General features: G+C 45.1%; 2 protein-coding genes, 1 long non-coding RNA gene and 2 pseudogenes across 4 annotated transcripts in view; all 5 read left to right on the top strand.

Annotated features, from left to right (window-relative positions):
* Nucleotides 1–1,054, top strand: part of LOC124703530 (lipase-like PAD4) — a 4,274-nt gene extending 3,220 nt beyond the window's left edge. Inside the window, exons 3-4 of the mRNA XM_047235742.1 lie at nucleotides 1–279; nucleotides 349–1,054. The exon at nucleotides 1–279 is cut by the window's left edge and continues 914 nt beyond it. Coding sequence (XP_047091698.1) covers nucleotides 1–279; nucleotides 349–715 — 646 coding nt within the window. The 3' untranslated portion in view covers nucleotides 716–1,054. The remainder of the gene's footprint in view (nucleotides 280–348) is intronic.
* Nucleotides 1,055–39,902: 38,848 nt separating this feature from the next.
* LOC124696646 lies at nucleotides 39,903–40,941 on the top strand (annotated as a pseudogene).
* Nucleotides 40,942–44,029: 3,088 nt separating this feature from the next.
* Nucleotides 44,030–48,364, top strand: LOC124696644 (annotated as a pseudogene).
* Nucleotides 48,365–63,263: 14,899 nt separating this feature from the next.
* On the top strand, nucleotides 63,264–65,942 carry LOC124699640. Of its 2 annotated transcripts, XR_007001466.1 has the most exons (6): nucleotides 63,264–63,334; nucleotides 64,109–64,272; nucleotides 64,492–64,542; nucleotides 64,677–64,769; nucleotides 65,160–65,186; nucleotides 65,294–65,942. It is a non-coding gene; the product is annotated as an uncharacterized LOC124699640 (long non-coding RNA). The 2 variants fall into 2 exon arrangements; XR_007001465.1 differs by lacking the exon at nucleotides 63,264–63,334 and having other exon boundaries at nucleotides 63,636–64,272.
* Nucleotides 65,943–71,357: 5,415 nt separating this feature from the next.
* LOC124696643 (putative cysteine-rich receptor-like protein kinase 31) overlaps nucleotides 71,358–72,089 on the top strand; it is a 5,031-nt gene continuing 4,299 nt past the window's right edge. The window contains exon 1 of the mRNA XM_047229347.1: nucleotides 71,358–71,790. Within this exon, the coding sequence (XP_047085303.1) occupies nucleotides 71,358–71,790 (433 nt within the window). The remainder of the gene's footprint in view (nucleotides 71,791–72,089) is intronic.

Raw genomic sequence — 72,089 nt, 5'->3', positions numbered from 1 at the left:
TGCCGACATGGGGTACTATGACGCATTCAAGCTGCAGAGGTCAACCAAGAAGTTCCACCATGCCAACATGTGCCGCCACAAGCTGGCTCAGTTCTGGGATGGCGTGCTGTCCATGCTCGACAACAGCCAGCTCCCCCATGACTTCCACCGTCGTGCCAAGTGGGTTAACGCTGCCCGCTTCTACCAGCTGCTTGTCGAGCCCCTTGACATCGCCGACTACCACCGCAACAACCTCCACAAGACAAGAGGTAGCTACATCAGTCATGGCCGCGAGAGAAGGTAAGAGTAGCATCACCATCATTGTTGATACTTGATCTGTGAGCTCACGTGTTCATGTAAACTCCGCAGATATGAACTGTTTGACAAGTGGTGGAAGGAGAGGGACGCCTTGGCTGGAATGGGTGACGCCTCAACCACAGCAAACAGGTTGAGGAGCAAGTACGCGGGTCTGACGCAGGACCCATGCTTCTGGGCGAGAGTGGAGGAGGCACGTGAGTTGACGGAGAGGGCCAAGGTCGAGCACGACGTGGCGTCACTGGCGATGAAGCTAGGGAGCTTAAGAGAGTTCGAGCGCTACTCTGGTGAGCTGGTGGAGAGCAAGGAGGTGTCTATCGATGTCCTCGCACCACAGTCGAGCTACACCTTATGGGTGGTGGAGTGGAAGGAGCTCAAGCTTAAAGATGAAATAAGGACAGCATTATTGTTCCAGATCTGAACTTACTGGAACAGCTCAAGAATTTTAATTTTTGCCGCTAGTTTTAGGTAAGGTAGTATAGGGTACAGGTGATTGCAAATATGCATAGGCTTGCAGACTGCAGAGGCACTGCACTATGATGTTATATCTGTTCTTTATCTTGCATCTTGATGCTGACTGGTTTAGTTACTTCTTAGTCAAGCCATGTTGTGATCTCCATGATTTAGCATCAAGGTGGTTGCAATTGTATATAGATTCCATGTATGATCAGTGTCTTGTTGCAAGTATCTTTGTATGTTCCCAAGCAAACTGTGAGATGAGTCCTTGCAACAATAATACAGTAGCTACATTCTCTGTTCACTATTTGCCACTACATTCTAATAATCTAATCTGATCTGCATATGACAGGAACCGATTCATATCAGCCCCCAGGGAAATGCCATGTCGCTGGCGCTTCCTTGCCCTTGCACGATCCTATGGCAATTCCCCTTTAGATTGTATTGAGACGCACATACGGACTTGGAGCATCTTGGCCCAAGAAACAACACCTAGTCACCGCCCCCCCCCCCCTACTCTGGTTAGCTGGTGGCGAGCAAGGAGGTGTCCATCGACGTCCTTGCGCCGCAGTCGAGCTACACCTTATGGGTGAAGGAGTGGGAGGAGTTTAAGCTTAGAGACGAAGTCAGGACAGCATCATTGTTTCAGTTATAAACTTACTGGAACAGTTTTTTTTTTTTAAAGTTTTGCCATTAGTTGTAGGTAATTTAGTATAGAACCTTCATGTGATTGTAAATATGCATAGGTTTGCAGAGGCACTGCATTATAATGTAGTATCTGTTCTTTATCTTGCATCCTCATGCTGATTGATTTAGTTGTTTCTTCTTGGCCAAGAGCTTTCTTTAATCTGTATGATTTAGCATCAGCTGGTTGCAATTGTGTTACCTTCCCTGTATGATCAGTGTTTTATTGCAAGCACCTTGTATGTTTTGTGACCAAACAAATTGTGTGAGATGGTTCCTCTGAACAAAAAAGTAACGTTTGTGATGATCCATGATGCTCCCAAGATCTTAGATCACCAAAATCATCAATGCTACCTAGTCCACTGATGAAGTCAAGACACAATTGTGTAGTTCAAAGCAGTTACAGTTGGTTTATTCAACAAGAACAAAGAATTTCTAGTGAATGTTGTCACGAACTTATAGAAGACAACATTCTGAATCAAAATGACATATTGTTACACAGCATGGAGATTGGGGAACATAGGTGTCTGACAGTGAATGGTCCAGCGGCCCAGCGCTAACCAGCCACTGCGTTGCCTGTAACTTACATTCTGGTCTGAGCTGCATGTAATGTGATTATAGGAACAGATTCATATCAGCCCAGAGGGAAATGCCATGTCGCTGGAGCTTCTTCGCCCTTGCATGATCCTCTGGGAAGAGGTGAGCGGACCAACCCATCATTCATGTCGTATATCGCGTAGGAGCTCGGCGCGCTCGGCGCATGCTTCCAGTACCATCCACAATTATCATTATCCAGGAAGAAGATGCAATTCCCCTTTAGATTGTACTGAGACGCACATATGGACTTGGAGCATCTTGGCCCAAGAAACAACACCTGGTCATCGCCCACGCTCGTCTTCTCTACCCACTGTAATGACTGAAAATCTGCTTCGCACACCTCGAATTCGAACCGTGCTGCCCTGATCTCAAACCCTGAGTGGTTGTCAACAGGTGGCCAACCATAGATTGTTCCACGGATCAGCAGCAGGGCGCCACGATCCTCAACCAGGTACGTGTCGAATATGACGAGGCCACCCGGGTACTCTCTGAAGGACCAGGGAGGACCCTTGATGATGCGCTCGATCCGAGAAATGAATAAGCTGCCGCTATCGCTCTCCTCTTCGACGTCGAGAATGTAAAGGTTCCTCCATCCATCAACCACGTATAACTTGCCTTCGTGGAAAATTATGTCGATGGACCGGTCATAGCCAAGCGCACTTACAAACCATTCATTACCCCCTGGCCGGCACAATGCTAGAGTGCGGAGATCCCCTATATCAACGATGGCAGCAACAAGGAGCACCGAGCACAAGATTACCTTGTGTATGGACATGATTACATGGTCCAACAATGTGTAGCATATGTTTTGACCGTTGATAACTTCATGAGGCTCGTCGATGAGGTCGAAGATGTTTAGGTCAGGGAGCTCCAAGGTGACCTTAGTGAAGTTGTTTACAAGGGAGCATGCCTCTTCATGTGAGAAGACAAACCACTCGCCACAGGAACTGTGGAATTCTGCACCGTTGGGGATTTGGAAGGATTCACTGTGGGGCAAGCAGAAGAAGGTTCCACCAGGGAGTATGAGCCACGGCAAAGGCGGGGGCAGGCTATGCTGCTTTGCAGAGGCGCACCAATGGCGGCATACAGCTGTGAAACGAATGCGGTCAGAGTGGGCAGGCAGGCGGAGGAGGACCAGGCCAGCAAGCTCAGATGGTATGTCCGACCATGATCGCCGGTACATTGCCATCTTTGACAGGAACCTGCTACAAAAATAAAAAATGGACAACTCTTAACAAGCAGACATCATGTTGCAAACTGAATCACAGTAACTGGATTGTTGCTGCTCTTTGGGGAATAGAACATCCAGTGCTATGCGGGTGAAATCACTAATTTAGTACTCCGTGAAGGGTGGTTCACATTTTCACTGTCCAAGTTTGAACTTTGACCGCAAATTTGTCATGTAATATTTCATGATGGATGCAAAAGCACAATCATAAGAAAATGTTTAATGCAATGGTGTCAATTGTGTGTAAAGTAACTCGAAACTATTGGACTACTATATTAGTTATTGGTCAAACTTGAATTGGTAATTTTAGGAGGTTATTATGTCCATGTTGGGCACTTCTTGTAATCCTTCTTCTCTGCTCATAACTTATTGAGATTGAATTGATTTTTCTCCTTCATCCTTTGATCTTCTGTTCACCACAAAAAAAAAGGTGCACACATACAAACACGGTTGCCTGTCTAAGAGATAATGGTTCAATAGGATTCTCCCTTTGCCACTGAGTACCTCAAAGAACAGTAACAATCCATCTATCCCACCCATTAATCTGGAACCAAATCAAACCCTAGATAGCAAAACAAGTTGCAACATTTACCTAGGAAGACGACTTAGATCGACCTGTCGGAGAAAACCATCTTGAATCTTCCGGAGAGGGATATGTTGGTTTAGGGTTACCTCAAGGTCCCTCAACGGCGATGTGCCTTGGCCACCGCCCACCGCTGATCTAGGCACCGCTGACGTGAGCGTGCCGAAGCGGAATTAGGCTGCGTACTGTGCGGTTTGTGCGCTCGGCTTGAGTTATCTTTGGGCCTCCCATGTTGTCAGTTAGTCCGAGTAGAAGCCCAGCATAATAAGTTCGATCCGGACTTCCCGTACGTCCGTGCGGCCTGCCACGCTCACCACGTACTCGGCGTACAATGGCATCGCAAGAGTCATTCTCGGCGGACCCTATTTTTTAAACTTGAACATTTTTTGATTTTGAACATATTTTAATAAATATTTTTTCATATTTGAACATTTTAAATCTGAATAATTTTTAGTCCGAACATTTTTTAAGATTTGAACTTCTTTAAAATTTTGAAACATAGAATTAAATTTATTCTATAATTAAACATTTTAAAATCTAAACTGAAAGAAAAATTAGAAAAAAGTGAGAAGCGGTACCTTTTATTGGCACGTATTTGAAGTGGCCCAAGACGAAGAACTTCAAGCTTTACATTCTACTAGGACAATGCCCGCGCGTTGCTGCGGAAGCGCAAAAGATGTTAATTTTAAATAGATAACAAAAATATTGCTCTAGCAAACTAAACTTTATAGTTATAAATAAATAAGAAACTTTTTAAGATGAAAAAATATATATAGACACACGTGAAGATATAAGGCAGATCAGTGGTAGCAATTGGCCCAGGACTTCACATTCATCTTGCAGAATACGATGTAATAAATGCAATACTCCCTTTTAATTTGATTTGAAATAAAAAAAATTGAAAAAAATAATTACCTCATCAATTCAAAAATTAAATTTTGAATAAAATGATGACCTAAGTTTTTTCCAAAAGTGGACCAAGCCATGTTTTATTTTTTAGTAGAAAATATGTCGATGAATTGATAAGGGTTGGGAATATATTTCGACCTTGAAGAATTTACTACTGGAAATATATTTCTAGCATGCTATTGGTAAACTCTCAAAAAGTATTTGCAGACCTTATTTTTGGTTTGTATTTTGTAAATCCATCTTCATTGACACCACTCTTAATGTGGATATGATATTCGTTTGGATATGTTGTATTGCTGTAAAAAGAAGCAATGAAGCATATCACAATTTTTTCCAAATTATTTGAAAATGGTTGGCATTTCTTTTCCAAGAACATCCCACAGGTCAAGTGCTCACGGGCTGATCATGCAATATATGGGTCCTAGCGCCCCTCCCCCCGTCTCTGTCTCGAGCTCCTCTCTCGGATCTCTATTCCATTGGAATCCATCTTGAGCTCCTTTCCTCGCTGGCACACACCGAGCCTCTCCGTGCTCCTCATATCTCAATTCCCAGATAATTCCTTCCTTTTATTCTTGGAGGCGGCTTGCTGATTCTACAAATCTGATGTATATAAACCGGTGGAGGATGGTATGATGTAGCGATGTGGGACTATCTAACACGGAAAAATCCAAGGTATTATTTGGACGGGACGGATTTCGTGAGAACGAATTTGCACGGCCCATTAAATTAATGTGAACCAGGCCACGAACGCAGCCACATCTGATTCGGCTCGGGTAGGCTCATCGAGCCGAGCGACGCTGCTGCGTCGGGATTTGGCCGACGCTGTTGCGCCTGCGCCGGGATGTGGCCGCGGCGAGTGCCATGCTCCCTGCAGACGCTCGACGACATGGCCGCGGCGAGTTCCGTGCTCCCGCGCCCCTGCAGACACTCGACCCGCAGCGAGTTCCGTGCGCGTGGTCCTGTGGAAAGGGACGCGGTGGAGGAAAAATTAAACCAAACGAACCGGTACCACGGTGGCAATTTGCTGTATTATGGGATTTGGTGGGAGGGCAAAATCGTCCTAAAAAAGTTGGACGAAAATTTCGGTAGAAACCTTAGCTCCTTTATTATTAGGTATAGATTGGTCATTCTCTTTTCTCTTTCTCGTCTAGCTTCTATTTTTTGTTGGTTTCTTCACCTAATTCTTCGCTTTCGACGGCGGGCCAAAGGGTCCCAAGCTTGGTTTTCCATGTGTATATGTCCTAAACAAACCTAAAACAATGAAAAAATACATTGGTGGACCCTCTCCCGTAGAAATCTCGGGGGTAGACCCGCCGGGGCACCCATACCGCTATTTTTGGTGGGAGGAGGGGGAGAACGACCGCAGGAGCACCAGAATCGCACCAAATCTTGCATGTGAACCTATGATATGTGTGAAAGTGTGGTGGAAGGTATAATGGTGTGAAAATAGCTCCCCTAAACCCTAAACCCTAAACTGGGGAGGCTTCGAGTAACGCACCTGCAGCTACTGACACAGGAGCTCCAAAACCCTAAATCCTAAACCCTAACCCTAACCCTAAACATAACCCTAAGCCTAAATCATAACCCTAACCCTAAACCCTAACCGTACTCCTAAATCCTAACTCTAACCCTAACCCTAAACCCTAAACCTGACCCTAACAAGTAGATCAAGGCAACTCATGTGATAATGGCTCTAGCTGCGGGTATGCCGGAGGCTACCATGTGCCAAATGGTCCCAAGCTTAGTTTTCCATGTGTATATGACCTAAACAAACCTAAAACAATGAAAATGTACATTGGTGGAACCTCACGCGGAGAAATCTAGGGGGTTGTACCCGCCGGGGCACACATACCACTGTTTTGGGGGGGGGGAGGAGGGAGAATGACCGCCGGACCACCGTAACCCCACCAAATCTTGCGTGTGGACCTATGCTATGTGTGAAAGTGTGATGGAAGGTGTAATGGTGCAAAAATAGCTCCCCTAAACCTTAAATCCTAAACCCTAAACTGGGAGGCTTCGAGTAATGCAACTACAGCCGCTGACACGGGAACTGCAAAACCCTAAGTCCTTAACCCTAACCCTAAATCATAACCCTAACCCTAAACCTAAATCCTAACTCTAACACTAACCCTAAACCCTAAATCTAACCCTAACCAGCAGATCAAGGCAGCTCATGTGATAATGCCTAACTGCGGGTATGCCGGAGGCTACCATGTGCCAAAGGGTACCAAGTGAAAGAACATTTCCCGCCCTTTTGGGTTTTGTGTGTTTGATGTCAACACTAGTCATATTTTTATGTGTGTTGATGTAGACAGGTACAAGTTTTCGAGAAATATACTTGATCGGTGAAATGGTATGGCTGTTATGAAGTTCGAAGGTCTTTTTATTTCTGGCGGAAGTTCCGGCCCGACAGGCGGAAGTTCCGCCCAGATGCTTCCGGCAGAGGCCAGTCAGCGCAGTTCTGTTCACAGGTTTTATTCTCTGGCTGGAAGTTCCGGCGATGCTGGCCGGAAGTTCCGGTCAAGCGGAACTTCCGCCCAACTTCTAGACAAGTTCCGAAAGTCAGCGATTTGTGGCTCAGTATGTCCAGTATGCTTTTTCTGGATTTTCGGAACTTAGCCGGAACTTGGCCGGAACTTCCGGTCACCGGAAGTTCCGCCCTAGTTCTGCCCCTATCTTTTCTGACAGGTTGCCTGACGAAGAATCTTCCTGGCGGAAGTTCCGGCCCTCCTGGCCGGTACTTCCGGTGCCAGCCGGAACTTCCGGCCCTCCTGGCCGGAACTTCCGGTGTTACGAGAAATGGTCCAAACGGTCAGATCTGAGAGCTCCAATCATATAAATAGCTCTCTTCTCCAAAGGGACAAGTTGCTCAATCATTGCAAGAAAAATCTGCCAAGCTTCACCACCATTGGAGCCACCTCAAGAAACACAAGATTTGCAAGATCTCCTTCCTCCCCCAACCAAAGCTCTTGATCTTTGGAGATTCGAAGGAGAAGCCACCGATCTACATCCTCACCGAAGCGATTTTCATTTCCCCCTCATTTGTTTGAGGGATCTCATGCTAGTGTTCCTATTTGGTTCCCTAGTTGATTTGTGTTGACGTGTTGTTGTTGATTGTTGTGTTGTTACAGATTTGGGAGCCTCCAATTTGGTTGTGTATGTGTGCCCCAAGAACCTTATAAAGGCCCGGTTTCCGCCTCGATGAAATCCCTTAGTGGAAGTGGGCTAGGCCTTCATGGCGTTGCTCACAGGAGATCTGAGTGAAGCCTTCGTGGCTGTTGATTTGGCTTGCGTAGCAACCACACTCCTCCAAACGTAGACGTACCTTCTTGCAAAGGAAGGGAACTACGGGAATCATCTCCGTGTCATCGCGTGCTCCACTCTCGGTTACCTCTATCCCATTCTATCTCCTATATATTGCATAGCTATATCTTGCTTAGTTGATAACCTTGTCATATAGGTAAATTCACTTAGTTGCATATCTAGAGAATTTACCTTTGTGTCAAGCCTAAATTGAAAAAGAACTAAAAATTGGTTAGCACCTATTCACCCCCCCTCTAGGTGCGGCATACGATCCTTTCAATTGGTATCAGAGCCTCGGCTCTTATTTCGGGCTTAACCGCCTAAGAGTAGCCGGATGATGGGCCTACGGAAGAGGCCTCTAAGATGGTCACCATGGAGGACATCAATTCGTTGAGATCCTCCATGGATGCTCAAATGGAAAGCATGAGAAAAATGATTTCCGAGCTTTTGACTCCGGTCCTTCCTAGGGCTTCCACCGTAGAGGTAAAGGACACGGGTGTGTTAGAAGAGGGAGGTGCTTCGGCATTACCCTCCTCTACCAAACCCGTGGAAGGTGATAACTTAAACACTATCAAATCTCCCATTGCATCTCCTACGGGAACTAGTGGAGGTGAGAGCTACAATCGAGTAGCTCCACCTTTTCTATCTCCCGATATACCGGTTCCCCATCCTCATTTGAACATTCGAGGCGACCCACCTAAGTTTTCCGTTGATAATTTCGATACTTGGCAATTTGAGTTTCGGTCTCATGTTTGCAGTGCCTCCAATGAACTTTGGAGAATCATCTTGGAAGGCTTCAAGCCCTACAACCCCGACAAGTTGACTAGAAGAGAAGCGGTTGATAGTCAACTCAACAACACCGCCTTGCACATGATTCAAACTAGTGTGGGGACCAAGGATTTGCCTCGTGTTCGGAACTACACCACCGCCAAGGAAGCTTGGGAAGGTTTGGCCGCTAGTTGCATTGGAAGTGAGAGCACGAGAAGGAACAAGTATAATGCTCTTCGGAATCAAGCCGAAGGATTCATGAGGCTACCGGATGAAGATCATCAAGTCATGTATGGAAGACTTCTCATCGTTGCCGATTCCTTCCGGCTTATTGGTGCCACCCACATCAATGACTCTTGGATCAAGGAGAAGTACATTGAATGCATGATGCCGTTTGTACCCATTGATGTCAAGACCCTTGTTGGGAGAGAATGCTATTCCTCTCTCACATCTCAAGATGCCGTGCACGAGATGCAAGCCCTCAAGGTGCTCGAGCAAAACTCTCATGATTCTCGCAATCGTGCCATTGGTATGTCAAAAGGGAACAATCTTGCCTTGATGGTCAACCCCGTAGAAGAAGTGTACCCTCAAGAACAATATAGGGCATCTTGGAGTATGTCCTATCCGGAAGATTTGGAATGCCACTACCATGATCACATGGCCTTCCATGCAAAGTCCTTTTGGGTTGATCCCTCCAAGGCCAAGGAAGACAACATCAAGAGAAACCACAAAAGTGGGTTCACTAACTTTGGTCCTAAGACAAGATCATGCTACAATTGTGATGACAAGCGCCACTTCATTGCCGAATGCCCCTATGAGAATAGAGAGCTTCATAATGGAAGGCTCATTCCCAAGGACAAGAGCAAGGACACAAAGGGCAAATATTCAAAAGCCCCCAACAAGAAATTCTACAACAACAAGACCAAGAAGGGCAAGAGGCCCTCAAGAGTTGTGCTAGTGACAAGGGAAGAATATTCTTCCGATGAAGTTGAAAGTTCTAGTGGTGATGAAGGTGAAGAAAGCTCAAAGGAAGTGGCCGCCATTGCCACTACCAACATTCCCTCTTCATCTCTCTTTGACTCCCCCAATGAGAATCCTCATATCAAGAATGCACATTTCTTCATGGCAAGGTCCTTCTTGGACACATCTATTGTGCTATCAACTCAAGAAGAATATGCCTCCGGAGATGATGATGTTGATGATGAAGAAGATGCAACCTCTAATGGATTGGTCGCTCTTGCCTCTTTCTCCACTAACTCTTCATCACCAAGTGAATCCCCCAATTATGCCATTCATGTGGAGGAAGAAAGTTGTCTCATGGCTAAATCCTCCGAGGTATTATCTCCTAGCCCCTCTATGCCTAACATATCAAGTGATCTAGGGGTTGATCATGCTAGTCTAAAAGTGAAACAAGAAATGCTAGAGTTTGATGATTTCATTCTTAACTTACAAGGTAACACTAAAAAGCATGTTTCAAATCTCATGGTTCGTATAGCACAACTAAGTGATACTCTTGAGAAAAAATGTCAAATAGAGAGAGAAGACTCTCTTGAAATTCATGCTCTTAAAAATGCTCTTGAGGAAAGTCAAGAAACCATAGCTTCTCTTGAAGAGAGGCTAGAAAATATTGAAGAGCCTCAAGATAAAATTAACAAGCTCACCAAATCTAGAGATCTTGCTAGGCTAAGAATAAAGTGCTTAAAAAAGAAAAGGCCCAATTTGGTGTTGATCATGAGAAACTTGTGAAGGATCTAGATGAACTAGACAAAGCTCACAAAGCTTTGAAGAGTGAATACACTCTCCTATCCAAGTCAAATGAGCAACTTCAAATTAGGCTTGCTTCATATGATGTGCCTAGTTCCTCTACCCCTTCATGTGATCATGCAAATGTTATTGAGGAAAATGCTAGGTTGACGGATGAACTTGCTAAGGCCGCCTCTCCCCAAAGTAAACTTTCTTTGGATGATCTCTTGAGTAAGCAAAGATCAAACAATGGGAAGGAGGGCCTTGGTTATGGGGCCAAGGCAAAGAAGGCAAACAAGCAAAAGGCCAAGCCCGCACAAGAGAAGAAGAAAGATATCACTAATGGTGAAGCCCCTAAGGGCAAAACCATTAATGATGATGATGCGGGAAATGCTAACCCTCACTATGTTTTATTTAAAGATTATTATGGTGATGTTTATGCTAAATATGTTGGCCCATATGATGGTTATGTTGCTTGGTCTATTTGGGTCCCAAAGACCCTTGTTGATAACAAAAGAGGACCCATTGAGAAATGGGTACCTAAATCCAAAAATTGATCTCATGTAGGACTATGCCGCCGGAGGTTCAAAATGGGTACTTGATAGTGGATGTACAAGTCATATGACCGGCGGCAAGAACCTCGTCAAGGAGTTAAGGCCCAATATAAATGATATCACCGTCTCCTTTGGCGATAATTCTACATCCGAGGTATTGGGTTTTGGCAAGGTTGTGGTTGCACACAACATTACTCTTGTGGATGTCATGCTTGTCAAAACCCTTGGTTACAATTTGCTTTCCGTTTCCGCCCTTGGCAAGATGGGTTTCGCCGTATTTATTGATAATTATATTGTGGTCCTCTTGTGGAGCAAGACTCTAAAAGTCGCTTTCGTTGGGTATCGCGAACATAACTTGTATGTGGTGGACCTTTCGGGGACCACCACTTCAAGTGCGATGTGCCTATTCGGAAAGGCGGATGTGGGTTGGTTGTGGCATCGCCGCCTAGCCCATGTCAACATGAGAACTTTGCAAAGTCTTCACAAGGGGAACCATATTGTGGGACTAATGGAAAATGTTTCTTTTGCCAAAGATCGTGTTTGTAGGGCTTGTGTTGAAGGCAAAATGCATGACTCTCCGCATCCAAGCAAGACTATCATCTCTTCCAAGAGGATCTTGGAGCTCCTTCATGTGGATCTCTTTGGTCTCGTTACTCATGCAAGTCTTGGTGCGAAGAAACATTGCTTGGTGATTGTTGATGATTACTCAAGATACACTTGGGTCTACTTTCTCAAGACGAAAGACGAGACTCAACAAATATTCATTGACTTTGCTACCGAGGTGCAACGCCAACACAACCTCCTCATTATGGCAATAAGAAGTGACAACGGCTCCGAGTTCAAGAACTATACACTCAATGATTTTCTTAGTGATGAGGGGATACGTCATCAATATTCCGCTGCTTACACCCCTCAACAAAATGGTGTTGCGGAGAGGAAGAACCGGACTCTTATGGATATGGCAAGATCTATGATGGCGGAGTATAAATCCCGCTATAATTTTTGGGCCGAAGCCATCTCCACCGCTTGCCACTCTTCCAACCGGCTCTATCTCCGCAAGGGATTGAACAAGACTCCATATGAAATACTCACCGGCAACAAGCCCAATATCTCATACTTCAAGGTGTTCGGTTGTAAGTGTTTCTACAAAATCAAAGGAGTTCGTTTGTCTAAATTCGCTCCTAAAGCTTTGGAGGGTATATTTGTTGGTTACGGTGCCGAATCTCACACTTATAGAGTCTTTGATGTATCCTCCGGGATTATCATTGAATCTTTGATACGTCTCTGACGTATCGATAATTTCTTATGTTCCATGCTTGTTTTATGACAATACCTACATGTTTTGTTCACACTTTATGATGATTTTATGCATTTTCTGGAACTAACCTATAGACGAGATGCCGAAGTGCCGGTTCTCGTTTTCTCGCTGTTTTTGGTTTCGGAAATCCTAGTAAGGAAATATTCTCGGAATCGGACGAAATCAATGCCCGGGGTCCTATTTTTCCACGAAGCTTCCGGAAGTCCGAAGGGGAAACGAAGTGGGGCCACGAGGTGGGGACACGGTAGGGCGGCGCGGCCCAAGCCCCGGCCGCGCCGGCCTAGTGTGTGGCCCCACCGGGACTCCACCGACCTTGCCCTTCCGCCTACTTAAAGTCTTCGTTGCGAAAACCCTACCACGTTCGACGAAACCGAGAAAAACCTTCCGAGCCGCCGCCATCGCGAAGCCAAGATCCGGGGGACAGGAGTCTCTATTCCGGCACGCCGCCGGGACGGGGAAGTGCCCCGGAAGGCTCCTCCATCGACACCACCGCCATCTTCATCAACGCTGCTTGTCTCCCATGAGGAGGGAGTAGTTCTCCATCGAGGCTCGGGGCTGTACCGGTAGCTATGTGGTTCATCTCTCTCCTATGTACTTCAATACAATAATCTCATGAGCTGCCTTACATGATTGAGATTCATATGATGATGCTTGTAATCTAGATGTCATTATGCTAGTCAAGTGGATTTTACTTATGTGATCTCCGGAGACTCCTTGTCCCACGTGTGTAAAGGTGACGAGTGTGTGCACCGTGTGGGTCTCTTAGGCTATATTTCACGTAATACTTATTCACCGTTATGAATGGCATAGTGAAGTGCTTATTTATATCCCTTTATGATTGCAATGTGTTTTGTATCACAATATATCTGCGTGCTACTCTAGTGATGTTATTGAAGTAGTTTATTCCTCCTGCACGGTGTAATGGTGACAGTGTGTGCATTGTGTAGTACTTGGCGTAGGCTATGATTGTGATCTCCTGTAGATTATGAAGTTAACTATTGCTATGATAGTATTGATGTGATCTATTCATCCTTTCGTAGTGTAAAGGTGACAGTGTGCATGCTATGTTAGTACTTGGTTTGGTTATGTTGATCTGTCATGCACTCTAAGGTTATTTAAACATGAACATCGAATATTGTGGAGCTTGTTAACTCCGGCATTGAGGGTTCGTGTAATCCTACACGCTTAGTGGTGTTCATCATCCAACAAGAGGGTGTAGAGTCTAGCATCTATCTATTTATTCTGTTATGTGATCAATGTTGAGAGTGTCCACTAGTAAAAGTATGATCCCTAGGCCTTGTTCCTAAATATCGCTATCGCTGCTTGTTTACTCGTTTTTATCGCATTTATACCGCCTGCAATATTACTACCATCAATCGCACGCCGACAAGCACTTTTCTGGTGCCGTACTACTGCTCATATTCATTCATACCACTTGTAGTTCACTATCTCTTCGCCGAACTAGTGCACCTATTAGGTGTGTTGGGGACACAAGAGACTTCTTGCTTTGTGGTTGCAGGGTTGCTTGAGAGGGATATCTTTGACCTCTTCCTCCCTGAGTTCGATAAACCTTGGGTGATCCACTTAAGGGAAACTTGTCGCTGTTCTACAAACCTCTCGCTCTTGGAGGCCCAACACTCGTCTACAAGAATAGAAGCACCCGTAGACATCAAGCTATTTTCCGGCGCTCGTTGCCGGGGAGGAAAGGTAAAAGGCTCTCATACTCCGGTCCCAGGTAAAGTACTTTTCTGTTGCCGTTTTGTGTGTGCTCGAAGCTATTTCCTTTAGATCCTGCAATTGCATCTTTTTGTTTCTTGTTTACACTAGTTTGGCATAATGGACAATAGTGAGCTTCTTATTCTATTTCCTGATTTAAGACATGGATGGTTTGATGCGAAAATTAAAAAACCTATGGAACATATTAGTATGAACGCTTTGAACACCATTGTTGCTAATGATATGGAAAATTCTAAGCTTGGGGAAGCTGGCTTTGATGAGCATGATATTTTTAGTCCCCCAAGCATTGAGGAGAAAATTTACTTTGACGATACTTTGCCTCCTGTTTATGATGATTATAATGATATTGGTCTTTTAGTGCCGCCTACTATGGAGAGTAATTTTTATGATGATAATACTATGCCTCCTACACTTGATGAGAATAATAATGATAGCTACTTTGTTGAATTTGCTCCCACTACAACTAATAAAATTGATTATGCCTATGTGGAGAGTAATAATTTTATGCATGAGACTCATGATAAGAATGCTTTATGTGATACTTATATTGTTGAATTTGTTCATGACACTACTGAAAGTTATTATGAGAGAGGAAAATATGGTTGTAGAAATTTTCATGTTACTAAAACACCTCTCTATATGCTGAAATTTTTGAAGTTACATTGGTTTTATCTTTCTATGCTTGTTACTTTGCTCTTCATGAACTTGTTTATTTACAAGATTCCTATGCATAGGAAGCATGTTAGACTTAAATGTGTTTTGAATTTGCTTTTTGATGCTCTCTTTTGCTTCAACTCTTACTTCTTGCGAGTGCATCATTAAAACTGCTGAGCCCATCTTAATGGCTATAAAGAAAGCACTTCTTGGGAGATAACCCATGTGTTTATTTTGCTACAGCAATTTTTTGTTTTGTTGAGTCTTGGAAGTTGTTTACTACTGTAGCAACCTCTCCTTATCATGTTTTTGTGCCAAGTAAAGTCTCTATGGTAAAGTTGATGCTAGATTTGGATTGCTGCGCAGAAACAGCATTGCTGTCTGTCACGAATTCGCGCAGAAGTCTCTGTAAAAAATCAAAAAAATCTGCAAATTTACGTGTGTGATCCTCAGATATGTACGCAACTTTCATTAGTTTTGAGTTTTTCCGTTTGAGCAAGTTAAGTGCCCCTTCCAGGTTCGTCTTTACGGACTGTTCTGTTTTTGACAGATTCTGCCTTTTATTTCGCATTGCCGCTTTTGTTAAGTTGAATGAGTTTCTTTGTTCCATTAACTTTTCAGAAGTTTTGTGCAATGTCCAGAAGTGTTAAGAATGATTGTGTTACCTCTGAACATGTGAATTTTTGATTGTGCACTAACCCTCTAATGAGTTTGCTTAAAGTTTGGTGTGGAGGAAGTTTTCAAGGGTCAAGAGAGGAGGATGATATAAGATCAAGAAAAGTGAAAAGCCTAAGCTTGGGGATGCCCCCGTGGTTCATCCCTGCATATTTCAAGAAGACTCAAGCATCTAAGCTTGGGGATGCCCAAGGCATCCCCTTCTTCATCGACAAATTTATCAGGTTCCTCACTTGAAACTATATTTTTATTCGGTCACATCTTATGTACTTTACTTGGAGCGTCTATTTGTTTTTGTTTTTGTTTTTGTTTGAATAAATGCTTGTGTGGGAGAGAGACACGCTCCGCTGGTTCATATGAACACATGTGTTCTTAGCTTTTAATGTTCATGGCGAAGGTTGAAACTCGCTTCGTTAATTGTTATATGGTTGGAAACGGGAAATGCTACATGTAGTAATTGGTAAAATGTCTTGGATAATGTGATACTTGGCAATTGTTGTGCTCATGTTTAAGCTCTTGCATCATATACTTTGCACCTATTAATGAAGAAATACATAGAGCTTGCTAAAATTTGGTTTGCATAATTGGTCTCTCTAAAGTCTAGATAATTTATAGTAAAGAGTTTGAACAACAAGGAAGATGGTGTAGAGTCTTATAATGTTTACAATATGTCTTTTATGTGAGTTTTGCTGCACCGATTCATCCTTGTGTTTGTTTCAAATAAACCTTGCTAGCCTAAGCCTTGTATCGAGAGGGAATACTTCTCATGCATCCAAAATCCTTGAGCCAACCACTATGCCATTTGTGTCCACCATACCTACCTACTACATGGTATTTCTCCGCCATTCCAAAGTAAATTGCTTGAGTGCTACCTTTAAATAATTCAAAATTTATCACCTCTGATTTGTGTCAATGTTTTATAGCTCATGAGGAAGTATGTGGTGTTTATCTTTCATTTTTGTTGGGCAACTTTCACCAATGGACTAGTGGCTTCATCCGCTTATCCAATAATTTTGCAAAAAGAGCTGGCGCGGGGTTCCCAGCCCCTAATTAATCAACCTTCATTAATAATTCTCTTCACATGTTTTGCTCTGATTCATCGATAAGCAACTTAATTTTGCAAATAGACACTCCTTCATGGTATGTGAATGTTGGAAGGCACCCGAGGATTCGGTTAGCCATGGCTTGTGTAAGCAAAAGGTTGGGAGGAGTGTCATCCATAAATAAAACTAAAATACATGTGTAAACAAAAGAGAAGAGGGATGATCTACCTTTCTGGTAGAGATAACGTCCTTCATGGGAGCCGCTCTTTGAAGGTTTGTCTGGCAAGGGGGTTAGAGTGCCCACTACCATTCATTGACAACAACAAACACCTCTCAAAATTTTACTTTTATGCTCTCTTTATGTTTTCAAAACCAAAGCTCTAGCACAAATATACCAATCAATGCTTCCCTCTGCGAAGGGCCATTCTTTTACCTTTTATGTTGAGTCAGTTCACCTATTTCTCTCCACCTCAAGAAGCAAACACTTGTGTGAACTGTGCATTGATTCCTACATACTTGCATATTGCACTTGTTATATTACTTTACATTGACACTATCCATGAGATATACATGTTAAAGTTGAAAGCAACCGCTGAAACTTATATCTTCCTTTGTGTTGCTTCAATGCCTTTACTAAGAATTTATTGCTTATGAGTTAACTATTATGCAAGTCTTATTGATTCTTGTCTTGAAAGTACTATTCATGAAAAGTCTTTGCTATATGATTCAGTTGTTTACTCATTGTCTTCATCATTGCTTTGAATCGCTGCATTCATCTCATATGCTTTACAATAGTATGATTAAGATCATGTTGGTAGCATGTCACTTCAGAAATTATCTTTGTTATCGTTTACCTACTCGAGGACGAGTAGGAACTAAGCTTGGGGATGCTGATACATCTCCGACGTATCGATAATTTCTTATGTTCCATGCTTGTTTTATGACAATACCTACATGTTTTGTTCACACTTTATGATGATTTTATGCATTTTCTGGAACTAACCTATAGACGAGATGCCGAAGTGCCGGTTCTCGTTTTCTGCTGTTTTTGGTTTCGAAATCCTAGTAAGGAAATATTCTCGGAATCGGACGAAATCAACGCCCAGGGTCCTATTTTTCCACGAAGCCTCCAGAAGTCCGAAGGGGAAACGAAGTGGGGCCACGAGGTGGGGACACAGTAGGGCGGCGCGGCCCAAGCCCTGGCCGCGCCGGCCTAGTGTGTGGCCCCACCAGGACTCCACCGACCTTGCCCTTCCGCCTACTTAAAGTCTTCGTTGCGAAAACCCTACCACGTTCGACGAAACCAGAAAAAACCTTCCAGAGCCGCCGCCATCGCGAAGCCAAGATCTGGGGGACAGGAGTCTCTATTCCGGCACGCCGCCGGACGGGGAAGTGCCCCGGAAGGCTCCTCCATCGACACCACCGCCATCTTCATCAACGCTGCTGTCTCCCATGAGGAGGGAGTAGTTCTCCATCGAGGCTCGGGGCTGTACCGGTAGCTATGTGGTTCATCTCTCTCCTATGTACTTCAATACAATAATCTCATGAGCTGCCTTACATGATTGAGATTCATATGATGATGCTTGTAATCTAGATGTCATTATGCTAGTCAAGTGGATTTTACTTATGTGATCTCCGGAGACTCCTTGTCCCACGTGTGTAAAGGTGACAAGGTGTGCACCGTGTGGGTCTCTTAGGCTATATTTCACGTAATACTTATTCACCGTTATGAATGGCATAGTGAAGTGCTTATTTATATCCCTTTATGATTGCAATGTGTTTTGTATCACAATATATCTGCGTGCTACTCTAGTGATGTTATTAAAGTAGTTTATTCCTCCTGCACGGTGTAATGGTGACAGTGTGTGCATTGTGTAGTACTTGGCGTAGGCTATGATTGTGATCTCCTGTAGATTATGAAGTTAACTATTGCTATGATAGTATTGATGTGATCTATTCCTCCTTTCGTAGTGTGAAGGTGACAATGTGCATGCTATGTTAGTACTTGGTTTGGTTATGTTGATCTCGTTATGCACTCTAAGGTTATTTAAACATGAACATCGAATATTGTGGAGCTTGTTAACTCCGGCATTGAGGGTTCGTGTAATCCTGACACGATTAGTGGTGTTCATCATCCAACAAGAGGGTGTAGAGTCTAGCATCTATCTATTTATTCTGTTATGTGATCAATGTTGAGAGTGTCCACTAGTAAAAGTATGATCCCTAGGCCTTGTTCCTAAATATCGCTATCGCTGCTTGTTTACCTGTTTTATCGCATTTATACCGCTCCGCAATATTACTACCATCAACCGCACGCCAGACAAGCACTTTTCTCGGCGCCGTACTACTGCTCATATTCATTCATACCACTTGTAGTTCACTATCTCTTCGCCGAACTAGTGCACCTATTAGGTGTGTTGGGGACACAAGAGACTTCTTGCTTTGTGGTTGCAGTGGTTGCTTGAGAGGGATATCTTTGACCTCTTCCTCCCTGAGTTCGATAAACCTTGGGTGATCCACTTAAGGGAAACTTGCTGCTGTTCTACAAACCTCTGCTGTTGGAGGCCCAACACTGTCTACAAGAATAGAAGCACCCGTAGACATCAATCTTGTAGTGTGAAGTTCGAAGAAAATGATGGCTCCCAAGTGGGGCAAGTTGATGTATGTGCAGGTGATGAAATACCTCAAGATGCCATAGTAAGAATGGGTGTGGGATTTTTCCACCCCATTGAGGGACACGGTGTGGCGTCTCGGGAAGAACTATGCTCTACCACGGTGGAGCCCTCATCCTCTCAACATCAACAAACCCCATCTCTTGAAGCTAATGATGCACCAACCCAAGAACAAGAAGAAAACCCTCCCTCTCATGAACAAGATCAAGGACAAGATCAACCAAGAATTCATGATGGCTCCGATGAGTATCCATTTGATATTCACTCTGCACCAAATGATGTCCAAGATCAAGCACATGAGGTTGAGCACTCTCAAGAAATTGAAGTTGCTCAAGTTGAAGGTCAAGACGGGGACCCAAATGATCAAGTTGATCAAGTGACACCTCCAAGGCCTAAAAGAACCAAGGAGGAGATCGAGGCCCGTCGTCTAGCAAGGAGAGGTAGGACCCTTGAAATTCTTGGACACACACATGACAAGGTCCTTGGTGATGTTCGTGCAAAGGTCTCCACAAGAAGGCAATTGGCTAACTTTAGCAATCATCATGCTTATATCTCCGTAGTGGAACCCAAGAAAGTGTTTGAAGCCCTTGAAGATTCGGATTGGGTGGAAGCTATGCACGAGGAACTCAACAACTTCAAGCGCAACAAAGTGTGGACCTTAGTAGAGAAGCCAAAGGGGTGCCGCAATGTTATAGGCACTAAATGCATATTCAAGAACAAGCAAGATGAGTTTGGAAATATTGTGAGGAACAAGGCAAGATTGGTGGCTCAAGGTTTCTCTCAAGTTGAAGGAATTGACTTTGGAGAGACTTATGCTCCCGTGGCTCGCCTTGAGTCCATCCGTATCCTTCTTGCTTGTGCATCGCATCATAACTTTAAGTTACAACAAATGGATGTGAAAAGTGCATTTCTTAATGGTCCTTTGCATGAAGAGGTTTATGTTAAGCAACCCCGGGGTTCGAGGATCTCAACTTTCCTAACCATGTCTACAAGCTTGATAAAGCACTTTATGGTCTCAAACAAGCTCCTAGAGCTTGGTACGAGCACCTTAAAGAATTGTTGGTAGACCGTGGGTTTGATGTTGGGTTAATCGATCCCACTCTTTTTACTAAGAGGGTCAATGGGGAGCTTTTCGTTTGCCAATTATATGTTGATGATATTATCTTTGGCTCTACTAACAAAGCTTTCAATGATGAATTTTCAAAGCTTATGACCGATAGGTTTGAGATGTCTATGATGGGAGAGATGAAGTTCTTCCTTGGTTTTGAGATCAAGCAATTGAGAGAAGGAACCTTCATCAATCAAGCAAAATATCTCCAAGACATGCTCAAGAGGTTCAAGATGACCGAGTTGAAGGGTGTGGCCACTCCTATGGTTACCAAATGTCATCTTGCACTAGATCCCAATGGTAAAGAGGTGGATCAAAAGGTATATCACTCCATGATTGGATCCTTGCTTTACCTTTGTGCATCTAGACCGGACATAGTGTTGAGTGTTGGTGTGTGTGCAAGGTATCAAGCTTCTCCTAAGGAGAGCCACATGATGGCTCTCAAAAGAATCTTTCGATATTTGGTTGATACCCCAAGGTATGGTATTTGGTACCCCAAAGGCTCAAGCTTTATTCTCAATGGATATACTGATGCGGATTGGGTGGGTGACAAGGATGATAGGAAATCAACTTTCGGGGCTTGCCAATTCCTTGGTAGGTCCTTGGTTTGTTGGTCTTCTAAGAAGCAAAATTGCATATCTCTCTCCACCGCCGAAGCCGAATATGTTGCCGCCGCAAGTGGATGCACTCAATTGTTATGGATGAGGCAAACTTTAAAGGAATACGGTGTCATTTGTGACAAAGTGCCTCTATTATGTGACAATGAAAGTGCCATCAAGATTGCCTATAATCCGGTGCAACATTCAAGAACGAAGCATATTGAGATCCGGAATCATTTCATTAGGGATCATGTTGCCCGTGGTGATATTGAGCTTATCTATGTTCCTACCAAAGATCAACTTACCGATATATTCACGAAGCCTCTTGATGAAGCAAGGTTCTCTTATTTGAGGAATGAGCTAAATATCATTGATTCAAGGAGTATAGCTTGACCATCTTGCAAACACACCTTTGTCTCAAAACTTTATTTGGTTTAGATGTGGGCATGGAAATAGGGGGAGTGCGGTTTAAATTATTGAGCTATCCCTCCCCCCATAATGCCAACATTAAAGATATGATTCTCGTTATATCATATGATTGATATGTGAGCTTCAATGATGAGTATTGGTTTGGACCCAAGATATATCTTCGCGGTGCCATACCATATCACTCATATATGGTGGCCTAGGCCACCACACTCTTCTTTGTGAAGAGTTGGAGTTATTTGGATCTTCATTGGTTTTTATTGTCATCTCCTTGTTTATGGGAAATCACTCACTTTTGGCCTTCATTTGCATTATTTGCAAAAATGAGTGATCATGTACCATCTCACAGTTTGGCGCATCTGTCCTAAGCCTATCTCATCTAAGCCATATTCTCTTCCCTCTCCAAGTGCATCAATTCCCTGTCAAATTCCAGTTTTTGGCACGTTTTTTCTGCTTCACCGGAAGTTCCGGTCGTTTCGGCCGGTACTTCCGGCTGGATCCTGTCTGCCAGCATCTGTCCGCTGTTCCTGATCTGTTGGTGGGATTTCTGTGGGACCGGAAGTTCCGGCTCCAACGAGCGGAACTTCCGCCCTTACGATTTCTCCACTTAACAGATCGGGAACGGGGTGGCAGTTCACACCCCCACTTTTCCCCATCCAAGATCTACTTGCTCTCTCTCTCTCCCGGGTGGTGGCTGCATCTTCCTCCGGCCGGATCTCCCTTCTCCGGCGACCCCCGCCGGATTGGCTCCGTGGATTGGCATCTGATGTCTACTTTCCCCCTCCTTTCCTGTAGACAGTGTTGGGCCTCCAAGAGCAGAGGTTTGTAGAACAGCAGCAAGTTTTCCCTTAAGTGGATCACCCAAGGTTTATCGAACTCAGGGAGGAAGAGGTCAAAGATATCCCTCTCATGCAACCCCGCAACCACAAAGCAAGAAGTCTCTTGTGTCCCCAACACACCAAATAGGTGCACTAGTTCGGCGAAGAGATAGTGAAATACAGGTGGTATGAATATATATGAGCAAGTAGCAACGGTGCCGTGAAAATAGCTTGCTGGCGTGTAGTTGATGGTGGTAGTATTGCAAGCAGTAGTAACGCAATAGAAACAAGAAACAAGCAAGTAGTAACTCAACAGTATTTAGGAACAAGGCCTAGGGATTATACTTTCACTAGTGGACACTCTCAACATTGATCACATAACAGAATAGATAAATGCATACTCTACACTCTTGTTGGATGATGAACGCATTGCGTAGGATTACACGAACCCTCAATGCCGGAGTTAACAAGCTCCACAATTTGTTCATATTTAAGTAACCTTATAGTGTAAGATAGATCAACATAACCAGATAGATCACATCAATACCATCATAATGATAATTAACTCCACAATCTACAAGAGATCATGATCATAGCCTACGACAAGAACCACACGGTGCACACACTAGTCACCTTTACACACGTGCGGAGGAATAGAACTACTTTAATAACATCACTAGAGTAGCACATAGATGAATTGTGATACAAAACTCATATGAATCTCAATCATGTAAGCAGCTCATGAGATCATTGTATTGAAGTACATGGAGAGAGATTAACCACATAGCTACCGGTACAGCCCCGAGCCTCGATGGAGAACTACTCCCTCCTCATGGGAGTAGCAGCGGTGATGAAGATGGCGGTGGAGATGGCAGTGGTGTCGATGGAGAAGCCTTCCGGGGGCACTTCCCCGCTCCGGCAGCGTGCCGGAACAGAGACTCCTGTCCCCCAGATCTTGGCCTCGCGATGGCGGCGGCTCTGGAAGGTTTCTGTGGGTTTCGTCGAACGTTTTAGGGTTTTCGATCCAGGGGCTTTATATAGGCGAAGAGGCGGCGCAGGAGGGCTTCTGGGGGGCCCACACCATAGGGCGGCGCGGCCCCCCCTCTGGCCGCGCCAGGGTGTGGTGTGGGGCCCCCGTGGCTCCCCTCCGGCGGCTCTCGGGTGTTCCGGATGGTTCCGGGAAAAATAGGAACCCGGGCGTTGATTTCGTCCGATTCCGAGAATATTTCGTTACTAGGATTTCTGAAACCAAAAACAGCAGAAAACGAGGAACCGGCACTTCGGCATCTTGTTAATAGGTTAGTTCCAGAAAATGCACGAATATGACATAAAGTGTGCATAAAACATGTAGATAACATCAATAATGTGGCATGGAACATAAGAAATTATCGATACGTCGGAGACGTATCAGCATCCCCAAGCTTAGTTCCTGCTCGTCCCGAGCAGGTAAAACGATAACACGGATAATTTCCGGAGTGACATGGCATCATAAACTTGATCATACTATTTGTAAAGCATATGTAGTGAATGCAGCGATCAAAACAATGGTAATGACATGAGTAAACAACTCGAATCATAAAGCAAAGACTTTTCATGAATAGCACTTCAAGACAAGCATCAATAAGTCTTGCATAAGAGTTAACTCATAAAGCAATAATTCAAAGTAAAGGCATTGAAGCAACACAAAAGAAGATTAAGTTTCAGCGGTTGCTTTCAACTTGTAACATGTATATCTCATGGATAGTTGTCAATGCAAAGCAATATAACAAGTGCAATATGCAAGTATGTAGGAATCAATGCACAGTTCACACAAGTGTTTGCTTCTTGAGGTGGAGAGAAATAGGTGAACTGACTCAACATAAAAGTAAAAGAATGGTCCTTCAAAGAGGAAAGCATCGATTGCTATATTTGTGCTAGAGCTTTGATTTTGAAAACATGAAACAATTTTGTCAACGGTAGTAATAAAGCATATGCATCATGTAAATTATATCTTATAAGTTGCAAGCCTCATGCATAGTGTACTAATAGTGCCCGCACCTTGTCCTAATTAGCTTGGACTACCGGATCATCACAATGCACATGTTTTTACCAAGTGTCACAAAGGGGTACCTCTATGCCGCCTGTACAAAGGTCTAAGGAGAAAGCTCGCATTGGATTTCTCGCTATTGATTATTCTCAACTTAGACATCCATACCGGGACAACATAGACAACAGATAATGGACTCCTCTTTTATGCATAAGCATGTAACAACAATTAATAATTTTCTCATATGAGATTGAGGATATATGTCCAAAACTGAAACTTCCACCATGGATCATGGCTTTAGTTAGCGGCCCAATGTTCTTCTCTAACAATATGCATGCTTGACCATAGGGTGGTAGATCGCTCTTACTTCAGACAAGACGAACATGCATAGCAACTCACATGATATTCAACAAAGAGTAGTTGATGGCGTCCCCAGTAAACATGGTTATCGCACAACAAGCAACTTAATAAGAGATAAAGTGCATAATTACATATTCAATACCACAATAGTTTTTAAGCTATTTGTCCCATGAGCTATATATTGCAAAGGTGAAGAATGGAAATTTAAAGGTAGCACTCAAGCAATTTACTTTGGAATGGCGGAGAAATACCATGTAGTAGGCAGGTATGGTGGACACAAATGGCATAGTGGTTGGCTCAAGGATTTTGGATGCATGAGAAGTATTCCCTCTCGATACAAGGTTTAGGCTAGCAAGGTTTATTTGAAACAAACACAAGGATGAACCGGTGCAGCAAAACTCACATAAAAGACATATTGAAAACATTATAAGACTCTACACCTTCTTCCTTGTTGTTCAAACTCAATACTAGAAATTATCTAGACCTTAGAGAAACCAAATATGCAAACCAAATTTTAGCATGCTCTATGTATTTCTTCATTAATGGGTGCAAAGCATATGATGCAAGAGCTTAATCATGAGCACAACAATTGCCAAGTATCACATTACCCAAGACATTTATAGCAATTACTACATGTATCATTTTCCAATTCCAACCATATAACAATTTAACGAAGAAGAAACTTCGCCATGAATATTATGAGCTAAGAACACATGTGTTCATACGAACCAGCGGAGCGTGTCTCTCTCCAACACAAGCATGATGTAATCCAATTTATTCAAACAAAACAAAAAACAAAAACAAACCGACGCTCCAAGTAAAGCACATAAGATGTGATGGAATAAAAATATAGTTTCAGGGGAGGAACCTGATAATGTTGTCGATGAAGAAGGGGATGCCTTGGGCATCCCCAAGCTTAGACGCTTGAGTCTTCTTGATATATGCAGGGGTGAACCACCGGGGCATCCCCAAGCTTAGAGCTTTCACTCTTCTTGATCATAGTATATCATCCTCCTCTCTTGACCCTTGAAAACTTCCTCCACACCAAACTCGAAACAACTCATTAGAGGGTTAGTGCACAATATAGATTGACATATTCAGAGGTGACACAATCATTCTTAACACTTCTGGACATTGCATAATGCTACTGGACATTAGTGGATCAAAGAAATTCATCCAACATAGCAAAAGAGGCAACGCGAAATAAAAGGCAGAATCTGTCAAAACAGAACAGTTCGTATTGACGAATTTTAAAATGGCACCAGACTTGCTCAAATGAAAATGCTCAAATTGAATGAAAGTTGCGTACATATCTGAGGATCATGCACGTAAATTGGCTTAATTTTATGAGCTACCTACAGGGAGGTGGACCCAGATTCGTGACAGCAAAGAAATCTGGAACTGTGCAGTAATCCAAATCTAGTACTTACCTTTCTATCAACGGCTTTACTTGGCACAACAAAACACAAAACTAAGATAAGGAGAGGTTGCTACAGTAGTAAACAACTTCCAAGACACAAAATAAAAACAAAGTACTGTAGCAAAATAACACATGGGTTATCTCCCAAGAAGTTCTTTCTTTATAGCCATTAAGATGGGCTCAGCAGTTTTAATGATGCACTCGCAAGAAATAGTATTTGAAGCAAAAGAGAGCATCAAGAGGCAAATTCAAAACACATTTAAGTCTAACATGCTTCCTATGCATAGGAATCTTGTAAATAAACAAGTTCATGAAGAGCAAAGTAACAAGCATAGGAAGATAAAACAAGCATAGCTTCAAAAATTTCAGCACATTGAGAGGTGTTTTAGTAACCTCTCTATGGGAAAAATAGGAACCTGGGCGTTGATTTCGTCCGATTCCGAGAATATTTCGTTACTAGGATTTCTGAAACCAAAAACAGCAGAAAACAAGAACTGGCACTTCGGCATCTTGTTAATAGGTTAGTTCCAGAAAATGCACGAATATGACATAAAGTGTGCATAAAACATGTAGATAACATCAATAATGTGGCATGGAACATAAGAAATTATCGATACATCGGAGATGTATCAGCATCCCCTCCCTCTTCTCCTCCATGGCTCCCCCCGGTTTGTGCCCTCTCCCTCTCTATGTGTGGGTAGACCTTACTAGATGAACTATAGGGCATACTCTAGGCAAAGCTATGGTAGAACATCTCTAGATGCCTTTCCTTGACTAGATCTTGCATAGGATGTTGTGGTAATGCGGTTAGACGAGCCATTGCCACAGATCTGGTGAGAAACTGTGCTGTTTTTCGAACAGCCGGATGTTCCGGCTCCAAAGGCCGGAACTTCCGCCCCGGGCGGAACTTCCGCCGGTTCTCACCGGAACTTCCGGCCTGGCAAGTTTTTCTGCTATTACTCAATATCCTGTGCAGGCTCTGGTTCTTGGCTTCCTTGCTAGTGTGCACTCATCTATCATTCCTATCCTGTTGATTCCATCCCAGGTACTTCCAAGAAGAGGAACAAAGGTCCGGTGGACGAGATTGAGGAAGAACTTGAGCAAACTAGACCATCCAAGCTCACCACTCGTCAGCAAGCTGCTCAGAGGCATAAGTCACCCGCTGTTCGAGGCAAGAATGTCCATGTATCCGTGAAGAACTTGCAGTATCTTGAGTACAAGGAGCTCCGTGACATGAACCCTTACCTCACCCCTCGGAACAATAGGGTTGGGGATAAGCGGTTCCACAACAAGACTCAAGAGGAGATTTTCTATGAGGTGTATGTGCCATTCAAGAAGGGGGTAGCCCCTCAACATGCTATTGACACCGGCAAGATGGCCGCTTCTAGGTACTTTGAAGAAGCCTATGCTATGTGTGGAGAGTTTGGGCTCTATCCCATTATGGAGCTCAACAAGGATTATGATGTCGGGTTGATCCAACAATTCTATGCCACCGTCCACTTTGATTCAGATGGAGCTAAAACTTTCCGGTGGATGTCTCATGAAAGGCTCCTTGAGTCTAACTTGGCAAAGTTTGGAAGTGCCCTTGGATACCCTCGCCTCCCGGGCGTCGATGCAAATGGTTGGAGGTGCCATGATAGTTCATTTTCTCAACCAAGGGAAGTCTTGGAGAACCTTTACATCAAAGGTTGGGGTGTCCCGGGCAAGAGTGCGGATCTTCTCCCTACTTGGGACATTATGCTTAGAGTCTACCGGGAAACCATTGGACCAAAGGGTGGCAACCTTGATGAGTTGCATTTATATGAAGTGGATCTTATGGCAAACTCCTTTGCTAAGAGGGGCACCGGTGAGAAGCTTGATGTGATGGACTACATCTACAATGAGATGTGGTCATGTGTGATGGAGAAGAAGCTTCCCTCGTATGCTCCGTACATTATGAAGCTCATTGAGGACACTTGGATGGACACTTGTCAGACTTCTCTCGTTCACTCTATTCCGCTCAACGTTACATCCCATGAAGTGAAGGTTTTGAGGACCAAGCGCCACAACGCACCCATTGAAGATGTTCCTCCCATGGTTGAGAAGCCCCCTAGTTGGGCTTCTAAGCTTGCTCGCCGCATGAGACAGATTTTTTGCCTCACCTCTGCAGTCAACCACCGTCAGTATCAGCAGCATGCAGAAGCCAAGAAGTCTCGGGTTCGTCAGAAGAGCATCATGAGGGCTCTTAGTGTGGACTTGTCTCCTCCCGGATCCGAGGAGAACATCACTCCGGAGGCTGAGTTGGTCTCTCAGCACGGCATGCCTCTCCCTCCAGATGGCCTCGAGATCGAGTCTCCTCCGCACACTCCTTCCTACCCCGGCGCTTCATCGAACCTCCCTCCCGGCTGGGCTAACGCCGAACCTTGGGACGTGTAGTTTCTCCTATCCCTTTTTGGTGCCTTGGTGCCAAAGGGGGAGAGTGAGAACCTTATTAGGTTGCTCTCCATTGGGTATTTGCATGGGGGAGTCACAAGCTCGTGTTGGCTTTGATTTTTATCGCTTGTGACTCTATATTTATCCTTGTGGTGTCGAACTATGTTCTCAGTTTATTTGGCTTGTAAACTCTATCTATGTGTTTGGAACCTTATCTATGTGGATGGTAAACTCCGTATGTGAGTCTTCCATGGTTATCTATGTGTGCATGATCTTTTTATCCATATGCTTATCACTATGTTATATTGCTAACCCATGGAAGACGGATGCAAGATTTAGGGGAGCTTCATTTGTACCAATGCTCATATCTAGGGGAGCTCCTCTATATCTTTCACATTGTTGGTTTACATTATTCATTCCTTGCAAATACTTGTGTTGTCATCAAACACCAAAAGGGGGAGATTGAAAGAACATTTCCCGCCCTTTTGGGTTTTGTGTGTTTGATGTCAACACTAGTTATATTTTTATGTGTGTTGATGTAGACAGGTACAAGTTTTCGAGAAATATACTTGATCGGTGAAATGGTATGGCTGTTCTGAAGTTCTGAAGGTCTTTTTATTTCTGGCGGAAGTTCCGGCCCCAGCAGGCGGAAGTTCCGCCCAGATGCTTCCGGCAGAGGCCCTTCAGCGCAGTTCTGTTCACAGGTTTTATTCTCTGGCCGGAAGTTCCGGTGATGCTGGCCGGAAGTTCCGGTCAAGCGGAACTTCCGCCCAACTTCCGGACAAGTTCCGAAAGTCAGCGATTTGTGGCTCAGTATGTCCAGTATGCTTTTTCTGGATTTTCGGAACTTAGCCGGAACTTGGCCGGAACTTCCGGTCACCGGAAGTTCCGCCCTAGTTCCACCCCTATCTTTTCTGACAGGTTGCCTGACGAAGAATCTTCCTGGCGGAAGTTCCGGCCCTCCTGGCCGGTACTTCCGGTGCCAGCCGGAACTTCCGGCCCTCCTGGCCAGAACTTCCGGTGTTACGAGAAATGGTCCAAACGGTCAGATCTGATAGCTCCAATCATATAAATAGCTCTCTTCTCCAAAGGGACAAGTTGCTCAATCATTGCAAGAAAAATCTGCCAAGCTTCACCACCATTAGAGCCACCTCAAGAAACACAAGATTTGCAAGATCTCCTTCCTCCCCCAACCAAAGCTCTTGATCTTTGGAGATTCGAAGGAGAAGCCACCGATCTACATCCTCACCGAAGCTATTTTCATTTCCCCCTCATTTGTTTGAGGGATCTCATGCTAGTGTTCCTATTTGGTTCCCTAGTTGATTTGTGTTGATGTGTTGTTGTTGATTGTTGTGTTGTTACAGATTTGGGAGCCTCCAATTCGGTTGTGGATGTGTGCCCCAAGAACCTTGTACAGGCCCGGTTTCCGCCTCGAGGAAATCCCTTAGTGGAAGTGGGCTAGGCCTTCGTGGCATTGCTCACAGGAGATCTGAGTGAAGCCTTCGTGGCTGTTGGTTTGGCTTGAGTAGCAACCACACTCCTCCAAACGTAGACGTACCTTCTTGCAAAGGAAGGGAACTACGGGAATCATCTCCGTGTCATCGCGTGCTCCACTCTCGGTTACCTCTATCCCATTCTATCTCCTATATATTGCGTAGCTATATCTTGCTTAGTTGATAACCTTGTCATATAGGTAAATTCACTTAGTTGCATATCTAGAGAATTTACCTTTGTGTCAAGCCTAAATTGAAAAAGAACAAAAAATTGGTTAGCACCTATTCACCCCCCCCTCTAGGTGCGGCATACGGTCCTTTCACCAAGCTTATTTTTCCATGTGTATATGTCCTAAACAAACCTAAAACAATGAAAAAGTACATTGGTGGAACCTCTCGCGGAGAAATCTAGGAGGGTAGACCCACCGGGGCACACATACCGCTGTTTTTTGGGGGAGGAGGGGGTGAACAACCACCGGAGCACCGGAATCCCACCAAATCTTGCATGTGAACCTATGATATGTGTGAAAGTGTAATGGAAGGTGTAATGGTGCAAAAGTAGCTCCCCGGTGTGACCTTCCTCACATTTGGGCGATAACACTTAGCAGATTTTCCGAAGCGCGGATTGCTCCGAAACTCTGATATATGTGGGGGGATGAAGATGGAGAGTACTTTTGTATTGCACATTGTCTTAAGTAACACTTATAAATAGTCATCGAAAAGTAAAACTAACTAAAAAAATAAGTATTAGATGAAATAACATAGAAAGAAAAACGAAGAAAATGCGTGCAGCTTGGTTGCACGGCAAAGGGGCTACTTTGCCGTGCAACCAAGCTGCACGCACGACAAAGTTTGTGCCACGGCAATGCCCAAAGCCTTTGCCGTGCTGCGTGCTAGGTCATTACTGTCGAGACTTCTTTGCCATGCGCTGTCTACAGACTTTGCTGTGCTCTCCATTCAGATGTTGCCATGCACATTTTCTTTGCCGTGCGTTCTGCTTGATGCGCATGGCAAAGAAGTCTTTACCGTGCATGGGCGCACGGCAATGATCTGCTGCATGGCAGCCCCTGTGTTTCCCGTAGTGTATAGTCTATGCTGTGACCGTTGATAACTTCATGAGGTTCGTCGATGAGGTCGAAGATGTCTAGGTCAAGAAGCTTCAAGGTGATCTTGGAGAAGGTGTTTAAGAGGGAGCATATCTCGTCACATGAGAAGACAAGCCACTTGCTGCAGGAACTATGGTTCTGAAAAGTTGGAGCTGCTCTAATTTTTTATTGAAATACGTGGAGTTGGTGGCACACGACCAAAACATAAAACACTATTGTTCTACTTTCTCGTAATGGGAGAGTTCAGTTTTCTTCTCTCGCATATGATGGCACACGACATGGATTGCATAAGGACGGAGTATCGGAGATCCATCAAGACGAGAAGTTATAAATCTGAATGCTGTTTCCGCATGCAGCATAGACAAATCCATGTACCGATTGCATGGACAAATCCACGTACATGACAAATGCAGTGGCAATGAAAATTTCAACGACTTACCGATTGCATGGACAAGATCGAAAATTTGAGGAGTTTTGATAAAATTTGAAGAACACGGTGGACAAGAGATTCACAAGGTTATGTCATATTTGGGTTCAAACTTGATCTCGCACTGAAGCCGATGACAAGACATCAACCAGCTGCTGATGACACCATCCTTGTTCCTGAAAAAGATTTGGATATGGCAAGGAATTTGAAGTGGCTTGATTTTAACCTGTTTCGAACAAATGTCGGGCATACAAATTAATTATCATAAAAGTGACTTGTTGACTATAAATGTGGAGGATGAAGATTGAAGAGGCCAATCTGTTTGCACATATTTTTGGAGAATGAAAGACTGTTCAGTGATGGGGGGTAATCTGAGATGTCTGATTAGGAGCAGTTGTATATTATTTACAGTCATCCGGAATGCAGGCTGTTTTTGTGGGATATGCTCTTCAGATCAAGCAACTTTTCCCCACTTGGTTATAATTAGATAGTACCTCATTTTGCTTGGTCGTGAGGCATATGACCGTACTTGCTCTCTTCACATAACTAAGAGGAATATAGATTCCAATATTTTGCATATGGCCGTGCTTACTCTCTTCACATAAGTAAGAGGAGTATAGATTCCAATATTTCTTGATAAAATTCAGTAATGTTTGAGAGACTGTTGCTGTCAAAACCCACCGGCGGGCAGCGACGGGCAACACCGTAGAGCCGGGAACAACCTAGGGCTGCGGCTGGCCGAGGTCCCTCCGAGCGACGGCCCGCAAAGCCTTCTGGTCACACGTCCGATGCTGATCGCAAGGGCGTGCCACCCGACCTATACCTGGTCGGAAGGTGATGGAGATGCCTCGCTTAGTTTCCCGCATGGCATACACGTAAACATTAAATACGAGCCTCGATCGGCTCTCAGGTTATCCTGTGAATCGGCTCAAGGAGCCGATCCACCCATGATTCGTACGGGGTGCACGAATATATGGTGGTCCTGCTTGATCAAGATAAAGCTAATGAGATCTACGACGATTTAGGGTTTTCACCGCATAATCGGATCATCCTACTCAGGATTGGGCCTCGCGGCCACGCACGGTGATCGTAAGCCGATCCTAGACAAGGCCTAAAAACCAACACGAGGTTGATCCCCGGAACATCCCGTCTAGGACTAGCAAACGACACCCTACGTGCCGCTGGATCCTCCCGCCCTTTGTAAGGCCTAACTATTGCGGATATTAAACTAATCCTTGATGAACAAGGAGCAATCGTAACGGATCGGATCTACTAAATAATGATCAAGCGGGTGCCGCCCCTACACCTAAGATAGGTGTAAGGGCGGCTAGATATGCAAGGGTTGCACTACGATAGCATGTTACGCGAAGAACTATGCTAACCCTAACATATCTAAGATAACTACGTTGCTCGCCATCAAAAAGGCTTCAGTACGAGCAACGCATGAACAACATAAAGCTAGTGCTGCCTAGATCGCAAGATGCGATCTAGGCAGCATGTTGCTTACCGGTAGAAACCCTCGAGACGAAGGAGTTGGCGATGCGCCGAGATTGATTTGGTTGGTTGAACGTTGGTTGTTGTTTATTTCATAAACCCTAGATACATATTTATAGTCCAGGGGACTTTCTAACGTGGGAATAATCCCAACCGTGCACGAGGTCAACTCTAACTAACACGACACGTAATCTACTATGTTACAGATACACGGGCCAACTAGCCCATATTTTGCATATAAAGGCCGATTCACATATTTCTTCTATGTATATTCTTCAAATCCATCTTGATCGCGGCCCACCTCTGACTCGGTCAAATTCTGGTGATAACACATGCCCCCCTGGTTTTGGAATTGGTAATTCCAAAATCACTCTGCTTTTCCTTCGTTGGGTCATGTCGTGGCAGAACCGTTGCAGTATCCGTCATCATGATGCCTTGCCTTCTCAACTTCTCCGCGTGACCTGGCAGTTTTTTTTTTCTTTTAGGCACCACTTCCTCGAAACTGCCGTGGCATTGAATTTCCACTATATCCCCTTTTATTTAACCGCTCCGCACAGCTTATTTCCGCATCTTCTTCGCATTAGCACTCCAAAAGCCCTCCCGCGCCACCATGTCTTCTTCCTCCTCTCGCTTCATCGGATCTTTCCACCCGAGTCCTCTTCCTCTCGCGAGCCGACGCCGGAGCCGAACCCGGCGGAGGTCCACGCAGCCAACACCCGCCGCGCCATTGAGGCCGGGGAGGAGTCTAGCCATGACTTCTCCATCCGGTCGGAGGACGACCAGTCCGCCGACCGACGGGAGAGCGACCTCCGCTTCCTCGCCGACGGGGAAACGGAGGAGGAGAGCGACGACGATCGCTTCTCCCGTGACTTCACCTCTCCCGAGGAGGAGGAGGAGGAAGAAGAGGAGGAGGAGGAGGACGACACCTCCTCCGACGAGCCGCCGGCCAAGCGGTTCTGCCCCTGGCCGGGAACCTCGCGCGACTTCGACAGTGACGACGACGCTGACGAAGAGGACGAGGACAATGAGGGCCCGGTCGGCGGCCATTGGAGCGACGACGAGCCCGCCGGGAGCAGCGCCGATAGCGGCGACGACGGCGACGACGAGGGCAGTGACGGCCCGTAGATAGGACCTCTAGTATAGGGCCAGTAGCAGTAGATGGGGCAATGTATCCCCTAGTATTTCCTTTTGAGAGCAATCCGCTCTTTATGTAAGAAATCTCGCCTATCAATGAAGAACTTTTTCCAATTTGATTTTGCCAATTTCCTTTGAGCTTAATTTAGCCGATTTCCTCTTGTACTGACCTTGCCGATTTGCCCCCTTTGCCAATGCGTAATGAGCCGATAGCAACGCATCGGTCCTTTAAAATTCACCCTTCCATTCTTCAACCGATGATTTTGAAATCTGGTGGATAATGTAGAATCTTTAAGGAAGCCTTTGAATTCTTCCAACCAAACCTAGTGGTCACTCATCATTTGTGAAGAAGGTTGCGACGAAAGATCAGCCGATGGTACCCCAATCGGCTCCTGAACAGAGCACCCACCAGGCCTGCTGCCCCCCGAGCCTTACTCGAGGCGAGAATGTCAGAGAGGATGCGCCAAAGCCGATCACCTTTCTTCCTTAGAAAGCCGATATACCCCTTCTGTCAACACGGCTGAACTAGTATCAAAGGTTGGAAATCCTCGACAAGAAGGTTCAGGAACCCGGATCGGCTCGAAGCAGCTGAAGAAGTTCTCATTGTTTTACCCCCGCGAAGAAGCAGAAGGCACCACAGCTGAACTGGATTTGGTGGAGATTCGGTAAACCTCGTATAATTGCACTAGAGTCGATGGCTGCGCATCGGCTTCGTCTCTTAGTTCTAAAGTCGATGCCCTTGCATCGGCTGTAAAAAATTTTTTACTGGCCGATTTTCTCCTATCGGCTCCAATATTTCACTGCACACATGTTCTCCTGGACCTGTTCCCATGTTCATCGTGTTTAGGTGCCCCCCGAGCCGAATCTGTCAGGGAATGGCAGATATCGGCTCTGTAATTCGTACGTCAGCTCCGGTAGGATCAAGGACGAACACAAGCAGAACATGTGGTGAGGATAATTTTGGCCGATTGCTGGAATCGGCCTCCATATCAATTGAAGCGCTGATTGAAGGTTCTGTAATGCTCCTTCATAATTTTTTGGGGCCGATCACAAGGATCAGCCTTGCCACGTTTGCTCATCGCTTTGCTTCAGCTACATGGTCAGGCCAGTGGATAAAACCAGCTTTACTCTTCCCTTCATCACGTCGATGCACTCGCAGTCGTCCAAATTGATACCTGAGAGGGGTTCTTGGCCTGCTGCTTCCCATGCGTTCATGCCAGCCGTTGAAATTTCGGCTGAGTCATCGGCCTGGACGACCTCTACCTCATCTCCATCCCATCGTATTATGCATTGGTGCATCGTGGAGGGAATGCAGCAGTTGGCGTGGATCCAATCTCTTCCTAGCAGAACAAGCATAAGTGCTCGTGCTATCGACGATGAAGAACATTGTAGGGATAGTTTTCCTTCCTACGGTCAGATCCACGTTCAGAACACCTTGTGCGTCAGACGCTTGGCCGTTGAAATCGCTCAATGTCACGTTGGTCTTGATTAGATCTGAGCTAGAGCGTCCCAGCCGACGTAGCATAGAGTACGGCATGATGTTGATCGCCGCTCCGGTGTCCACCAAGCATCTTATTTACAGTGCCTCCCATCGATATAACCTCGCAAGTACAGGGCCTTCAGATGTCTGTAGCTTCTTTCTCGTGGCTTCTCAAAGATAACCGGCCGTGGGCCGCAGTCAAGTTGTGCCACAAGTGCCTCGTCTAATCCTGGAGCACTGAACCCTGAAGGGAGGATGAACACCATGTTTGTACCAGCCGATGTTTCATCATCGGCTTTCCTTTGCTTGGGGCGCCACTCCATTTTCCGTGGACGACCCTCTTCGTCCAGGGTTCGCTGAACTTTCACGGCCAGATCAGGTCGTGCCTTCCTTAGCGTATGCAAGTACAACCTTTCGGCTTCCTCCAGGCCGCGCAATCGCTGAACCCTGCGCTTTTGTGAACGGCTGAGTCCATCAGGGCACCACCTTGGCCGGTGGTACCTGTCTTCTTCTTCTTCTTGTCCCTCGTCTTCTGAATCCTCGAGATCTGCCCACCGAGGGGACTCAGCGCGTTTGCTTTGTGGCGGGAGAGGCCCTAAGCGCCCGAACACAGACACGTTGGCTGCCTCCTTCTTCTTCTGGTTGCATTCTGGGCAATTGCCGATTGTGGGCAATCGGCTCATTCCTGAATCCCAGCAGTGTCTGAAGAAGGGGCAGTCCCAGTGCCTGTTGTTGTCGTCTTGCTCCCTTGATTGTCCTATGGCACGGCGCTTTTGCTCCTCCTCATCGCGATCGTGCCGACGATGTCTTCTGGCTTCTCTAGCCAGACGATCTCCTTCATCATCACAGCTGGACCGTCGGCGTTGGTCATACTGACTTACATACTTGTTGAGGAGGTGATCAGAGAGGGGTCGCTGATATCTTATGTTCTTCACTTCTCCCTCTGTGACGTAGCGCTTGCCATCATGATGGAGCCGATCGCGTGGAGCGGCCTCCTCTCGTGTCCTTGCTACGAGAGCAGCTGCCCTCGTCTACATCTTTGCCGCAGTGGTGCCCGAGTCCTACCATGTTGATGCTGAACAAGGATCCTGGCTGGCAACCTTCAGGGTAAGTGCATTCTACCATGTTAACGGCGGGGAAGGGCTGGGTGTCGACCTTCATGGCGTACTGGTTGAAAATTAGACGCCCTTTTTCTATCGCCGCTTGGATGTGCTGACGCCACACCCTGCAGTCGTTGGTGGCATGGGAGAGCGAGTTATGCCATTTGCAGTATGGCTTTCCGTTCAGCTCTTGCACCGTGGGGAATTTGAGACCTTCGGGAATCGTCAACTCGCTTCTCCTTGAGCAGGAGGTCGAAGATTTGCTCGGTTTTGGTCACGTCAAAATCAAATCCTCCGGGCGGGCCTGGTGGCTTTACCCATTTGCGGGACACGGGGTTCCTCCCCGAGTCCATTCAGCCACCGCTATCTCTTGATCTCCCGCGAAACTTCGTCTTCCTCTCGCATCGACCGGGACTACCGCACGTTTGAATTTGTCCCGGTACAGGTCCGGGTGGCGCTGTTCATATGCCGACAGTTTCGAACCATGTGCGCCGGTGAGGGGTAGTCTCGCTTGGGAGGCCATGTCCTTGAGCGGTGTTGCGAGGCCCGCTACCGCCAACTCGATCGCTTCCTTTTCGGTTATACGAACCGAATAACATCGGTTCCTAAGATTCCTGAAGCGCCGGATGTATTCCGTCACGGTTCTCCACGCTTCGACGTAATTGTGCTAGATCGGCAATGCCGGACTCGGAAGGCTTCGAATGGTACCGCATATGGAACTGCTCTTCCAACTGCTTCCTAGTCCGGATGGAGTCTGGTGGCAACGAGGTGTACCACCCGAAAGCCGATCCCGTGAGGGACTGTGAGAAGAGCCTCACGCGTAGTTGATCCGACACTGAGGCCGGTCCTAGCTGTGCTAAATATCGGCCCACGTGCTCGATGGAGCTGGAACCATCCGATCCACTGAATTTGGAGAAATCAGGGAGCCGATATTTAGGTGGTAGCGGGATCATCTCGTAGTCGTCGGGGTACGGCTTGGAATAGCCGATTGCCCTCCTTTTCGGCACCATGCCGAACTGGTCTCTCAGTATGGTACTGATTTGATCCGCTGTGCTGGCTGCAGGAGTTGAACTCTGAATATTCGCCGGGGTGGCGTACTTAGCCAGCCATGTTTGCCTTTCCAGCTCTGAGCCAACTGCAGGAGCTGAGCTCTGGAGGTTCGTCGGGGTGACGTACTTAGTTAGCCACGTCTGCTTCTCAAGATCTGTCGCTGACGTCCCTCCTGTTTTCCCAGAAGTCCCTGATGTTGTGGCCTGGTTTGTGAGCGCCCAGTTGCCGCAATCCGGCACATACGTGCACGTGTACCCGTGAGGGATCTCCTTAGGCGCCTCAAGCAAGAACTGGTAGTCACTAGGGTCACCACCGATCTTGTAGACGACGAATGCCGGTGAATTTGGCACTTCTGGTGCCGCCAATGCAAATGGCAGCGGTGGACGGGACTGGAGTGGCAACTCTCCTTGATGCGTCCCGAGAGCTGGTCCTGACGGCGAGTACTGGTGCCTCATGATCTCCTGGATCACGCGAAGAGCGACACGCTCCAACGTGTTGACCGGGTTCTCGAGTGGCGGTGTAGCGAGTGAGCCACCAAGTAGTTGATCTCCTGCCGCAGGGACCTGGTGCGTTCTTCCGACGGGGCAGAGAGGTCTATCCCATCTAGTGCACCATTAGGCGAGAACCCCTTCCACCTGATGCCATGTGAACGGGTTCTGTGGAAAGAGCCGATGAGGTCGGCTTCGAGGATGACTTTGATCTCGTCATACTTCTTCTTGAGCTCGTCGGTCAGATCCTCGTACGTGACTGGCGTGCCGTCCGCCATCTCAGATGTAGATGGCGATGTGGTCGATGTAGAAGCTGGTCCCACCGGGCGTCCAGAATGTGTTGCTGTCAAAACCCACCGGCGGGCAGCGACGGGCAACACCGTAGAGCCGGGAACAACCTAGGGCTGCGGCTGGCCGAGGTCCCTCCGAGCGACGGCCCGCAAAGCCTTCTGGTCACACGTCCGATGCTGATCGCAAGGGCGTGCCACCTGACCTATACCTGGTCAGGAAGGTGATGGAGATGCCTCGCTTAATTTCCTGCATGGCATACACATAAACATTAAATACGAGCCTCGATCGGCTCTCAGGTTATCCTGTGAATCGGCTCAAGGAGCCGATCCACCCATGATTCGTACGGGGTGCACGAATATATGGTGGTCCTGCTTGATCAAGATAAAGCTAATGAGATCTACGACGATTTAGGGTTTTCACCGCATAATCGGATCATCCTACTCAGGATTGGGCCTCGCGGCCACGCACGGTGATCGTAAGCCGATCCTAGACAAGGCCTAAAAACCAACACGAGGTTGATCCCCGGAACATCCTGTCTAGGACTAGCAAACGACACCCTACGTGCCGCTGGATCCTCCCGCCCTTTGTAAGGCCTAACTATTGCAGATATTAAACTAATCCTTGATGAACAAGGAGCAATCGTAACGGATCGGATCAACTAAATAATGATCAAGCGGGGTGCCGCCCCTACACCTAAGATAGGTGTAAGGGCGGCTAGATATGCAAGGGTTGCACTACGATAGCATGTTACGCGAAGAACTATGCTAACCCTAACATATCTAAGATAACTACGTTGCTCGCCATCAAAAAGGCTTCAGTACGAGCAACGCATGAACAACATAAAGCTTGTGCTGCCTAGATCGCAAGATGCGATCTAGGCAGCATGTTGCTTACCGGTAGAAACCCTCGAGACGAAGGAGTTGGCGATGCGCCGAGATTGATTTGGTTGGTTGAACGTTGGTTGTTGTTTATTTCATAAACCCTAGATACATATTTATAGTCCAGGGGACTTTCTAACGTGGGAATAATCCCAACCGTGCACGAGGCCAACTCTAACTAACACGACACGTAATCTACTATGTTACAGATACACGGGCCAACTAGCCCGTATTTTGCATATAAAGGCCGATTCACATATTTCTTCTATGTATATTCTTCAAATCCATCTTGATCGCGGCCCACCTCTGACTCGGTCAAATTCTGGTGATAACAGAGACCTTCGCCTGTTCAGATGGTGTTGTACTTTATTCTAGTATATCATTCCAAATGAATTTGTCGCCAGATTCTTATTTATGAGTCTCTGGATGTTCATAGTCTCTTTTTCTGTCTCCTGGAAGTAGTATACCTCTTGCTCTCTGAAGTTCTGCACCGAAAGATTTTTTTCCAGTTCGTCATTCTAATGCTTTACCAGTACCAAAACGGTCTCTGACTCATCATGTTGGGTTAATAACAATGCAGATGCTGTTGAATCAGATAAAGGCCGGCAAGGAGGTGGTGTTCACAGGCCACTCCCTCGGTGTGGTGCCATCTCTGCTCTTGCCGCGCTGCACTACCTCTGCATCTCATCGTCAAGTTCAGCATCCGCCCCAGTTCCTCCTGTGCTATGCGTCACATTTGGGAGCCCGTTGCTTGGCAATGAGGCTCTCTCCCGGGCTATCCTTCGTGAGCGGTGGGGCGGCAGCTTCTTCCATGTTGTCTCGCAGCACGATGTTGTCCCGAGGCTCCTCTTCTGCCCTCTCGATGCTGTTCATGTACGCATTATCGTCGGGATGCAGCTGCAGCAACCGGCGCGTGTGGCGGAATCCGAGCAGGAGGCGTTGCGGCAACTGATACAGGCACACATCCGCTCTGTGGCCATGGAGCAGAAGCTGGCAGCTCCAGAGACACGTGATGGGAGCCCTTACCGCCCGTTCGGGACCTATGTGCTGTGCTCACTAGACGGCGCAGCGTGCGTTGACAGCCTGACCGCGGCGCGGTCCAGATGCTCTATGCCACTTTTGCTGCCAGGTGCGTGCCAGGCAGCGTGACGTCCCTGGAGGCTGCACACTCCTGCTATGGTGATCTCGTGCTTAAAATGCCGCAGCAGTTGCTCTTCAAGCGGCGTCCGCACACCATTGACGCACCAGTGATGGTGTTCAATTCCAACTTCGACGCTGGCATCTCCCTTGCGCTCGAGGCTTCCGACATCGACGGCGAGGCAACAGAGGGCACCACGGCACGGCACTGGCTGAAGGCATCGAAGCGGGCTGGCCGCAGCCCAAGCCTGAATTGCGCGGGGCTTGCGACGCGGCTGGGTAAGATCACGCCGTCCCGGGCGCAGATCGAGTGGTACAAGGCGTCGTTCGATGCCGACATGGGGTACTATGACACATTCAAGCTGCAGAGGTCAACCAAGAAGTTCCACCATGCCAACATGTGCCGCCACAAGCTGGCTCAGTTCTGGGATGGCGTGCTGTCCATGCTCGACAACAGCCAGCTCCCCTATAGTTAAACAACGTAAAAGTGTTTAGGGTTTTGCATGGGGCAATGCCTCTCCACGTATATCTTTATATAGATCAGCTGTGTACATACATCGTACAAATATACATGATAGGTATAATACATCTAGACCTATTTTAACATCTTCCTCAATCTGAACTTTTACTCTGTACAAGATTCAGATTGGTACTAAAACGGTCTAGCATCTGTCGAGTAGCTGGTTTAGTCAACACATCAGCTAGCTGATCACTGGAAGAGATAAACCTGACCTGAAGAGCTCCAGACGCCACACGCTCACGCACAAAATGGAAATCGATCTCAATATGCTTTGTTCTTGCATGGAAAACTGGATTAGCGATCAGGTAAGTCGCCCCTAAATTATCACACCACAATATGGGGATTCGCTGCCGAGATACTCCTAACTCCTTGAGGAGAGACTCTATCCAAATAGCTTCAGCAGCGCCATTTTCCAATGCTTTGTATTCCGCCTTAGTACTTGATCTCGAGACAGTAGGTTGTTTCTTCGAACTCCAAGAGATGAGATTCGGCCCAACAAAGATAACATAGCCTCCTGTGGATCGTCGATCATCCACACATCCTGCCCAATCTGTGTCAGTGAAGACACTAATACCAGTCGAGGTCGACTTGCGAAAAAGCAACCCTGTATTCAGCGTGCCCTTAACATAACGTAGGATGCGCTTGACTGATTCAAAATGAACACCAGTCGGCTGTGACAAAAACTGGCAGACTTTTTTTTACCGCAAATGATATATCTGGTTGGGTGAGAGTCAAATACTGAAGGCCTCCAACAACACTGCGGTATCGGTAAGAATCCTCAATACCTAAAGGAGTGCCAGACTCACGTGAAATATGCTCCGTCACATTCAGCGGCGTAGAAGTGGGTCTACAATTCTCCATACTCACATGGTGCAAAAGATCCAATGCATACTTCCGTTGAGTGACAGTCATCCCCCCTGAATTGTAAGACGCTTCAAGACTTAGAAAATATTCCAGTGCGCCAAGATCCTTAATGGGAAAATTGACCAACATAAAGTCGAAACACCAATGCGAATCCTAGCTTTATCAGTTTTATCAGTTCCATTAAGCTAATTCCCAAACAAATTTATGATATTGGATGGAGGTGGAATATTATATGCAGCAAAAACCACCCGCCAAATAAGCCTAGCAAAAGAACATAAAATGAACAAAGATTCCACTGATTCCTCAGCGTCACAGAAAGAATAGGAAAAACAAATCCTTGAGAATGCTACTGAATGTTTGTTGTTCCGCACTTCTGTACTAGCGTGATACCTCCTCGCAAGACATGATCGACATTTTTGGATCAAACCAGAAACAAGCACATGCAATTTCACTTTTACCCGAAGGCTGATATCTTCTTCTTGATATTAATATTGTTGACGTGTACAAGTAGATTGCCTAGCCGTTTCTATTAGTTCGGACTTTTGGTTCAAGTGGCTAGTGCATGAAGTTTAACATGGTATCAGAGCTCAGGTCTCAAGTTCAAATCTTGACTTTCACAATTTATTCTAAAAATTATCTCCCCCTTCTCGCAGCCTCCTGCCGTGTGGTCCCGGCCTCCTGCTACCTCTTTGCCTCTCTACACGTGTTGACTTATCTTCTCGTTTTCCCGTCACACGTGAGAGGGGGTGTTGATGTGTACAAGTAGATTGCCTAGTTCTTTTCATCAGTTCGGACTTTTGGTTCAAGTGGCTAGTGCATAATGCTTAACAAATATAACATTATCCTTTATAAAAAATACGCCATATACGAATGGGAGATGTTATTTGAACCGATACCTACGGTCAGTTTCCTGCCTTAAAATGAAAATTAGATGAATTAGATACTAGCACTCTCCGTTGCTTCGAGTCAGTACAACATGCTAGCTTTTTGGTAGATCGAAAATTTGAGGAGTTTTGATAAAATTTGAAAAACACGATGGACAAGAGATTCACAAGGTCATGTCATATTTGAGTTCAAACTTGATCTCGCATTGAAGCCGATGACAAGACATCAACCAGCTGCTGATGACACCATCCTTTTTCTTGAAAAAGATTTTGATATGGCAAGGAATTTGAAGTGGCTTTTAACCTGTTTCGAACAAATGTCGAGCATACAATTAATTATCATGAAAGTGAATTGTTGACTATTAATGTGAAGGATGAAGATTAAAGAGGCCAATCTGTTTGCACAGATTTTTGGATGCAAATTATCTGATTTCCCCTTTATTTATCTTGGGGTTCCTCTTCATTTTTGAAAATTAAGAAAAGAGGTTTTACAACCCATTTTGGATAAAATTATAAACGTATTGCTGGCTGGAGAGGTAAGTTGCTCTCTTATAAGGGAAGGCTTATTCTGTTGCAGGCATGCATTGCTAGTATTTCTATGTATTTACTGTCCTTTGTTAAATTTCCTAAATGGGCTATTAAAGTTATTAATTCTCAGATGTCTCATTTCTTTTGGGACAATATTGGTGATTCACATAAATATTATTTGACCAGTTGGGATCTTGTTTCACAAAAGAATAAGTTTGGTGGTTTGGGTATTCAAAACATCAGGGATTTTAATCTCTGTTTGTTAGCTTCTTGGATTATAAGATATCACATGGATAATAATAAAATTTGGCGTATGATAGTTGACTATAAATATGATTTATCCCCTAATCTACTTAGCGCTAAGCATGTCCTGTGTTCCCCTTTTTGGAAAGGCCTGTTCAAGTCCCTCTCATGCAACGACGATCGCTCCTGCTCCACACTGGCCACCATTATAAAAAACACAAACAAGGAAATTAAACGAGACACGACAACCTTACATGGTCACTAAGTCCATCTCATATTTAGAAACTATTGCACCATTGTTACTAGCTAGTTACCACTAGAGCCCAATTAGTTAAAATACACTTGTTAATTCGCCTCGCGGTGAGGATTACTGAGGACTGGTAGACTGTCCTGGTCGCTCGTTGAATGTAGATTTCGTAGAGTGCACGTCTTCTTATTCTATGATCACGATCTTCCATATAAACCATGTCTCTTCCTTCCAAAACAGCAACAAACTTGGCTAGTGTGGTTGCTTACAGAGCTAGCAATGACACTCCCACGAGCCTGCTTCTTCCTCCTTTGTTTTCACTTACTGTCTCCACTGTTATACAGAACCTCCGGTGCAGCTTTCAGCTCATCAGTTCTCCAAGTTCTTAACTGCTCCACATCTGGTAACTATACTACCAGCAGCACCTACGCGGCAAACGTGAACCACCTCCTCGCCGCGCTACGGGGGAACACCGTCTCCAAAAACGGCGGCTTCTATAACGGCACCGCCGGCGAGGGCCCAGACACAGTCTATGGACTTGCCATGTGCCCCGCCGACTACTCGCGTGCTGACTGCGGCGACTGCCTCACGGCTGCTGCTGGCAGCAACGCTGATGGTCTGACCAATCGCTGCCCCGGGAGCACCACCGTGCTCGCCATGTTCGACCGGTGCCTCCTCCGCTACTCCAACGCCAGCTTCTTTGGTACACCTGAAATAGGTACTATCTGCCACAGTTCTTTAAAAAAAAAATTCTGAACCAAAGACTTTCAGCCGGCCAGAGAACCCCCATTTTGTTTTGAGATAGGTGAAGACGTTTATTGTTTTCTGGCCTATGCAACGAAATATTCGCGCTGGCCGCAACACTTTAGATGTGTGAATTCTATCAACAAATGTGAAAAGACTATAGTTTAGCGATAAGAATAACCTAAACTACTATTGATTACACAGCCCCCATCCATATCAGAACGTAAATTTCTTTGCAATCTCCTCAACGTCCTAGTCATCCCCTCCCAACTTTTTGCCCACCTTCTTAAATAAATAATGGATAAAAAAATATGTAGTGGGAATTTTCATCGGTCATAAGATGGTCAGGCATCAACTATCTTATTAAAAGTATTCTAAATGGAACACATATTGCAAAGGAAAATCCATATCATGAGCTTATTAGTATTTCAAAGTTCAGACTACTTCTTGAGAGAAAAAAAAATTCTCCTTCACCAAATCCTCCAAAGTTCTTCTCCCACGGAATCTAATACAAAGACAGCCATTACACATATCCTTAGAGACACCATGAAATCCATTTTCATATGCTATCTATCTAGTTTTCTAAGAACTTCCTACATGCCTTGTTTCGAAAAACTGGAGGGAGTAGTGAAGAAACCCTTGTTTTGCTCGTACAGGTATCGTCCAGGCGTTGGGCGGTGACATGGTCAGGACATCGGCGACTTATGGCCAAACGGTGGCGCAGACCCTGAATGACAATACCAATGAGGCGATAACCTCGCCGCAGCGTTTAGCAGCAAGTGCAGGGGCTCCATATGTGTTTGTGCAGTGCACGTGGGACCTGCAGGAGGACAAATGCAAGCAGTGCCTAGACGCACTGTCTGCCAGTGCGACGAACCTGTTTGCCATTAGAACAGAAGGCCAGCCGAAGAGTTATAGCTGCACTGTCAGGTACAGCAACACGAGCTTCATGGTTGTGCCGTTCACTGCTGCTTCTTCAGGACCTACGCCGCAATCTGTAGATCAAGCGGGTACGGGGACGAGTACATCAGCTCCTTCCTCGGGCTCCCATGGTGAGAACTGTACATTTACATATCTGAAGATTTTATGATAATGATATTCTGTAGTGTTAGCAAGTATCCGTCCCGTGGCTATACATTTGGTATCTAAATATGGAACATTTTGAAGATTTATTTACCATGGATATCACCTCATTTAATCCGAATGCTCACCCTGCGAGTAGAATCAGGATGAGCATTCGAATTAAATGAGGTGAATAGTATTTAACAACGTGTGTGCAGATATCAGATATCAGTAGAGATGCTGAAAAGAGCAGAGAATTCATTGAAGAAGTGCATAAAATGGTGAACTCTAGCTACCAATTCAGTGCTTGGGTGTCTACATATATTAATCACATCAGTACACATGATAGCTAGAGACCGAGTCTAACATAAATTGACTATATATGGAACTATTTACGATCGAGCAGATATTTATCAATTCAAATATTTTGCCGGATCGTCTGTGTCCAGCTGGGTCTAGGTTCGACACCGTACATCAAGAAAATAACTTATGCAACTCTTTTTTCTTACCAGAAAACACTAGGTGAGGCTCCTCATGTCATATTATATGAAAACACACAAATATTTTCATAGTTAGGTTTAAACACCTGTTTTACAAGCTTCAGAAGATAAAAAAAAGATAACTAAATGCTCTCTATAAGACTATTGATGGTGTCTATCAGGTTTTGAGGTACATTGAACCTAAGAAGCAGAAGATCAGCTTGTACTCTAACTCGTTTCTCTACCTCAACTGGTTGTTTGTGTTCCTTACAGGTTCTCGAGCAATTATTGTCGCTGGAATTGTCATTGCCGTTGTTGTGGTGTCTTGTCTAGTAGCTTCGCTTTGGTACATGCTTAAACTACGACGATGCCACCATACATTCCGTAGAGGAGAAGGTATGATGTCCGTAATTTGAATTAAACTACACACCCAACTTCCTATACAAACCAATTTAATTCCAATAATATGTTTTACATTATATCCATCTAGTTTCTTCGAGCTGTGTCAAAGTACACGATGGAAGGTTCACTTATCAGCAATTGCAGCATGCAACGAGTAATTTTGCAGACGAAGAGCGGCTTGGACAGGGCAGCTACGGCATTGTCTATAAAGGCAGACTGGAGGTGGAGGGCATAGAGAAAGGCATGTGGCTATAAAAAGGATTATAGATACGGTGTCAGATCAATCGAGGAAGTACTTTGCTAATGAGATAAGTATCATGAGACGGGTAAACCATAGGAACATTATACATCTAGTCGGTTTGTGCGAGGAAGGTGACAATCTCTTGCTTGTCTATGAACTAATGGAGAATGGTAACCTTGAGAACAAACTTTACCCTAGGAATGGTGCCATGGATTTGGAAGTTTACAGCCAAATGGATCCAGCAACCACACCTCTATTGCTAGACTGGCACAAAAGGTACTGGAGCTATCTGAATAAGCACATGTTTTCTTTTCCTTTTCTGTTGTTTCCATGAATACACACATGCTTATCTAAATTTTCTATCTGCTTCAGGTTAAACATACTAGCTGGAATAGCCTCTGGTCTTGTATACCTCCATAGTGAATGTAAGGAACGCCTCCTGCATAGGGATATTAAGCCAGGTAATGTGATGCTGGATAACAGCTTCAATGCCAAACTATGTGACTTTGGGCTTCTGACGCAAGTGAGCCATACCAAAACATCACGCACCACAGAGCACATATGTGGGACACCGGTTTACATCGACCCAGTATATGTGGACACCAGCAGGGTATGCGAGCAAAATGACGTCTACAGCTTTGGCATATTAATGCTTGAGGTTGTATGTTGTGAGAAACCAAAACTACTTGGTACCAGAAATAGCCTCATTGAAAAGGTCTGGACATGCTATCAGAGTAACGGAATTCTTAATGCAGCCGACCAACGTCTGAGGGGCCAGTTTGATGACCAAATTACACGAATGCTGATGATCGGACTCTCGTGCGTCCAGCCAGATCGCCGTCTACGTCCACATATCAGAAGAGTGATGGAATGCTTGACGAACCAGACGGCTCGGTTACCTTCGGTCTCCACCTCAAGTTATATAACTGTCACACTGTGGGAGAATGGACCAGTTTCCTCAACCTCCGATAACTGTGCTTCAACTGAAGATGGGTACATCACATGTCCCACTGTGCTCCGTGCGCAGCCAGGGATTGTTGAAGACGCTACTGGCACGACACCCTTCCTGTCTGGCCCATGATGGCGTGATAATTGTCGACCATATGCTAAATGGTCTGTCTATATACAGATCTTGTTTTATCTGTTTATGTGCATTTTGAGTACTACTCTGGTGAGATGGTGGAGAGCAAGGAGGTGTTCTCATCGATGTCCTCACGCCACAGTCGAGCTGCACCTTACGGGTGGAGGAGTGGGATGAGCTAAGTTTAGAGACGAAGTCAGGACAACGTCATTGTTTCAGTTCTGAACTTTGCTGGAACATCTCAAGAATTTAAGGTTTTTCCACTCGTTTTAGGTAAATTAGTATAGACATATAGGTGATTGTAAATATGCATAGACTTGCAGTCTGCAGAGGCACAACATTATGATGTACTTCCTCCGTCCCATGAAGCTTGTCTGAAGTTTGTCAAAATTTGGATGTATCTAAATGCTATTTAGATAAATCCAGACAACCTTCGTGGGGCGAAGGGAGTAGTATCTATTCTTTGTCTTGCATCTTCATGCTGATTGACCTAGTTGGTTCTTCATCGTCTTGGTCAAGAGGTTACATTAATCTGCTTGGTTTAGCATCAGGTGGTTGCAGTTGTATATAGCTGCCCTGTATAATCAGTGTGCTGTTGTAAGTATCTTGCATGTTTTTATGATCAAGCAAAATGTTGGATTTTCCGTACAAAAAAGTAATATTTATCATGGCAGCTGAGTTATAGTTGGTTTAGTTAGAAAGACCAAACAAACTTCTAGTTGATCTTATCACAAACTTACGGAAACACAACATATTCTGAATTAAAATGACATATTGGAACACAACATGGGATCTGATTTTGGAACACAACAGAAGTGTTCTTGAGAATGTAAAATCCAAACCAGAGGATCTGATTTTTCAGATTAGAGATGGGCTGCTCAAAGCTGCTCACAGAGTAGCCACAGTTTTGTTTTTTGCTTTTTCGATAAAGGGAATATATTAATATCAAGAGATACAAATTACACCCGGCCTCTGCAACAACGCACCACCCTAATAGCACTACGGATGCACACAACAAAAATAAAGAAAAAGAAAACTAAGAAACAAAAGTCCCGCTACAGTATCTCGGGCCTAACAACAGCAATACATCCACCGCCATGACAACACCTGAATTACAGACTCTTCAAAAAACGACGCCTCCAAGATGGGAACAGTGCTCAAACACCGTCATCGCCCGATCAAAGATCTTGGGTTTTCACCCTGAAGATAGTCCCCGCTCTCAAAACAATGCCTCCACCAAGGTCATTGCCAGGCACAACCAGTTAAGGCCAGACCTTGGGTTTCACCCTGAAAGGTAGGACTCTGCACTTCACCTGTGTTGTCGCTCCCACTTTCATACCGTTGCTGTGAAGCCCGGAACACCAAGCAAGCCCCTCAACAGCGCGGAGACTTGAACCTCCCTTAGCTAGTCCTCCCCTCCGGACTTCATGAAATTATCTTCTTCCGACTTTCATCATGGATCCATAGTCACTTGATGTCAACACAGAAAAAGAGCTTCGCGCCGCTCCCTCCAGAACCAATCGGTCGGAATAAAAGTATGGGTGCGCACGACCGAATACCTCCGATCCAGCAAACTCCAGACAAAGCACTGTTACATTCGCCGGCGGAGCCTTCCGGAACTCAACCCCCCGGCCAGATCACGAGTCCAGGCCTCCGGTAGGTCCTCCTCTTCACGCAAGAGAGGCCCTAGGACCGCCGCCTTTATTCAGGTCAGACCCCCGCGTCGACGACCATCCCGGGCTGGCCAATCCAACCCTCCACCGGCGACACCATCGCCGGCTTCCATGTTGGAGATATGCTCAAGAGGCAATAATAAAGTGGTTATTATAATATATCTTTGTGTTTATGATAAATGTTTGCATACCATGCTATAATTGTATTAACCGAAACATTGATACATGTGTGTTATGTAAATAACAAGGAGTCCCTTGTAAGCCTCTTGTATAACTAGATTGTTGATTCATAGATGATCATGGTTTCGTGATCATGAAGATTGGATGTTATTAATAACAAGGTTATATCATTACATGAATGATATAATGGACACACACCCATATAAGCGTAGCATAAGATCAAGTCATTAAAGTTCAACTTGCTATTAGCTTCCGATACATAGTTACCTAGTCCTTCGACCATGAGATCATGTAAATCACTTATACCGGAAGGGTACTTTGATTATATCAAACGCCACTGCGTAAATGGGTGGTTATAAATATGGGATTAAGTATTCGGAAAGTGTGAGTTGAGGCATATGGATCAAGAGTGGGATTTGTCCATCCCGATGACGGATAGATATACTCTGGGCCCTCTTGACATGGGTATACCCTTCGGGTACCCATTATTGGTATACCTGGATCGGCTCGGCCCAATATGGAGAAGGCCCAACAAGGCAACCCGAATAAGTAGTCGACTAGGACTCTTGTAAAACCCTAGGCTGGTTGCATATATAAACTAGTCAGGGCACCCGAAATAAGGGGACAATAGATAGACAACATAGCTCCGCCTACGACGGCATCCTGTAAATATACTTGTGTTCATATAGTGGATTGCTAGCAGCACGTAGGAATCCTCCACCGAGGGGACCCGAAGCTGGGTACGTCGTCGCTCTCTCCCAAAACCCAAGTCTACAATACGTAGGCATTGGCGAGGTGATCCCTCGTCAATTGGCGCCGTCTGTGGGAATACGCGACGACTGGATTTTGTCATCCGGGCGGGATCCGTCGATTTCTTCGTCAACAATATTCAGTCCGCGAAAGCTGGAGCGCCATCTTCGCCTTGTGAAGACGCTAGTCGCATCAATTGGAGAAGGGCGTCTGATCTATACCGAAAAGAGAAGCACGCGTTTTGTGTCTGGCTGGATCGCAGCAGGAGAAAACATCTCACGATTCTGCTTCTTCATGGTTCTTTAACTACTAGGAAACAACCGCGCGTGTCAGCCATGGCGTGTGCGAATTCTGTCTAATATTTTTCTTTCTAACTTAAACTAATGGTTTCTTCTCTTGGTATTTTGCAAATCTGATCTGCTAGTGATTCCTGGCTGAATCCGTCTACGGTGGCGACACGGAAAAAGTATCCAGGTTGTCGCCTCATTGTCAACAAAAGCTGAATACTCACAACCATCAGAGACTCGGCCGATTCAACGCAGTCGAATAAAATCCAACTCAATCGCCGCTCAGATTTCATCCGACACAACAATCAGGTGATATATTTCTAGTTAACTACTATTTGCAAAATTTATCTCGCCAAATATTTTTTGGCTCGTACTATTATTTGCTCGCGGAATTTTTTGCGCCGTAATATCATTGCAGATCAGAACAAACTTCGACTACTTTGCTTCGACGACCCTATTTGTCATTGCGCACTCGCCACGTTCGGGGGCTCGCCCGCCGTGAACTCGACGATTCTCTCCTCCATGCCGACTACTTCCACCGTGTTGAATATTTTCGGTTAAATGCCGCACGGATCTTCCACATCGACTGTGTGCTCTACATCGACTACTTCTGGCCAGGCGCCGTGCGACTGCAACTTCCGGTCAGGCGCCGCCGCAGCCGATAAAAAGCTAAGTGTTCCTCTTCAAAGAGTCAATTATTATTTACTTTCGTCACACCCGACACTCGGGGGCTGTGCCATTACTTCGTTACCACAAATATACTCGGTTACTTGGTGAATTTCTTTTCTTCGGCTCTGGATATATCTTCTCCGGTTCAGTGGAATTATTTTTTCCAAGCTCAGTGGAATTTTGTTTTTCAGCTCTGGATATATCTTTTCCGGCTCGGTGGAATTATTTTCTTCGACTTAGTGGATTTATCTTCTTCGGCTCAATGGATTTATCTTCTTCGGCTTACCGGATTCGTCTTCTTCGGATTCCTCTTATAAGGTTATCATTGATTTCTTATATAATACTACCCGATACACTTCCGAGTCAATGGATTTGTCATCTATGATTATTACTGGATTTAATTTCTTCAGGTCAGTGATTTATTTTTTCCGGATTCATCTATGTGGATACTACTAAGTTTACACTTATACAATACTACCCGATGTGTTTCCGGGTCAATGGATTCATCCTCTACGGTTATTATTGGATTCTTCGGGTCAATGTATTCATCCTCTATGATATCGGCGGATTCATCTTCAATATATGATTCATATTTGATGGTGTAACCTTTAATGTGGATTCATCTCAAATACCTCATCTTGGATTCATCTTCGCGGATTTATATTATATTATTATTAATGGCTTCATCCTAAATGGCTTCGCCAAATATGATGCCGCGACTCCATCAACTTAATTCGGCGTCACGCCTAAACGCTCGGGGGCTCGACAACGATTTCGCCTCGGGTCACGACTGCGACACAACAATCATGACATCACCTCAGCAACGCTCGGGGGCTCGGCTATTTCTTCATCAATAATTTCGCGGCCTCCACTTTTGCTATTTGGTGGTTTCTACTTTGGCTAGATTTCTTATCTACACTCGAAGACTTCATCATGCATCGACTTCGTCGTGTCCAAAAAGCTAAGTGTTCTTTTATTTTGCACAAAGTTAATTATCGTTTACTTTCACCGCACCCGACACTTGGGGGCTGCGCGGCATATATTCACTTTACATGTCATCGAATCTGAGCATTTGACACCGCATGCGAAAAAGAGAGTCAAGGAAAAGATAGAAAAAGTTTGTTTATTTGTGCAGGAGAAGGCCCAATTATACAAGTTCTTGAGCCTACGTCCAGATGCGCGCACCCGATCATAGCCTCGGGGGCTACTCCCATCGGGAGCCTGACCGCGCACCCGACAAAATCTTCTTCAGGGAGGAACCCAATGAAATCAAAAGTGCACCCGACAAAATCTTCTTCAGGGAGGAACCCGACGAAATCAAAATAGCACCCGACAAAATCTTCTTCAGGGAGGAACCCGAAGAAATCAAAAGTGCACCCGACAAAATCTTCTTTAGGGAGGAACCCGACGAAATCAAAAGAGCACCCGACGAAATCTTCTTCAGGGAGGAACCCGACGAAATCAAAATAGCACCCGACGAAATCTTCTTCAGGGAGGAACCCGATAAAATCGTGAGAGAACCCGACGAAATTTTCTTCAAAAGAGAACCCGATGAAATTTTATTCAACGAGGACTCGAAGAATTATCTTTAAGAAGGACCCGAAGAATTATCCTTAAGAAGGACCCGAAGAATTATCCTCAAGGAGGACCCGAAGAATTATCTTCAAAAAGGTCCCGAAAAATTATCTTCAAGGAGGTCCCGAAGAATTATCTTCAAAAAGGTCACGAAGAATTATCCTCAAGGAGGACCCGAAGAATTGTCCTCAAGGAGGACCCGAAGAAATTTTCATCAAGAAAGAACTCGACGAAATTTTCATCAAGGAGGAACCAAAAAAAAAAAGATGGACAAATCTTCGGGTCCATTGACTCGTCATATTCATCCGAGCAAGAGCATCGGTGATGAACCCGACAATATAGAAGAATCCAATATATTCGGCTGTCTCATCAAGCCCGAGAGAAAAATAGAAGAACCCGAAAATGGGTCATTGCATCAGCCGAACAAGGCACTTAACAAAATATTCTCAGAGCGCCAAAATCGCGAATAATCTCTGAATGCCGCAAAACTCTGCGAAGGTAAGACCCCGGGTCCGTCCTGAGCGGCGTGGCACCGTCTCTGACGTCGGTTTGCTACTTTTTTCCGTATCAACAGATACGAAGAAAAATCCTAACGGACGCGTTAGGTACCCGATAAAACAAGACTGGGACTCGATAGAATGGTAAGACCTTAAGCGGCACCTATCGAGTTAACACCAGTATCCCGGGATCATGTCCAGGGACGTGATCTTGAAGTAGGTTTTTGCGGATTGCCACTAGAGCAGTTAACTAGTACCTGATTCGTCAGATGAACTAGCCCCAATTACCATTATCCCTGTACAATATAGATATGGATGTCAAATAAAAATAGCAACGGCCTGGAGTCGATAAAAAGAGGAGCTGCGCCCAGAAATATAGTCAAGTTCTTTATCGAGTAGTACAACTTGAGCCTATGCCTAGGTGCAAGCACCTGCCCATAGGCTCGGAGGCTACTCTTATCGAGAGTATTGTTCACCCTCCCGATAAGATACAAGAAAGAGGAAAAATTGTGGTGTCGATTAAAAGCAAGTTAAGCCTACACCCAAGTGCAAACACTTGGCTGTAGCCTAGGGGGCTACTCCCATCGGGAACGCTGGTCGCGCACCCGATAGAAAGATAACTTCGACAACATCTATGGCAATTAAGGTTTGTAGACTCAACTCGATTCTACGACTCGAGTGGAGCCTACTCCCATCGGGAGCACATGGATTTCATCAAGTCTTCCAGAAATATAGTTAAGTTCTTCGTCGAGTAGTACAACTTGAGTCTATGCCTAAGTGCAAGCACTTACCCATAGGCTCGGGGGCTACTCCCATCGGGAGCGCTGCCGCGCACCCGATAGAAAAATAATTTCAAGAATCGTCGACATCATCTACGCTACACATGATCTACGACATTGACCTCGCCTTTGGAGATGATTATGCTTGGAGTCTCTACGCAAGTCTTCGACTTCCCTAGACACTCGGGGGCTACTGACATGGGTATACCCTTCGGGTACCCATTATTGGTATACCTGGATCGGCTCGGCCCAATATGGAGAAGGCCCAACAAGGCAACCCGAAGAAGTAGTCGACTAGGACTCTTGTAAAACCCTAGGCTGGTTGCATATATAAACTAGCCAGGGCACCCGAAATAAGGGGACAATAGATAGACAACATAGCTCCGCCTACGGCGGCACCCTGTAAATATACTTGTGTTCATATAGTGGATTGCTAGCAGCACGTAGGGATCCTCCACCGAGGGGACCCGAAGCTGGGTACGTCGTGTGCCTAATCTCGCTCCCGGAATCTCCATCATCGCTCTCTCCCAAAACCCAAGTCTACAATACGTAAGCATTGGCGAGGTGATCCCTCGTCACCTCTCGGTGAAATGTCGTCTGATTAGCTTGCAAGCATGTGACTATGTCACAAGAGATGACATGCCACGGTACGAGTAAAGAGTACTTGTCGGTAACGAGGTTGAACAAGGTATGGAGATACCGATGATCGAACCTCGGACAAGTAAAGTATCGCGTGACAAATACAATCGGTATCGTATGTAAATGGTTCAATCGATCACTAAGTTATCGTTGAATATGTGGGAGCCATTATGGATCTCCAGATCCCGCTATTGGTTATTGGTTGGAGAGGAGTCTCAACCATGTCTACATAGTTCATGAACCGTAGGGTGACACACTTAAGGTTTGATATTGTTTCAAGTAGATATGGAATATGGAATGGAGATCGAATTTTGTTCGGAGTCTCGGATGGGATCCAGGACATCACGAGGAGTTCCGGAATGGTCCGGAGAATAAGATTCATATATAGGAAGTCACTTTCCAAGTTTGGAAATGATCCAGTGCATTTATGGAAGGCGCTAGAATGTTCTAGAACCTTCCGGAAGAAATCACCATGGAAGGTGGAGTCCCGGTTGGACTCCACAAACCCTAACCAGCCAACCAAGTGGGAGGGTGGAGTCCATGGTGGACTCCACCTCCTTGGCCGGCCAAGCAAGGGGGAAAGGGAGAGTCCCTGTCCCTCTAGGTTTCATCCATATGGCAGTTTTGGAGTTGGACTTCAGATTGGTTTTGGGGCAAACCCTAGGGGGATTCCACCTATATAATGAGGGAGAGAGGGAGGGAGCCAGCCACCAAGTTGGCCGCACCACCCAAAGGGGCATTGAGGCCGGCGCCCTAGAGCCCCCCTCTCCCAAACCCTAGCTTCTCCCTCCTCCTTCTTCTCCCGCGGCGCTTACGGCGAAGCCCTGCCGGAGATCTCCACCACCACCGTCACCACGCCGTCGTGCTGGCGGGATTCCGAGGAGGATCTACTACACATGCTGCCCGCTGAAACGGGGAGAAGGACGTCGTCATCAACACTGAACGTGTGACCGAGTACAGAGGTGCTGCCCGACTGTGGCACCGTCAAGATCTTCTACGCGCTTTCGAAAGCGGCAAGTGATCGACTACAACAACAACGAGATCTAATCTCGTAGGCTTTGGAAATCTTCGAGGGTTAGTCTCATGATCTTCTCATTGCTACCATCTTCTAGATTGGATCTTGGCTTGTTATTCGTTCTTGCGGTAGGAAATTTTTTGTTTTCTATGCTACGAATCCCATCAGTGGTATCAGAGCCGTGTCTATGCATAGATTAGTTGCACGAGTAGAACATAATGTTTTTGTGGGCGTTGATGCATTTGTTGTCTTTAGTTAGTGTACTTTGCATCTTGCGGGATGGTGGGATGAAGCGGCTCGGGCTAACTTTACATGACCGCGTTCATGAGATTTGCTCCACGCTTGACATGCAACTTGTATTGCATAAGTGGCTTTGCGGGTGTCTGTCTCTCCCACCATAGTGAAGATTCAATCTACTCTTTCTATTGACAACACTAGTATCACCGTTGTGGTTCATGTTCGTAGGTAGATTGGATCTTACTCGAAAACCCTAAACCACGTAAAATATGCAAACCAAATTAGAGGCGTCTAACTTGTTTTTGCAGGGTTTGGTGATGTGATATGGCCATGATGTGATGATGAATATGTATGAGATGATCATTATTGTATTGTGGCAACCGGCAGGAGCCTTATGGTTGTCTTTATATTTCATGTTATAGTATTATTTCAAAGTAGTTGTAATAGTTGCTACACACGGTGAACAACCATGAAGACGGCGCCATGGACCTTGACGCTACGCCGACAATGATGGAGATCATGCCCATTGATGATGGACATCATGTCCGTGCTTTGGAGATGAAGATCAAAGGCACAAAGACTAAAGGGCCATATCATATCACATTATGAATTGCATGTGATGTTAATCCTTTATGCATCTTATCTTGCTTAGATCCCGACGGTAGCATTATAAGATGATCCCTCACATTAATATCAAGATAATAAAGTGTTCTCCCCTCGTATGCACCGTTGCTACAGTTCGTCGTTTTGAAGCATCTCGTGATGATCGGATGTGATAGATTCTACGTTCACATAAAACGGGTGTAAGCCATGTTGCACACGCGGAAATACTTGGGTTTGCTTGACGAGCCTAGCATGTACATACATCGCCTCGGAACACAGGAAACCGAAAGGTTGAACACGAGTCATATGGATGATATGATCAACATGTTGATGTTCACCATTGAAGCTACATCATCTCACGTGATGATCGGTTTTGGTGTAGTGAATATGGATCGTGTACCACTAAACAACTATGAGGGATGTTGTATTAAGTGGGAGTTTATTAGTAATTAGATTAAAACATGAACTAATTATCGTGAACATAGTCTGAATAGTATTTTGAATTAAATTTGTAGAATTGGCATCCGTTATCTACCATGCGCTAGTCTTGTAATTGAGATAGAAATACTGTTAAGTCTGACAAGAAACTTTACGGACTGATACCGAATTGTTAAAGAATCAAGAAATGTTTAAGTCCTATTGCAAACTTTTAGTAAACCTCACATTACTGATTCAAAGAGCAGTGGTTTCAGTTAGTACCTAAAATTATCTTGTCTCAATGAAACTTGAAGTTCAAATCCGTTTGAAAAGTAAGGAGCTGGAAATTTTGTTATCAGAAATAAGTGAGGTATGAGATATATGTGGTATCTAAGATCTTATTGCAAGATGATAGAATATAATCTAGTGAGACTACATAAACTCATAAGTTTTATGGGAAGGTACGAAGGTTGAAGACGCTAGGCGTCCCGATCCTCTAACTAGTTGGGCACTAACGATATTCGCATATCCATGAAGTGATCGTCCTTAGTATGCACGGTTGCTAAGACTCGTCGTTTCAAAGCATCACATGATGATCGGGTGTTATAGATTCTACGTGTGCATACAACGGGTGCAAGCCAGATTTACACATGCGAATACTAAGGTTAAACTTTACGAGACTAGCATGTACAGACATGGTCTCAGAAAGTCGTCATGATTTGATAGATAAAATTATGAGTGAAATTGTTCATCACATTAAATGGTTACTAATAGTGTAATCCGGAACACTTGTCATATGATGATCAACTTCAAAGTAAGAACCTCAAAGTTATTGGTATTTGACCAACAAACCTAGAAGTTATTGATGTTGAAGTGTTTTTCTGGGAATGAGGAAAGCTAAAAGAGAAACTACAAAAGATTATTGGCAGAAAGAAAGAAAAGACTAGAAAGTCTAGCTCAGGTGTATATAGATGATATACATGTTATGAATGTATTGCTAGTTTGGCCACACAATGAAATTCTTGGGTATTTTTACCATATTGGTTGGTATCAAGTGTCATACAAAACAACGCAATACAAGAATACAATGGCCTAAGTGACTGACAAGGAATATGATAGGAATGCACCTCTGGAACAAAAATAAAGTGTTATTATGTTCGTCGTTGGCATTCTATCGATCTAGCCCTTCAGATTTATAATAAAGAACTTCATAATTGTTGTTTTTGTTCTGGTCAAATGAAAACAATGAGTTGTTCAAATTTTGACAGTATTCCATGTATGATGGATAAGTTATTATAAATCTTTATGGTGAAACACACATGCATAACACTGACGCTAAAATGCCATAAGGCAAATGATTTGAATTCCAATTATTTGTGGAACCGCCATTTAGGTCATGTTAGAAAGGAATGCAAGAAGAAACTCCATGCAAATGGATTTTTCGAGTCATTTGATTTTTGAATCATTTGGCGCTTGCAAATCTTTTCTAAAGAGAATGACTAAAATACCGTTCAAAGGCCAAGAGTTGAATGGGCAACTAACTTAGTGGTTGTGTGCGGGAGATTCTTCTACTTCATGAAAACTTCCAACAATGAATTGAGTATATATATGTGGATATATTCGATAAGGAAGAAGTTTGAAACATTTGAATGGATTCAAATAAATTTCAGCATGAAGTGGAAATCATCATAATAGAAAAGTCAAATATATATGATAGGATCATGATGGAAATATTTGAATTACGAATTTTAGCGAACATCTAAGAGAGTTATGAAATTGTTCTACAACTCACGTTTCATGGAGTATCATAGTGATGATGGAGTATCCGAGAGACGTATCCAAACCTTGTTGGATTAATGATGAGATAAAATAAAATGAAGCCATTACATTTTTGTGGATTATGCTTTAGAGACTACCGCTTTTACACTGAATAGAGCACCATCATGATCCGTTGAAATGACACCATACGAGTTATGGCATGGGTATAAATCCTAATAGTCCTTTCTTAAATTTTGGTATAAGTAAATGAGTTTACAACCAAAACCGGGTGAATGTCTTTGTTGTTGTCCCAGAAAACAAATTGGGAATTCTTTCCACTAAGAAGTAAAAGACAAAAGTGATTGTTAATGTTACTTGCTTATTTCCAAGAAATTGTTTTCTAGTGAAGTATTTAAGTGGGAGGACAATAGAACTTGATAAGGTTTATGAACCTGAGCATAATGATCAGAGTAGCGCAACATCGGAAATGGTTCCGGAAGCGACCACGATGATCATGGCTCCCATGACTACAAAGTGTTTTAGCCATGGAGATCGATGTACCTATTGAATCTTGTAGGTATAGTTTACTTTGTGATCAAATAAATGATTTGTGGACAAAGGATTGATTTTGAACAATGATAAACTAACTACATACAAAGAAGTTATGATGGGCCCTGACTCCGTTAAAATGGCTATACGCCATGAAATCCAAGATAGGTGAATACTTTTTGAAAGTAAATGGATCTATAAAATTGATGGACTTGGATGGAATATCCTTGAAGAAGCTCGACTTGTCGAAAAGGTTTTTACGACAAAGTTCAAAGAGTTGACTACGATAAGATTAGATCTTCCGTAGCAATGCTTATAGTCTATGTGGATTATTCTAGTAATCGCTACATATTTCTTTTATGAGATATGATAGTAGGATGGCAGAAATACATTCCTTACCAGAAGCTTACGGCGAAGCCCTGCCGGAGATCTCCACCACCACCGTCACCACGCCGTCGTGCTGGCGGGATTCCGAGGAGGATCTACTACATCCGCTGCCCGCTGGAACGGGGAGAAGGACGTCGTCATCAACACCGAACGTGTGACCGAGTATGAAGGTGCTGCCCGACTATGGCACCGTCAAGATCTTCTACGCGCTTTCGAAAGCGGCAAGTGATCTACTACAACAACAACGAGATCTAATATCGTAGGATTTGGAAATTTTCGAGGGGTAGTCTCATCATCTTCTCGTTGCTACCATCTTCTAGATTGGATCTTGGCTTGTTATTCGTTCTTGCGGTAGGAAATTTTTTGTATGCTACAAATCCCATCATTCCATGCACCTCCATCTCGCTGCCGGATCGTGGTGATAGATCAAGGATCCACCACCACCAACCGCAGGCCGACCCTCTCCGGCGAAGAAGAGGGCCACCTCCTCCGTCGAACCCAAGGCTGCTGCCCCGGGCGCCCTCGTGTCGCGGAAGAATCCCGAGATCGCCTCCACGCATCGACGAGAGGCGGGGGGAGGGCATGGCGCAGACCGAGGGCCTGGCCGCCGCCCACCACCAGCCCCTGCCGGAGTGCTGCGGGGGAGAGCCGACGGAAGGAGGGAGACAGGCCGCCACCGCCCAACCCACCCGCGCCGGCCGGTCCGCCAGGGGACAGCCGCCGGGAGGAGGGGGCCGCAGCGCAAGCCGCCGTCGCCCATCCCATCCGATCAGCGCCTGCTCCGCCATGCGTCGAGGAGGTGGGATCCGACCGCCGTTCATCACGCAGCGACGAGGAAGGGCCCCCGCCGCCGCCACGCCCCGTGGGTCTTTGCCCCGGTGGCGCTACCGGCGGCGGTGGCGGTTAGGGTTGGGAGGGTGGGGTGCGGGAGGGAGGGAGGGAGGGTTGGGAGTTTTGTTTTTTGCTAATTCCTTCTTTGTTTCTTTTTTGCATGGCCTCGCTTTTACCATTGTAAAGTTTCCCCCCATTCTTTAATGAAAAAGGAGAGGTCCTCCTGTTCCCGTTAAAAAAAATAGAACACACCATGGGGAATATATGTGGACGATATATAAGGGATCATTCGGCGGTAATCAGCCACTGCGTTGCGTCTAAGCTACATTCTGATCTGATCTTCATATGACAGGAACATTTTCATTTCAGACCCGATGGAAATGAGATATCGCTAGTGCTTCCTTGCCCTTGCACGATCATCTGGGAAGCGGTGAGCAGACCGATCCATCACTCATGTCGAAAATCGCATATAAACTCGGCGCTCTCGGCGCATGCTTCCATTACCAGTCGCAGCGACCATTATCGAGGAAGAAGATCCAATTCCCCTTTAGATTGTACTGAGAAGCACGGACGGACTTGGAGCATCTTGGCCCAAGAAACATAACCTGGTCATTGCTCACGCTCGTCTTCTCAACCCAAAGTGACACTGAAAGTTTGCCTAACACACCTCGAATCCGAACCGTACCGCCCTGATGTCGAACCCTGAGTGGTTCACTGGCGGCTTGATGTAGATTGTTCCATGGATCAGCATCAGGGCGCCACGAGATTCAACTAGGTATGTGTCAAATATAAGGATGCCACCTGGCTGGATACTCTCAAAGACCAGGGAGAGTGTTGATGATGCGCTCGATCCGTGAAATCAATAATGTTTTGCTATCATTGTCCTCTTCGACATCGATAATGTAAAGGTTCCTCCATCCATCAACCATGTATAACTTGTCTTAGGGCTTGTTTGGTTACAAGGGGCAAAACACCCCGGGAACCATACCCACAACCCGTATTTTCCTGGCCGCTCGGGATCCCCTCCGATATGGGGAAAATGCAATATGCCATTTGAATAACCAAAAGGAAGGGAACGGAAAGGAATGGATGGGAAACTACAAAATCTAAAAATGCAATATGCTTGCAACCGAGGAGGACTAGAGGAGGCATCCGGAGCCGGGCAAATCTTGTAGAAGGAGATTGAAACCGACGGAGAAGAGAGGGGAGAGGCGAGACACGGGAGAAGGGAGAGGTGAGACGCAAGAGAAGGGAGAAGGGAGAGGCGAGATAGGGCAGATGCAAGAGAGGTGAGGCAAAGGGGAGGAGGACTCGCTCCAGCAGGTCCGAGCTCTCCGGCGACCGAAGATGGAGATCGAGAGCGCCGCCTCCCTGTCGCGAGAGCTCGCGGAATTTCATCCCCACCTCTCGAGTGGTGGAATTGTTTCCCCGGGTTGAAGGTGGAATGGAAGAGGAAAGGACGGCTCGTGGACAACCAAACGGCAAAGTGGGCTTGCCCCGGCCAATTCGCCCCGGGGTTTGTTCTCCCAGGGAAAACGAGGGGAACCCCCCGGGATGGCCTGTAACCAAACGAGGCCTTAGTGGAAAATTATGTCAAGGGACCTGTCGTAGCCAAACGCACTAACAAACCATTGATCACCTCCCGGTATTAATCCGAAGGAAGGTAAGGAAGGTGTTACTTTTGACCAAATTTATAACTGTGTGGTCTAATGCACACTAAGTAGCATGTTTCGACAACTTAAAAGCTTGAAAGTAACAACCGGGGCTTCACTTTTGCGATGAAATATGCCTCAAAGCGTACCTGCCAATTAGCCGTGCCAAGGAACTTTTGTTTGTTTGAACCCCTGATTTCCTATAAACTGATACTCCCTCCGTCTCATTAAAGATGTTGAATGTTTGTCTAAATTTGATTGTATCTAGTCACTGTCACTAAACTGTGTGGTCTAATGCACACTAAGTAGCATGTTTCGACAACTTAAAAGCTTGAAAGTAACAACCGGGGCTTCACTTTTGCGATGAAATATGCCTCAAAGCGTACCTGCCAATTAGCCGTGCCAAGGAACTTTTGTTTGTTTGAACCCCTGATTTCCTATAAACTGATACTCCCTCCGTCTCATTAAAGATGTTGAATGTTTGTCTAAATTTGATTGTATCTAGTCACTGTCACTAAATTACTAAAAGAATTAAGGCTGTTGCATACCCAGCGTGGAGAGAGCCTTCCCGCAAACCCTTTGTGAGCCATTCGATCTGGGCAGGTATTGTTTCTGGTACGTTGGATTGTGCTTCTTTGATAACCTTTTGTTACCGTTCCACTCGTTTGTACCAGGATTGATACTCATTACTGGCCCCAGTTACAGCGATAGAGTTGGTGCATGAGCTAGGGCGTAGGGTAACTCAACTCTACTACCTCCCCTCAGAAAAAAAGTCTGCAATCCAAGTAAAAAAAAATCTGCAATCCTTCCATCACGGCCTACTTCCGTCGTCTTCTCTCCAAGATGTGACACAAGCCACCGCTGCCTGCGCTCGATTGCTCGGCCTCCGCCGCTATCGCAGGCTGCTCAGCCCCACCCTCTCCCCCTCCGCCTCCCCACCCTGCTCCCGCCGTGCTCTTCCGCTGGCGCAGAGGCACGAGCTCCGTCTCCCCACAACATCTCCGACGGCGGCCTGTCCTCCGCTGGCTACGTGCACCGGAGCCCCACCTCCACCATCTTATCCGCGGCCATCACAGGTAACGAGTCCCCTAGCCTCCTGTCGATTTAGGTCATGGATCAACTTATCCGCGTGTGTGTCAGACGGCGGCGGCTGCGGTTTGGGTCGCAGCTGATTGGACGGTGACGAAGTGGATGAGGCTGGCGCAGAGGTTGTGGAGGCTTCGGTCAGAGATGAGGAGGATAATGGAGGGGAGACGCCGTCATGGACCACGTCAGCGTGGGCGTGGACGTAGGGGAGGCCCTATGCAACGTCAGCGGCGATCTGGACGCCGTAGAGCCAGTACCGGGGAGGTTGTTCTCGCTGCTACTACTGGTGTTTCCGGTGCTGGAGATACACATGGGGTTAGGCGAGGTAGGCAGCAAGCAGAGCGTGAGGCTCGCATGGTGGTTCCTATCAGCGCAGGTGAGCGCGGCCGAGGCGAGCATGGAGCTCGAAGAGGGCGGCACCGTGGAATTGGAGGGAGCAGCACCTTGCTGGAGGAACCGAATTGACGAGTCTGAGCACACCTTCTTGAACCAATATATTTTGTTTTGGTCAATGGTTATTGACATGCAGTGCTCCTGCATCTTCTTGAAAAAAAAATTTGTCAATGACAAGGGAAACTAAAATAGTGCTTGTGATCCTCTTTCTTGGTAACAACTGAGAATTATCCTAAATGTGCCTCTTTTGGGCATTAGCATGATCTGAAATAAGCAACCACTTGTGTGATTACATTTTCATTGCATTGTTTTGCCTTGCATTTAGTGTTCTTAGACCAATGCTGCAATAGGTTTAATGTGTATTGTTTCAGAAAGAAGTTACAAGGAGAAAAGATGGGATCTGAAGTAGCTTATTGACTCCGACGGCATGAAATCGTCACATTCTGTGATAATTACAATGTTATAAATGGTGATTGGCTTCCAAGATGACTTCGGCAGTGTTGTCTTGGCAACAAGAACCATACTTGCAAGTGTGGTAGGTTATCCATCTCTTCTCATGTTGTTTGAAGACGAAAAAAGTATTTGTTCTTAATCAAGAAAATGTGGTGTTTCTTGGACATAATTTCCTATTTTTAGTAGGACATAGTAACTCATGTTCAGTGTTAACATTGTGCAACATTTTAAACTTAATTCCATATCTGTTAATTCAAAATGGTGAGGTCTTTGAATTTTCATTTTGTCACTTGATTGGCAGGTGATGTACGATGATTCTGGTATCAGATTACATGCTGGAAAGTGAGCAGCGGTATGTAACAATTGCTTGTGTGAAGTCTCAATGCGAATTTAGAAGCTTGTGGGCATATAAATGCATGAAGAAACAGAAACAAATGATACTTTTGCGGTTAAAATGAACATGTTCTTATTTTCTCCATCCTTTAGGTGCTCAACCAAATATTTTGCGAACTTCCTTCTGAACATCCCTTGGCTGAAACAAGACCATTGCGTCAACTTTTAGGCCATACTCTGACCCAGGTTTGCTCAAATGTATTTCTCATTGTTCATTTCAGTGTTGTTTGGCAGATCGAAAGCGATGCCATATTTTACTCTCATCGAAAGTTAACTTTTACTGAATTTTCCAATGATCTCTGGTACTTCGGTTTCTTAGAGCTTTGCATATTCAATTTAACGTGAAATCAATTTAAATGCCCACTTAAGGTCCATTTAAACTTTGGGATAAATGGCTTTTAAATTTCCGTAGTCCCTCCGGTTCAAAATAATAGCCAAAAAAATATGTATCGAGTATTACCTTTTGTTGGACATATAACTCTCATTTACCAGTAAGCACATGCATTAGAACTAAAATCCATTGAGTTAAATTCAAATTCATGGAAAAATAGTTAATGTGCTCTTTCAACTTTGCAGGTCAGAGAATCATATGGAAGATCCATGGTACGGAGTACTTGAGTTTCTTTTTTTCACTTCCAGCAGTTTCAAACAACTTATTTATGGATTTTCTAGCTCTGTCTTCTGTTCTTGATATCCAAATGTCTTTTTAGGGTCTAATGTGCCATCTTCATTGAAAATTACTGGTATGGATGGTAGTTTGGCTAGCATCCAGTTCTTTCATAATCCTGACATCCTCTCTCATTCAAATGTTGGACTAATTATAGGGTGTAAGTTTACACAAAAAGCTGTATGTTAGATAATTGTGCTTTGAAAACTTCAGTTCCTCTTTCAGTTTTGAAGGGCCACTTCTCTCATTTGCCTTTTTTTATTTTCCTGCAAAGGCTCTGTATTTGCTGCAGGTTAACATATTCGTTAACATTCATTGTTGTGAGTTCAGGCAATAAAAAAATTGTGGCTGGCCGGCTTCTACTAGGTGTCATGTACTTTAATGATAATTGCTGGTTTAATGTATTATTTCCCTTTTCCTGCAGCATGCTAGCATGCTAAACCTGGCAGCTACATTACCTGCTATATTGAACCATTGACTGATGATAGATGGTTTGAGAGCAGTCATTATTATTTGGTTGCAGCCACTACATATGTCAGGTCTTGAATTGACATAAGCTACATATTGTGAAAGCATGCTTAACTGCTAGGTTTATCTGAGTCTTTTGACAATTTAGTGTTATTTCTGGTATAGCTTTTACACATATGTACATATGGTAATTGATAATGATATGTTGAGTAACAATTTCTTCGCGTTAAAACTAAATTTTCTCTAATAAGAAGAAAACTTATCACTAAATCATGCTAAATAGAATGCCTATGTATCTGTTTGGAATGTTTGGGCATCCAAAGATGAAGAAAAAATTATTACAGAGTAACAATTTTAAATATTTGCTAGGTGTGAGGGCATTGTTACTATTCCGCTGCATTATCTACCGTAGTTGGTAATCTACCTAAAGGCCGTCATGTCTTACTGACCTTGACGTGCATGGATACATGCATAGTGTAGCCTTTTCAGCTTTTAATTAATAATTTCTTCTGATAGAACAAGTTTATAGTAATTACTTATAGTATTGCTTGCAGATGAGCTCTTCATGTCAGAAGCCTATATACCATGTAACTTGTGATAAGGTATAATTTTTAGAAAGCATGTTGTAAGTTGTTACCATGGCTACAAGAGAATTTTTAGTTGACAATACGCATTATTAGACTAATCTGCTCTAGACACCGCAACCCTTTTTCTCTGTGAAGCAGAACATATCTTGGAGTTGCAGGCAACTGTCTTTGTTGCAAATGACATTACGTTTGCAAGCCAGTGTAGTCCGATGATGTGATATATAGTTTAGGTCAGATGAAGGTTCTGCATGGTTTGCAATGTTGCAAATTTGTCCTGTTTCAGTGCTCTACTTTCACCAGAAGTAAAATAACCAGATGACTTCTTCAGTGCTCAATGGCATCTGGTCAAGCTTGCCGAATTGGAGGGGAAGACACTCTACCATGCTTAGCTAATGTAATATATGTTCAGTAGTGCAACATTTTTTGCACTTGCTTGGAGTGTTGGGATTGTGAATGAATTGGTGGAATAAAGACCCATGAATTTTGTTTTGGTACAGAAAGACTGAATGCGAAAGTGAATTGCTTCGTCAATTGAGGAGCTTTTGCATATTCTTTCAGTCTAGAGAGCTTTTCATGGTTATTTTCCTGCGAAAGATGCTGCTATGCTATGTTGTTTCTGTCTACACTGCCAGTAATAGGGACAACAATGTGGCCAATGAAGAGATAATCTCAGTCTCATGTGATCACTTAACCATGTGTGACCCTTTATAACAATTCTCTTTCATATGCACAACATTTATCTGATGTATTTTGTATTTGTATCACTTCTCTGTTTAACTAACGGGCTTTTCCATGGTGAACATTCAAAGTATCTGAAACCATTATCATGAATTCACATGATAATACAGTTCATTTGGTATTCAATTTTATTGCTTCTGTAACTGGACGGAAGTCCTGGCTGTTTGTTCAATATTTCAGAATGCCGTTATGCTTATAGAACTCGAGATATGTGTATATATGCCTCACCCCTAAGCATGTAATCTGATGTTCATGTTTGAACACTATAATATGACTTTATTGTTTGTTATTTCCTTCGTATAATTTCAACAGCTATATGGCCGATGCAGCATAACCAGGTTCGTTGGTTTTGTTCATGACTGCACAGTGGTGTCTGGGATCAGCATGAACCGACAATTCTAAAGCAGGCCCACCTCGGCATGGTTACCATATATAAATGATTTCAGGGGTTTGGACTGAGAAGTATCTTTTATAGGAATGCTGCTGAGCTGGGGATCAGCTTTAGTAAAGCTCAAAATACACAGGCTCTCCCGTGGATGTCTCCCAGAGCCAGGTCATAGTTTTTTCCGATTCTTATGGCATGGTGGCTTTAGTTTGTTTGAGCTTAGTGGTTTGGTTATAGTTTGCATTTGACCTTAAAATTTAAGGTGTCCTTGGTTACAAAGGTTGTTTGGATTATCTGCTCCATATACCACTGAAAGTAGCGCCCTTCAGCACTAAAACAAAAGACAAAGAAAAAAACTTTGTTAAGACCGGCAACAATGTGGAGGGACTATGACTCAAAACCATCACTCTTGCGACGCCAAATACAAACTCTGTGTAGGCGGCGCGGCGAAGCGCGCGTGTTCATCTAGTAGTATCTAGATACGTCCGAATCTGAACAAAATTCCGACGTGTTTCGTGGACGGAGGGAGTAGATGTTTTTACTACACTTACATACCAAGCGATAATGATAAGTTGAAAGTTGATTGCAGTTTTGATCAACGTTGCAATGGAATTCATGACCTCGTTATAAGCGGGAGCGTAGTCCAAAACGCGCACACTCCAGGTCCGTATCCATCTCGAAATCAGTTTGTGTCCGATTCCGACGACCACTCCACCTGAGGAAAACATGGCATACTCCAGCATCGGACCATCATCATCGACGTCCAATCTACATAAATAACAAGCACCGATGAAGACCACGCTCACCACCTACTCCGGGCACTATGGCATCGCAAGAGGCGTGCTCCGCCGCCGCACCATGCGGGCCACCGGCCTCCAGCATCGGCATCCTCCCCGCCGACGTGCTCTACGACGTTCTTCTGCACCTCCCGGCGAAGACGCTCTGCCGCTTACGCGCCGTCAGCCGGTCGTGGCGCTCCCTGCTCACCGCCGACCCGCACTTCGCCGAGGCCCACGCGTCACACCACCCGCTCGTCGTCACTGCCTTCTTCGACGAGGACCGCAGGAGCCACGCCGACATCTTTGACCTGTCCGGGAACAGGCTCAGACGGGTGACCCTGGAGGAACCGGCCTTCCTTATCACGGGCCTGTGCACCCACGGCAATCTCGCCTGCCTCACGCAGACTGGAGTCGGCCCGAATAGAGTGTGCCTGATCAACCTCGCGACTGGCGTCGCGTCTGTCTTGCCGGGGCCAGATGAGGCAGTCAACGCCTTGTACATGCTTGGGCAGGTCGCCTCCTCAGGGGAGCACAAACTGCTCTGCGTCGACGTTATTCACTGCCACGTATTTGTCCTTGGCCTTGGCGGCAGTCACCGGCAGTGGAGGAGGAAGAAGAGCCCGCCGGTCCGCGTGGCGGGTGAGAGCTACCGTGCCGGAAATGCAGCAGTCGTCCAAGGCACCGTGTACTGCCTTGTTAGTCAGCACACCGGCGATGCGGCAATCTATAAAGACTCCATGGTTTCCTTCGATCTGGAGACGGAGGAGTGGGCGCCGACAGTCCTCCCGGGGCCCCTAGGCGACGGCCTAAACGGCCTCAGGCGGCCGCCCTCCTGTCTCGACATTTCCTTGGCAGAGCTAAGCGGCTACCTGGTTACAGCCCACACCGACCATTACACTTGGTCCATGGATCTCTGGTTTCTTGTGGAAGGGCAGTGGTGCAGGAGATATCACATTTGGTTGAACGTGATTTTTTATTCGCCTGACATGTGCGCGGAGCCGTGGTTCGTGTTTGACGACGGCAGGATAGTGCTATCGACGTATGATGTGTACAAGAGAAAGATGGGGTTCTGGGTGTATGACACAAGAAGTAAGGCTAGAATCGGAGAGATGACGGAGCTAAGAGATTGGGATAGAGTTGGTGTTTGTACAGGAAGCTTGCTGTGTCCATGAAGCAACGTGAAACTCATTACGACTAGCTTCCGGTCTCACCTGCTGCGCTCGTGTGTGTACAAATTGCGTGTGTTTTTACACAAAAACAACCTTTGGATGGCTCTACGGCGAGCCTCCTTGTCATCGATCGCGACTTAATTTGTTCTTTGGTTATTTGGATGGCGACGTTGGGAGATCATGGAGTTGACGGCGCTTCAGCAATGGCTACTCCCAGATTGCCCAGGCTCGCGTATAATGGCGGTACGAGATATCGGGCGGAGGTTTTTTCGCGTGAGAGCTCAACGTTTCGACGCCAAAGACGGCGATGAATGCAGGTATCGTATGCGTCCTGGAGGTGTCGTCGTGGATACCTTTTGCCACGTTACAACTCTAGATGAAAACCCTTGACCCTTGCGGACGGCGGCGTGTGCTTGTGGCGTCATTGGGGAGCTATGATTCCCCTCGGTCTCGTTTCAGTATCTTCGGTGGCAAGTCTTTGTTCTTCTTGTACATTTTTATTTATCTTTGATCTGTTGTCTAAAAGGATTTCTTGTTACCTTGAAAAAAGGTGGATCATCAAACCACATATCAATTGCCGCGTTCCCTAGGGAAAAAAGGTTCAGTTGTCAAAGTGATTGTGAAAATGATAATCTGGTAGGGATGCATGGGTCAAAATAAAGACAAATAGCCCATTCCTCGAAAACCAATGCAAAAAAAATTTAGGCTCCACTTTCTAGATCTTAGCAAAACTCATTTGTACGTTTTGTACAACAATAAATCTCGCAGGTAGATATTGAGGTGAAAGGTATGCATATATTTTTTAATTAAATAATAGGAAATTCAATATGGCTTGGGGTGCATATGCTCATTCTCTAAAAAAAGCATATTTCGAAGTGTCAAAAATTTTCGACAAAAAGTTTTACATGTACATCTCCCCATAATACATGTGGGCTCATTAAGTTTCACGAAAAATCAATATTTTTTGTGATTTATGTAAAAAAAGAGGAAATTTATCTTGTGAAAGACTTATTTTTAGCACCGAATTTTGTATTTTTTACACACAACACACGACAAGTCCATTTTTCATGAAACTACTTTTTAGGCGTGAAGATGTACATGGAGTTTTTTTTGTTACAAATCTTTTAACATTTCAAAATATGTCTAGGATGCATTTCAAAATAAAGAGAGCACATGCTCGCATGAGCCAAAACACCACTACCATAATAAACCATTTCTATTTTAAAAAATTAGAAAAATGGGAATGCTACATTTTAAATTTCAAAAACAAACTCATTTCTAAAAGTTCATCTGTAGTTTAAGAAGTGCATCTCGATCTGACTTCTTGGGAAGAGGCGAGGCCACGTTCCGAAAATCATCTACTCCCTCCGATCCATATTACTTGTCATTAATATGGATGTATGTAGAGAGAGGGTATAAATATTTTGACCAAAGCATATGTAGATGCCCATTCTTGTCCATAATTGAAGTAGAATCTTTCTTATTCCACCGAATCGAGAGAGGATGTTTGAACTGATTACTATATAGAATGTGGCTTACATATGTCTAGCTGTATAAAATAGTCACATCTCTATGTAACAATGTAACCTTTATGTCCCTCTCATGCAACGATAGCCGTGCCTAATAATAACCCGGCTTCAATCAAAAACAACAACAAATGGAAGTGGACCTGATAACTTTAGTACAGTCTGATTAAGTCGTTCTCATTGTGAAGGAGCTAACACTATGAACTAATCTAGCTTTGCTACCACTAGCCAAGTTAGTTAAATTCCACATTGCAATGCGTGCATAGTTAACCTACCGCCTGATGAAGATTACAGAAAATGAATTGCAGTACCAGTTCACCGACCTGGTCTCAATGAATATAGAACATGTCTTCTTATTCTACTATCTGAATCTTGCATAAAAACGCACTTGTCTTCTCGCACCAAAACAGCAAACCAAACAAAATTTAGCGTGAAAGCTTATAGAGCTAGCGAGAATGACAGTCCGACGAGATTACTCGTCTTCGTTCCTCTTCCTCTGTTTCCACCTGCTGGTGGCATCCAATGCAGCTATGAGCTCATACATTCTTCAAGCCATCAACTGCTCAACATCAGGCAACTACACTGACACCAGCGCCTACGCCGCTAACGTGAACCAATTCCTCGGTGCACTCCCCGAGAACACCGTCTCCAAGAATGGAGGCTTCTTCAACGGCATGGTTGGCCTGGGATCAGACACTTTATATGGCCTCGCCATCTGTCCCGCCGACTACTCGCGCGCTGATTGCAGCGACTGCCTCACGGCCGCTGCTGCCAGCAATGCCGATGGCCTGCGGAATAGCTGCCCTGGGAGCAGAACCGTGCTCGCCATGTTCGATCGATGCCTAGTCCGCTATTCAGACGTCAACTTCTTTGGTACACCTGAAATAGGTGAGTGTTTTCCTGTAACGCAATAATCGTTTTCTGTGATTCAAAGGTTTTCAGCCAAGTGGAGAAAAGTAACTTTTACACTTTGCACTAAGAAAAAATTATGCCCCTGCTATATATCTATCACATTATTCATACTAGCATTGGCCAATAGCACGAATGTGCTATACGCCTATGCATATTTAATATTTTAGTGAAATAGCTACTGGCATAAGAATTAGGATAACAATATGGAACCACACGCCACACATCTTATAGATCCCTCATCTCCTGCTCTCATCCCCTCTCCCATCCCATGTTGC

The sequence above is a fragment of the Lolium rigidum genome, chromosome 3, assembly GCF_022539505.1.
Source record: "Lolium rigidum isolate FL_2022 chromosome 3, APGP_CSIRO_Lrig_0.1, whole genome shotgun sequence".
In the NCBI taxonomy this organism is placed as follows: Eukaryota; Viridiplantae; Streptophyta; class Magnoliopsida; order Poales; family Poaceae; genus Lolium; species Lolium rigidum.
Note: the sequence above shows the minus strand (reverse complement) of the source record. Positions and strands in the feature narration are given on the sequence as shown.